This window comes from Camellia sinensis, unplaced genomic scaffold (assembly GCF_055761805.1).
Source record: "Camellia sinensis isolate YWXY unplaced genomic scaffold, ASM5576180v1 Unanchor1, whole genome shotgun sequence".
NCBI lineage: Eukaryota > Viridiplantae > Streptophyta > Magnoliopsida > Ericales > Theaceae > Camellia > Camellia sinensis.
The window spans coordinates 28102114-28174202 of record NW_028128987.1 but is presented as its reverse complement, the minus strand read 5'-3'; the positions used below and the strand labels follow the sequence as shown (position 1 = coordinate 28174202).

Below are 72089 nucleotides of genomic sequence, written 5' to 3'. Positions count from 1 at the left end.
CAAAACTCATAACCAAAAAAATTTTCTTACTTCACATGTCAGATCAAACTTTCAAAACTCAATTCCACACTCTATTCAAAAACTATAACCGAACAAATTTTCTACACTCAAATCATAATTCCATAACTCACAAACTCAAAATACAACTCATACTTTCAAATCATATTTACAAAACTCTACCAAACGTAACCTAAAATTATGTATTATTCAATACTCAAGATCTAAGAATAATTAAAACAAAAAACAAAAAATAAAAATTTAAAAATTTTGCCAAACGGGCCTTACGAAGTTGAAATCGAGACGTAATATAATTTGTTTTTATGAATTTAAATAGAATGGTTCACGACACTAGAACTATTATAAAACTACACAATTCAAAGGATTTGTAAATTCATACCAACTCAACTCGAGTCAATGCCCGAACCCACAAACAAATTAAGAATATTATTTAACAGATACCCAAAAAAATAATAAATAAATAAATAAATTTAATTTGATTCAACTCGTTACAAATATATTATTAACATCACAGTTATAAGAAGTATGCCATACAATGGTATTATTAAAATTTCTAAAATATCCCATGGCTTTTACTCAACCACCTTACTATAGAGGCTAATAAATTGTGTGCGTGACATTAGTAAGGCCAATCATCTAGCCACACAAGATCTTATGTCCCTATTTTTCCCTCCACATATTTCAAATTATTTATTTGTCATACGATAAGTTTGACCGTATAAAAAGAAATGATTTGAGACAATGGGTCAAGCCCGTGTGGTGATTTTTGGATCCAATGGGTCAAGCCCATTTTGCCCATAACCTCCCTCTCTACAAAACTTGGGCACCCCTTGGGGTGTGCCCCGAGGTCCAATCCCGTGCCTTATAAACCCACTCAAAACATCCCACCAAATCAATGTGGGACAAGCCATTTTCCAACCTTAAGGAATTTCCACCAAAACTCCATTTCCGTGGAGCTCACTTTGGCTTCAATTTCCCATTCACGCGATAATGGTTTTGAGCAACCAAATATACCACGTGAATCACAACGCGGCATAGAACGCGTTACCGCTTAGACCCGCCAAAATAGACATACGGGTCCCACCTCAATAATAGATTAAAGTTAGCAAAAAATTCTGTTTTTACCCAGAATTTTTCAACCATTTCCAACAAATTGTTATAAAGTGGGATTAGTTTTAGGTGTGAAAGTATTTTATGAAAAAAATTGAATGTTTGATTATGATGCTTGCATTTAGACAAGACCATGTGCATTGTGGTTACATGAAATATTATTGGCCATTCAGATTTGCCAGCTCTAAGGTTGTGTTTTTCTAGCCCGATCTGATCATGGTCGATTCTCATTATTGAATCTATTGATAACCGGACTAGTAAATCTATTTGTCCAAAAAAAAAAAGGGTCAAAAAATTTATTGAGAATTTGATTATGCGGGCTTTCTTTTTTAATAAAAAGGCGCTTCTATGATGAAGGAGGTACTGTGGACTATCTTGTACATTATTTGTAGTGTTCATGGCGAACACATAGCCCAACTACCACCTTGAGGCATGGACAACACATTGCCCAGCCAACACCTAGAAGTATTGTCCGCTTTGGCCTAAAGCATGATAGCTGGAGAGCCGCACGGATTTATTCCTTTGATTTCCCAAGGACGCCTCCACAATGGAAGTGTCCAATGCTATCTTATAAGTCTATTCTAAATATTATATACAATCGATGTGGGATGGCAACACATATTTGAAACAAGATAATTGAGAATATTATCCGCAATCGATGTGGGATGGCAACCCATATATTTGAAACAAATGATATAATAACAAATATATAGCTTGGACATGAACATTGAATACATCATATTAATATTTTTCAAAACTGGTGTCGTTCAATGGTCAATTTTATTGAATTATTTTAGAAAATTTGAAGTTATTTTCAAATTTTCAAAACTTTAATTTATATTTCTTTATTTATCTTGATGAAACTTTGTCCCACGTAAAAAAAGAAAGGATAAAAATAATGTATTAATAAATGAAGTTTTCAAAGTAATTTTTAAATCAAAGAGGCTTGATGATTTAAACCAAAAAAGCATTTTGACGGTGGAGGTATTGCTGATGAAGAGTGATAAAAAAAATTTATTAAAAAATCTACGTCAATAAATTTTTATTTCAACTTCACAAATGGTTGATATATATATATATATATATTAAATATACTTAAACAATTTGATAGGTATAGACTGTTAGTTTTTAAAAGTACAATCATATAATATAATCTTATGAAATCAAATAGAAATGTCGACATAATCGATCAAAATTCTAATATTTAGAGCTTGTTTGGCATGAGCGTTTTTGTACAAAATAGTTAGAGGTATTACTATGAACAAAAGTGATGACAGACATTAAAAAAAATTATTTGTAATTTTGTTACTAGTTTTTAACAAGTTAAAAGTTGGTATTAAAAAAAAATTAAAAACACTTTTTCTCCTACTTTTAAATTATTTTTATTTCATAAATTATAAAAAAAAGTAATATAAAATACTTAGACATAAATTTAAAAAATAAATAAATAAATAAGTAATTCCATAAACTACACTATATGTAGTTTGGTACTGGTGGTTGAATGTGCCTCGTCTCGAAAAGTGGGCTTGTGAAAAACTTTTTTAAATAAATAAATAAAGAACTGGGTAGACTGCTTTAGCTCTCAAATCAAAAATATCTAACCACGTACCTGTTTGTTGGAGGAGTTACAAGATATTTGCATAACAACAATGATTGGAAGCTTAAGCTTCCGTTTGGGAAGTGGGTTGATTGTTTGACTTTTTAATTTTTTGTCTATTTTAATTTGAGGTTAAAAAATTTAGTTTGGGAAGGATTTTTTGAATTTTTAGCTTTTTTAACTTTTTTTTGTGAGAGAGGAGTGTAATGATTATGGGTTGGATTTGATATTTTGTTTTTTGTGACTAAAATAACCTATTTTATTTTTTGCAACTATTTTAGCCCCTAACTCACCAAAACTAACTTCCCAAACTATGCCTAAGTCAGGTTTGGGATTAAATTTTTTTAATAGGTTTTTAATTTTTTGATTAAAATATAATATAAAAAATTAGTATATTTAAAATAATTTTTTTAATTTTTTACTAAAAGATGCGCAAAAAATATAGAGATTTTTTTTTTTTGATTTTTTGATATAGATTATAAGACTTTTAATTTTTTAGTGACTTTTTGACTTTTAAGATTAGTTAATGAGAGTGAATCTCACTATAATATCATAGTTTGACCTTATTTTATTATTATTTATTCCCTACCACATTATTAAAATTCTAAAATTGGAAAATGTATGATTAATCTTGCATAATCACTCCACTCTTATTTTGTTTATGCCCAAATTATCCCTTGATTGTCAACAATTAACATCTTTGCTTAGGTCTCGAAAAGTGCGTTTTGTCCTCCTTGACTAATGCTAATATGGTGCCGTTTTGGAACTTTCATAAAAAGTCACTTTTTTTATCATTTTCTAAAAACTTAAATGGTCAAAAACGTAATAAAATTAGGGATTGTTTGGGATGTCCTAAATAAGTGTACTTTTTGACTTTTTATGAAATATGGATTGTGTATGAGTTGGGTTTGAAATGATGTGATAGAGAGGTGATGTGATTTAAATAAGATGATGTGACTTAAATAGAATAGTGACTTTTTGATTTTTTGAATTTTTTTGAGGATGCCAAACTTGACCTTAGTTTGGGAAGGGCAAAAAATGCAAGTGTAAAATTGCAAATTAGGGCTTATGATAAAAAAATATAAAAATAAATTTCTTATGTTGAGTAAAAATATTTTGGTCATTTTAATTTGATTTAACACCATAAATAAATATTAAACTAAAAAACAAAAAGCCAGCCTTTTACCAACTTTTCAAATCTAATATAAGTGTTTCTGAAGCACTAATTTAATAATATATATTATAATTTTAATAATTTTTTAATTATTAATTAAATTAATGAAACATTCTTCTCTAATTTTAAATAATAGGAGAGATCTAATATATATTTTTTTTATTAATTAAGATCTCTCAATAATATTATTACAAAAATTTCAACTCATCACAAAAAAAATTCTCTATAAAATTTTTCTTTGAATAATTGAAATTTTTTTGTGAAAAAAAATATATTATTTGTGAAGAACTGATAATTTTTCTATGAAAATGTTAAGGAACTCTAATTGTTATGAAAATATTACATATCTTTTATCTTATAAAATTCTAATATAAAAAATCTTATATTATAATTTTATTTATTAATTAATTACTTCTTAATAAGTACATATGAGCACTTGTTACCATGACCTTATTCTAGTAAGAGTTCGTTTGGAATGGGAGTTGACTTTTTGACTATTTTAACTTAGAAATAAAAAGTTTCGTTTGAGATAGAACTTGTTTGGAAAGTTAGGTTTGGAGCTTTTTGGGCTAAAATAGCCACACACAACCAAAAAAAAAAAGAAGGTTTTTTATCCCAATAAGACAAAACATCACATCTAATCCATAATCATTACATTCTTTCTCTTACAAAAGTCAAAAAAGTCAAAAAAATCTATCTCAAACGAGACTTTTTAGCCTCAGGCTAAAATAGTCAAAAAGTCAACCCACTTCCCAAACAAATCCTAGACTTTTTTGACTTTTATGAAATAAAAATTGAACAATTATGAATTAGATATGATATTTTATTCTATTTAGCTAAAATAATTAATTTTGTCCTATATAACTATTTTAGTCCAAACTTACTTTCCAAACAAAGCCTAAGAGAAGTACCGATACATATCTTATCTTCCTCTAGAAACTCTTATAGGGCCTCTTTGTTTTGGAGTGTAGATGGTGGGATGGGATTAGGATGGATGTGGGACTCATTTTTGGTTTGCGGTGTCTTAGAAAAGTGTATTTTTTTGTCTTTTTACGAAAAGATATACAGAAAAGTAGAGAGATGATGTGATGAAAAAAAGATAAAAAGATGGATTCTATAGGTTATGCTAAACCTAGCCTTAGTGTTGTGTTTGTTTGTAAATTTAGGGAAGGGATTGAGATGGAGGAGAGGATTAGGATGGAGGTTGGAAAGGGGATTGGAATGGAGGAGGTGAAGGTGGTATTAGAAAAATAGTGAAGGGACTAGATTTTTTTTTTTTTTTACATATAAGGCATTTTTTTTTAACATTATTGTTTAATTTTTTTTATATATTTTTATTTATTTTATTATTTTATATATAAATAATTGAACAATTATTATACTAACAACTATTATCAAAATAAATATAATTTTACTTAATTTTTTCAATATTAATTCTATAGTGAATCCCTCCATAACTGGGCATAGAGCACTCAAGGAAATGAACACGCACTCGCTCACTCCTTCCTTCTTGGACGGTGACTTATTAATTAGTATTACTTGAAAACTTATTCGGTAGGTTTAGTTTCAAGTTTTTGTATTTAATTTTTTAAAATATTTTGTTTTTTGTTTTTTTAGTAAATATTTTTAAAATTTTAAATAAATTTTTTTAGATGCATCTTAAATAATAAAATATCTGTGAAAAATATTTTACAAAATTAATAAATATACAAAAATATAAAAAATGTATTAAATTTTAATTTTAATTTTTTGTATATTTAGTATTTAGTGAATTTTTTAAAGGTTTTTTTTCATAAATATTATATTTTTTTAAGTGTGTTTAGGTGTGTCTAAATTGTTTTTAAAAAAAATTACTTAAAATATTAAAAAAATTCAGTAAAAAAAAAAAGGAAAATGAAAAAGTAAAATTTTTTGAAAAATAAATTCAGAAAACTAAAATCAAAAGTATGATTACTACTAGTCCATGTTTATTTCGACGGATTAAATAAGGAGGTTGAAATAACTAAAATAATGTGTATCCGATTTTTATTTTGTCATGAGATTAATGTCTCAAAATAACCATTTTAGCAAATCTCACGTTTGATTAGAAAGTTACGAAAAATTCTGCTTGGTAAAGTTTTTGAAGTTTAATCCTGCCCCTTAGTTTGAGTGTGTAGTTTGGTTATAATTTTAGAAAATTAATTCTACACTCATTTTTCAATATTATATGTTACATCACTCAATTTAAACTATTTTTAAAACTCATAACAAAACAAATTTTCCACACTCAAATCATAATTCCAAAACTCACAAACTCAAAATACAACTCTATTCTTAAATCATAATTCTAAATCTCTACTAAACGCAATAATTTCTCAAAAGATTATTTTATCTTTTTGAACTGTTTACAATCACAATGCTATAATTTGCTAATACAATATATATATATATATATATTATATCACGAGATTAATATATATATGTTTTAAAAAAATCAAAATGTTTATAAAAAATATTTAAATGAAGAAAAAATACGCTATATATTCTTTTCCTTTTAAATATTTACCCGATTTTTTTTTATATATATCACAAAATTAATATATACATGTTTAAAAAAAATTAATATGTTTAATAAAAATGTTTCAAAAAATTAAAGAAATAAATGTTATATAATTGAGGGTCAATTTCATCATTTAATTAGCTAATCAGCTAATCTGGAGATTGGCAAATATGCCAATTTCTATCCTACAACCCCCAATGTGATAGAGTTATCCCAAGAAACTATTAATCCAAGTTTTTAAAAAAAAAAATTTTTTTTATCTAAATGTTGAAATAATTATTCCATTGGACATAAAGTCCAATCTAATGGTTCTATCTCACCAAACAAACAACCCCCTATTGTAATAAACAACAAAAACTCCGTTGTACCTTAGAACTAGAACAAAAAACACAAAAAAAAGGGAAAAGTGGCTTAGAAACAAAATACATTATACATAAAACACATTCAAAACTATGTAACAATAACATTCTTGTAACTATAAGTTATAATAATAAGAATAATGTTTGAGGAGTTATGCTAGAGATACTAAAAATTTTATCAAATTTTTTATCAAACGTCTCATATGGGTATGAGACCTACACAATGTGAGTCTCATGTAGGTCTCACACCCATGTGAGATATTCGGTAGAACTTTTGATAAAATTTTTTAGGTTTCTATCATTTTTTATGTTGGAGAGCTCTAGTTTGAAAGTTTTAATGCAGCTCTAAGAACATCTCCAGCGGTAAACCAAAATTTTCACCAAATTTGAAACAAAGAAGCCAATTTTCTCAATCTGATATGGCTTGCTTCAACCGTGCATTCAAAAGGGAAGGGTCGACTGGTGGGTCGACCGGTAAGGCTAATTTTTTTTTTTTTCTTTTAACATGTTTGAACATTTTTGACCAGTTTGAACCTACCTATTTAAAAGGGAACCGGTCGATCGGTGGGTCAACCGACCGGACATCCGGTTGGTTGACCAGTTGGCCCACCCCAACGGTCAAACACAGTGAAATACTGAAATCTGATACGTGTTCTCAATTTGATGAAATTTTTGTTCCATTCTCATTTTGGTATCAATTTGGTGAAACCATTAGAGTGAAAAAAAGTAACTGTTTCATCAAATTTCAAATCTGATACAAGGTTTGAAAAACCATTAGAAATGACCTAATGTAATTTTAATGATGTGAAAAGTACTCACATAAAGGTGGAACTCAGACTCCTCTTCCTATCTCCCTACTCTCTCTCTCTCATTACTAAAATTTTATTTAAAATTCTAGTATTAAAGTTACGTATGTTACTGTTCTTGGCACCCAACCCAAGTGACGGAGCTCAAAACCATTACAAATTGTGTACTTTTTTACACACTATTTAAAAGATCAACTACATGTGCATGTGCTTTTACTGTCTTTCTTTTATGTTTTTTTGTTTTTCTATTCAATTTACCTTTTTGTCTACAATGGATGTGTCCTTTCATGTGCTACATTTATATGAAATAAAAGCTTACCTATTTCATGCAATTAAATGATTTTTTTGGGGATTAATGAGCCTAATAATAATTATAATTGCAATAAAGGTAACAGAAATGTTAGTTATCACTTAAAGGTATTTCATCATTTTATTTGACTTCACATGTATTTTAATGTAATAAAAATTATATGTATATGTAAGATCAATAATATATATATATATATACATATATATTTGATTTATCATGTCAAATAAAAAATAAAAAGATAAAAAAATCTAATAAAATATTTTAGTGATATATAACTATAAAAAAATTGAAGTTTTGATGAAGGTGTGCTATCATCAAGACTTTCAGTTTCGTTTCCCACATGCAACCAATTAAATGAAAGACATTCTAACTAGAGGACAAAGGTCATTAAAAGTATAGGAGCAAAAAATAAGTGGTATACAACCACCACTGTTAAAAACTTAAATTTTGAGAAATTTAAATGAAAAAAATTACATATTTTTGTATATAAGTGCGTGCAATTCAGAATATATTATGTTTTCTAAACCTTCCTAGCATGTTTCTTAAGAACTTTGGTTTACAAACAGAATATAAATTTCATATAGAATGAAGTTATTTTAAATGAAGATATTTATTATTATAGTAATGATACATAACTCTAACATTATAAGAGTTATAGTGAGATGGAAGAGAGACAGAGTAGAGATAAATAAGGAGAGGAGTGTGAGTCTCACATTTACATGAACGCTCTTCATATTATTAAAGTTGCATTCGAGCTCTTAAATATTATTCTGTCGAGAAAGATCCAATGCCAAGGTCTGACACCACCTACTTTGTTTACGGATTTTGTTAACAAGTAGCTTAAGGTATTTGTTAAGGATTCATTAACTCACATTAACCCATCCCACTCTCATAAAAAATCAAATAAGTTATAAATATTGTATTGTTATGGACCAAATTATCCTTTTATTTAATTGCCTCTATTTTTACATATTTTTTGTAATGGGATTTTTTTAATTATAAAATTGAATTTTATTTTTGTAAATAACATTTTGTGATTTCTTTTATTTTTAAATTTCAATCATACTTAAATTATCTGGTGTAAGAAAAATAAATCTACAAATTATAACAAATATAAAAACTTCCATAATATTAATCAACAAAGGAATTTTATTTTTGAATGACATTTTGTGGATTCTTCTTAAATTTGTAAATGCCCTTTATTTCTAATTATAATCAAACTATATGGTATAAAGAAAATGTCATTAAAAATTTAAAAATAAAGAGCATTTAATTATTATTTCTTTTTAAAAAAAACCACGAATTGTCTCATTTAAGATTAAAGGGCATTCACTTTTATAATAATAATAATAATGTTACAAAATATTCTACTATGAAAAGTATATAAAAATTATAAATTGAGGCAATTAAAGACAAGGGTAATTTGGTCTCTAACAATACAACATGAGTGGTGCTATTAGCACTCCATGAATTATTTTGAACCTCCACTTATAAATTTTAAAACCCTTAAAAAAAAAATTTTCTCCCCAATAAATATCAAAATTATTCTTGTGAAAACATTCCACCCATTGAATGCACACCCCCACACCCCAAAAAAACTCTAACAAAGACCACGAAAAAGAAAAAACTCTGCTACCTCATCCACAATTGTTACAGTTGGTATGCTCTCTCTCTCTCTTTCTCTCTCTCCATATAGATATATATACACACATAATTTCTTAGTTTTCTCATAATAATTTCTTCTCTTGCAGAAAAAATTATAATAATTGGTTTAGTTTTCTCAGTAAAACAGGTCCGAACCTATGAATAATATTCGGTTACCTGTTTCCGACCAAATAATAAATGTTCGGTTACTGGTTCCTGAACAAATAAACAATGTTCGGGCCTGTATTCCCGAATTTCAATCATATATTCGGGAGTTCAGTTTCGAAAAAATGACGAACAGATTTTATTATTTTTGCAATTTTTTTCAAGAAATTTACCCTTACAAGGCCAATCTAATCTGAGCTAACAACAACATCAAAACTCTTCTAAGCTTTTATTGTTGTACTCCTCTCGTCTTATGGAGTTGTGGTTGCCAGAAAAATTTTCACTCATTGCCATTGCTGGAGAAGTGTAGGTAATCAAATGGTTGCTATCGTTACCACCGGAATATTGCCACGAAAAGGTTTTCAAAGTTTTGAGAGTTGGTAGATTTTGAAATGGGATTTGGAAAAGATGGATGGATTGTGATGGAGGTAGGTGCTCTCATAAATCCTAATTCATGATATAGTGGGTGTGCGTAGGTTTAATTGTGGAGTTGGTTAAGGTGAGTCAATGCATCCTTGTAACGCCCTCAAAATAACAACATTAAACCCATCAATAGAGACATGCATTGATCTATAAAAGTTCCACATTCATCCGTTTATCAGAGTTTCATTACAAAAGTATTACATGTTAACGACAAAAGCAAATGCCCTAAAGGCTTACAGCTTTCCAAGTTAACACTTGGTTACAACAAAAGAGTACTAACTCAATTACACATTAAGCCCTTGGCTTGAATTTACATGTAATACATCAAAAATAAGACAACAAAAATGTGTCCGCCTCTAGCCTCCCAAGCTACGTCCTTGGAGGTGGCATGCTACCTGTACCTGAAAATGATATTCCCATATAGGGTGAGCCACAGCCCAGTAGAAATATACTAAACCAAATATGAACAATGACTAAAAGATTAGCAATTGATAGATGGTCAACACTGATACTTTCCCTTATCACATTCTATGGTTTCATGACATACAAGTCCATATTACAACCCATTTTCCAATTCTTTCAATTCTCCATTTATAACCATGGCTCAGAACCTGGCCAAGCAACTCATATGAGACAGTAACTCATATCAAACACTTCCCATTTCATATTAGATAAGCATACTAGCTATATCACACAACAACAGATAAGCATACATCATCACTTCCACAGATATGCATATGAGCACTATCACACTTCCAATGACAAGCATATGAGCTCTGTCAATACATCACTAGATAAGCATATGAGCTCTATCTACGGAGTCCATCCCCTATCTCCTCCCAACAACATCCGGTTTAGAGGTCCATCCCCTATCTTCCCCTAAACCGTGGAGTACATCCCCTATCTCCTCCAACACAACACAATGCATATAAACAACAATTATACACATCATCACACAATACATAAATTTAATGTATCCTTTCAATCGTCAATCTCAATGACACATTCCAGTGATTAGTTTCAGTTTGCCTAATTATCATGCATTGTCTACAACAATCACGACTATCCTCCACCGATAGCCCAAAGCAGTTATTTCTATACAGAAAATAAATGCAACAATGGATATATAATCAACATTCCAACTTGGTGAGCGATAAATAATCCAACTACACCCTTTAATCCCTTCCCTTTCCAATATTCTCAATTCAATTCCTCATTTCCAACAATTAATTATACAAATTAATCAATCAATGTAATTAGGGCATTTTCCATAATTAACATTACAACCCATAGGTTCCATTTTCATTCATGTTTCAACATTAATTCCACTTTCCCATGCCAAACATGCATGCTGGTTTTATATAAATAGAAAACCCAACTTTTGTAAAATTACACAAAAGCCCCAAACTTTCACAAAATTACCAAACCAATCCCAACATCTCAAAATACTAAAATTTAAAGACAAAGCTCATAAATAGGAGTAGGATATCCCAACCTCAAAGTTTGAGCTCCAATAGAGATGAAGACCAAAACCAAAATGCTTCAAATTCTGAAATTTTCAGATTAAAATGTAGCCCTCGACGATCAACACAACTTTTGTAAAGACCAAAAGTGAGCAAACAACTCCTACTAGATCAAATCTAAGAGAGAAGGGCCGGTTTTAGAGTGAGAAGCTCTGAAAATGGCTTTTTAAAAAAGTAAGAGAGAGAAAAGATCTTGAAAAAGTGATCCAAAAGTCGAATCTCAGATTTATATAAAAGTCGCCCCGCTCGAGCGTCAAACTCCCCGATCGAGCGTCACTCACAGACTCCCGCTCGAGCGTCAACAATCCCGCTCGAGCGGCGGATACACATCCCCAAAACTTTTGCAGACAGGTCTCCCGCTCGAGCTTCCAACTCCCCGCTTGAGCGGCACTCACACAATCCCGCTCGAGCGGCCAATCGCATGCTCGAGCGTCGAACACTGCACAGGAAATACTGGATGGGTGAAACTCCCGCTCGAGCGCCAAAACCCCCGCTCGAGCGGACAGGTCAAAATCTGGGCAACTAGTTTTGGTTTCTAAACTCAACCAACCTGTAACAAACCTGCCCAACACATCCTATAACTCAAATACAAAGTAAGAAAGGATGTACACCAGGTAATAATCAATTACTATCACCCACGGACACATGTCCGGATCTCTGTACAACAAGGGTAAACCCGGGATCGCTATAACCTCCACCCCTTAAAGAATTTCGTCCCCGAAATTAAACACAAGTTTTTTCAAAAACAGGTTTTCTCCATTTTCAATAATATTACAATATAATATAAAACAACCTGACCCATTACCGGTCGATTCCATCTCTTTTCAAGAGGTAAAACACAAGATATATTACGAGTCCATTATCAACATGCAATTTCCTTCCATTTCCAACCATTTTCAACATACATGGTTCACAGTTCATATCATAATCAATATACATGATATAACTCCAATTCTACAATATAGCCAACATATGCAATATCATAATCAACTCCCCTATCAGGGTAAGTTCTACAACATACTTTCATTAAATCAAAACATTACCAATGTTTTACAACTTAAGACATATTTAAAGCGCTTAAGTCCAAAATCATTACATAATCTAAATATCAGATTACTCATCAACAAACAAATCCGGATATTTCTCGCGGACCTCCAACTCACGTTCCCAAGTGGCTTCCTCCACTCCGTGATGTTTCCACAAAACCTTTACCAAAGGAATGGTCTTGCCACGTAGGACTTGATCCCGCCTATCCAAGACCCGAACCGGTCTTTCCTCATACGAGGCATCCTCATCTACCTTTAAGTCGGTCCAATCCAACACATGGGACGGATCCGGCTCATACTTCCGAAGCATACTGACATGAAAGACGTCATGAACTCCGGACAACTGCGGCGGCAACGCTAAACGATAAGCAACCTCGCCAATCCTCTCAAGGATCTCAAAAGGCCCAATAAACCGAGGGGATAACTTCCCGCTCTTCCCGAACCTCATCAAACCTCGCCTAGGTGATATTTTCAATAAAACGTGATCACCTATCTCAAACGCCAAAGGCCTCCTCCTACGGTCGGCATAACTCTTTTGGCGACTCTGGGCTGTAACAAGCCTCCTACGGATAAGCTCAACTTTCTCCGTCGTCTCCCTAACCAACTTCGGACCCAACAAAGGTGCATCACCCACCTCGGCCCAACAAATCGGAGACCTACACGGTCGGCCGTACAAGGCCTCAAACGGTGCCATTCCGATACTAGATTGAAAGCTGTTGTTGTAGGCAAACTCTACCAATGGCAAGTGCCTCTCCCACGTCCCACTAAAGTCAAGGACACAACCCCGAAGCATATCCTCAAGGATTTGAATAGTACGCTCGGACTGCCCGTCAGTCTGAGTGTGATAAGCCGTACTAAAGGTCAACTTAGTGCCCAAGGCACTCTGCAAACTCTGCCACAACCTGGCGGTAAAACGAGGGTCTCTATCTGAGACGATCGTCACTGGGACCCCGTGCAATCTCACTATGTCCTGAATATACAAGTCGGCAAGATGATCTACCGAATCTCTCACGCGCATAGGGATGAAGTGCGCCGACTTAGTCAACCGGTCTACAACCACCCAAATGGCGTCACTACCCCGCTGAGTCCTCGGAAGACCTACAACGAAGTCCATAGTGACATGCTCCCACTTCCACTCAGCAATAGGCAAGGGTTGCAACAAACCCGCTGGCCTCTGATGCTCGGCCTTCACTTGCTGGAAAGTAAGGCACTTCGATACGAAAACAACCACATCTCTCTTCATACCCCGCCACCAAAACTGGCGACCCAAATCCCGATACATCTTAGTGCCTCCCGAATGCACCGCAAGACGTGAATGGTGAAACTCTCGGAGTACTTCCTCTCGGCAAGACTCCGGCACAAACAAACGGTCTCGGTATCTCACACTCAGGTCGGGATACACCGTCAAACCCTTCTCAACTTTCCCACTGGAGATCTTCTCTCGGAGGGATTCCACCTCAAGGTCACCTCTCTGTGCCTCTAACACTCTAGTCACTAGTGTAGGCTGCGCAACTACAGAAAACAAGGCCGCAGCCTCAACAGATTCGCCTAGATGCAAATCAAACTCGCCAAGTACACCCAACATCTCCCATTCCCGGATGGTTATACAAGCTACATCACTAATGGATTTCCTACTAAGGGTATCGACCACAACATTGGCCTTCCCCGGGTGATAATGCAACTCAAAGTCGTAGTCCTCAATGAACTCCATCCATCTCCTCTGCCTCGAATTCAAGTCTCTCTGTGTAAACAGATACTTCAAACTCTTGTGGTCCGAGAACACCTCGAACTTCTCACCATAAAGGTAGTGCCTCCAAATCTTCAAGGCAAAGATCACTGCTGCTAACTCTAGGTCGTGTGTGGGGTAATTCTTCTCGTGAATTTTCAACTGACGTGAGCCATAAGCTACCACTTTCCCTTCTTGCATCAACACACAACCCAAACCCTCTTGCGAGGCATCACAATAAACTGCATAACCCAACCCTCTCTCCGGAATAATCAAAACCGGAGCGGTGGTCAATCTAACCTTCAGCTCTTGGAACGACTTTTCACAAGTCTCACTCCACACAAACTTGACCCCTTTCCGCGTCAATCTAGTCAAAGGCGAAGCTAGCCTGGAGAAATCCTTCACAAATCGACGGTAATACCCAGCTAATCCCAGAAAACTGCGGATCTCAAACACACTCTTAGGCTGTGCCCAATCTTGCACTGCCTCTACCTTGGATGTATCAACAGACACTCCTTCCCCGGATACCACGTGGCCTAAGAATTTCACCTCTCCTAGCCAGAACTCACACTTCCCAAACTTGGCATACAGCCTATGGGCTCTAAGCAACTCAAGCACCACTCTCAAGTGTTCCTCGTTCTCCTCCTCAGAAGGCGAATAGATAAGGATGTCGTCCACGAAAACGACTACAAATCGATCCAAGAATTCCCGGAAGATCCGGTTCATCAAGTCCATAAAGACTGCCGGTGCATTGGTAAGCCCGAATGGCATCACCAGAAACTCATAATGGCCATACCGCGTACGGAATGCCGTCTTAGGAATATCCTCCTCCCTGACCCTCAACTGGTGGTAACCCGATCTCAAGTCTATCTTAGAGAAACAACGGGAACCCTTCAACTGGTCAAACAGATCATCTATACGGGGCATAGGGTACTTATTCTTGACCGTAGCCCGATTCAACTTTCGATAATCTATACACAATCTCAAGGCACCATCTTTCTTTTTAGCAAAGAGGGCCGGTGCTCCCCACGGTGAAACACTGGGGCGAAAAAAACCCTTATCTAACAACTCCTGAAGCTGAGTCTTCAACTCACTCAACTCGGCTGGGGCAAAACGATAAGGTGCCATAGAAATCGGCGCCGTGCCGGGCACTAGATCAATAGAGAACTCTATCTCTCGGTGATGTGGCAAACTAACAAGGTCCTCGGGAAAGACATCCGAGTACTCAAAAACCACCCTCGGCAACACAACACAGGTCTCATCACTCTCACCGCTCTCAAAGCTAGCAAGTAGACCACTAAGCTCACTTCGCCCTCGCAAATCATACCCCGGTGGCAAAACACAACCAACCCGGTCTCCCAAGAAATGGAACCACTCCCCGTTCAAGGTACATAACGTGACCCTCTGGCGGTAGCAATCGATAACAGCCCGGTATGACGATAGCCAGTCCATACCCAAAATAACATCAAAGCCCTTCATGGGCATGACAACAAACAGAAAAGGAAGCCTATGGTCGGCGACCTCTATATCACAACCTCTAACACCTTGTTTCAAGATCAACTCACCACCAATAGGTGATACCACACAAATAGGAGATACTAACTGTGCCAACTCCAATTCCAAAACAGATGCAAATGCAGCAGACACAAAAGAATGAGATGCACCCGTGTCAATCAACACACTAGCAACCGAGTTGCAAAACAGAAAAGTATCTCTCACTACCGATGGAGCCGGTACTAAATCCTGCGCGGTAACAGCATACACGCGCCCTGTAGGCCCCTGATCCACCTGCTCACCTCTAGGAGCAAAAGACTGCTGCACCGACTGGGATGACGAAGCTCCCAGATTGGCCCTCGAGGCCTGCACAGACTGAGCTGGCTGAAAGCCCTGCGTCTGCCTAGAACCAGACGCTCCTGAAGTAGCACTCAACTGCGGGCAATACCTCTTCAGGTGCCCAGGCTGACCACACTGATAGCAAGACAAAGGCTGGCCCCTGCCCTGACTCTGGCCCTGAGGTCTAGCTGAAGAAGAAGCAGCTCGCTGACCCCCTCCCTTCTGCGGGCAAACCGAAGACTTGTGACCCAGCTGGCCACACGCAAAACAAGTCAGGCCTCCCTGACTACCTCTCCCCGAACCTGCACTCAGCACCGGAAAGGTCGATCTAGCAACTCCACCCTGAGACTGCTGAGGGTTATAACTCCTCTGTCTTCTGCCATCACCCTGACCCTCCTGGCCCCGCTTGGAGCCTCTATGCTTCTCCTCGTCTTCTTCCTGCATCATGAGCTCCATATGAGCTGCAGCATCCACTAGGTGTCTATACTCTTGGATGTAAGACCCACCAACTCTTAGCTTGAGGCCCCGCCTCAACTTCCGCTCAAACTCATAGCAACGGCGTTCTTTAGACGCCACCAACTCAGGTGCAAACCTGGACAAACTAGTGAAAGTGGCCTCAAACTCTGCCACAGACATACCCTGCTGATTAAGCAGGCTAAACTGATCCCTCAGCTTCTCCCTAGCCACTGCAGATAAGAACCTCTCCTGGAAAGCATTCACAAACGCCTCCCATGTACCACCAACACGAGCCTTCTCGTACTTCCACCATTGACCCGCATCTCCCTTCAGCTGGAAGGATGCCAAGGTAACTTTCAATGCTCCGTCCTCGATGCCAAGCATCTCAAACGTCTTACTCATTTGTTCTAACCACTCGTCAGCCTTCAGTGGTTCCTTTGGATCCCCAACAAACTCTTCCAGGTTAGACCGGAAGAACTCCCTCTTCAAGAAAGAAGGCCCTGCCTCAGCTGCCTGATTCCCTGCTCTGAGAATACCCAAAGCCCCTGCTATCTCTCGTGCCAAAGCACTCATAGCCTGCTAACCCGCTGGCTCGGCCATATTGGCCTGGCCAACTCCCTCTTGCACTGCCGGAATATCATCCGGTAAAGGTACTTCCTGCCTCGCAGGCCTACCACGCCTAGCACCCATTCCTCATCCTGACATCCTAATAAAGGTAATACAGAATGTTAGCACATTCACAAATGTGCCAAAACTAAACACTCACGTCCTAGTGCATGGACAACAGTAATTTATTCCACGTAAGCACATAAACACATAAGCACTTACGAATTTCATTTCTGGATAATGATAGTCCCGAGGGGTTACTAGAGTTTCGGTTAGAAACAGCATTGATCAAGTGCCTTTCCAACAAGACTCACTGAAACCCAAGGATCCAATCAACATCCTAGAAACTACATTCCATACCCACATAGTCACATAAGCATGTTATCAATTAAGCACATAGCATATGACACTACATCTAAGTCTCTATCAAACGAGACAAACCCATTGTGATCCTAATCACTTCCCACATACCCAAAGTATTCGAACCCGGTACGCTCTGATACCAAGTTGTAATGCCCTCAAAATAACAACATTAAACCCATCAATAGAGACATGCATTGATCTATAAAAGTTCCACATTCTTCCGTTTATCAGAGTTTCATTACAAAAGTATTATATGCTAACGACAAAAGCAAATGCCCTAAAGGCTTACAGCTTTCCAAGTTAACACTTGGTTACAACAAAAGAGTACTAACTCAATTACACATTAAGCCCTTGGCTTGAATTTACATGTAATACATCAAAAATAAGACAACAAAAATGTGTCCGCCTCTAGCCTCCCAAGCTACGTCCTTGGAGGTGGCATGCTACCTGTACCTGAAAATGATATTCCCATATAGGGTGAGCCACAGCCCAGTAGAAATATACTAAACCAAATATGAACAATGACTAAAAGATTAGCAGTTGATAGATGGTCAACACTGATACTTTCCCTTATCACATTCTACGGTTTCATGACATACAAGTCCATATTACAACCCATTTTCCAATTCTTTCAATTCTCCATTTATAACCATGGCTCAGAACCTGGCCAAGCAACTCATATGAGACAGTAACTCAGATCAAACACTTCCCATTTCATATTAGATAAGCATACTAGCTATATCACACAACAACAGATAAGCATACATCATCACTTCCACAGATATGCATATGAGCACTATCACACTTCCAATGACAAGCATATGAGCTCTGTCAATACATCACTAGATAAGCATATGAGCTCTATCTACGGAGTCCATCCCCTATCTCCTCCCAACAACATCCGGTTTAGAGGTCCATCCCCTATCTTCCCCTAAACCGTGGAGTACATCCCCTATCTCCTCCAACACAACACAATGCATATAAACAACAATTATACACATCATCACACAATACATAAATTTAATGTATCCTTTCAATCGTCAATCTCAATGACACATTCCAGTGATTAGTTTCAGTTTGCCTAATTATCATGCATTGTCTACAACAATCACGACTATCCTCCACCGATAGCCCAAAGCAGTTATTTCTATACAGAAAATAAATGCAACAATGGATATATAATCAACATTCCAACTTGGTGAGCGATAAATAATCCAACTACACCCTTTAATCCCTTCCCTTTCCAATATTCTCAATTCAATTCCTCATTTCCAACAATTAATTATACAAATTAATCAATCAATGTAATTAGGGCATTTTCCATAATTAACATTACAACCCATAGGTTCCATTTTCATTCATGTTTCAACATTAATTCCACTTTCCCATGCCAAACATGCATGCTGGTTTTATATAAATAGAAAACCCAACTTTTGTAAAATTACACAAAAGCCCCAAACTTTCACAAAATTACCAAACCAATCCCAACATCTCAAAATACTAAAATTTAAAGACAAAGCTCATAAATAGGAGTAGGATATCCCAACCTCAAAGTTTGAGCTCCAATAGAGATGAAGACCAAAACCAAAATGCTTCAAATTCTGAAATTTTCAGATTAAAATGTAGCCCTCGACGATCAACACAACTTTTGTAAAGACCAAAAGTGAGCAAACAACTCCTACTAGATCAAATCTAAGAGAGAAGGGCCGGTTTTAGAGTGAGAAGCTCTGAAAATGGCTTTTTAAAAAAGTAAGAGAGAGAAAAGATCTTGAAAAAGTGATCCAAAAGTCGAATCTCAGATTTATATAAAAGTCGCCCCGCTCGAGCGTCAAACTCCCCGATCGAGCGTCACTCACAGATTCCCGCTCGAGCGTCAACAATCCCGCTCGAGCGGCGGATACACATCCCCAAAACTTTTGCAGACAGGTCTCCCGCTCGAGCTTCCAACTCCCCGCTTGAGCGGCACTCACACAATCCCGCTCGAGCGGCCAATCGCATGCTCGAGCGTCGAACACTGCACAGGAAATACTGGATGGGTGAAACTCCCGCTCGAGCGCCAAAACCCCCGCTCGAGCGGACAGGTCAAAATCTGGGCAACTAGTTTTGGTTTCTAAACTCAACCAACCTGTAACAAACCTGCCCAACACATCCTATAACTCAAATACAAAGTAAGAAAGGATGTACACCAGGTAATAATCAACTACTATCACCCACGGACACATGTCCAGATCTCTGTACAACAAGGGTAAACCCGGGATCGATATATTTATTACGACAACACCTCTCCGTCGGAACAGCACCCCCTTACCCTGAACAAGGTAAGTTATCTCCTTATTAAATTTTTTTTATTGAACAGAATTAACTGAAAAAATAAAATTTATAATTGTTTTCCTATACAATAATAAAATTACCTAAATTATTAATTGAAACATATTTTTAACATTATTAAAAAGATGTGATTACAATTAAAATATTAATAATTTTGAGTTTAAATATTTTTATTTTTATTTATTTTTGTTCTCAATAAGCATGTTAAAATATAAATAATATCCAAATAAAATTATACATATTAATAAATATGACATTAGTTTTAATTGTAATCACATCTTTTTAAAGTCTTTATTTATTTTAAACTTTTTTTTGATATTTTAAATTACATGTTACGATAATTCTTTCTTATTCATTAAATTTTTAAAATTTCTTTAATTATTTTCCTTTCAAAAACCAATATAACAATTTTTTTAAATTCATATATTTTTATTCCAAAATAGTGAAGTATTAGAACTCGGTCATTTTTTTTTTTTTTATAACAAAGCATAATTGTAATTGTTAATTATCAATACAACAATTTTAATCTATGTTTATGAGTAAATATTATAGCAAAGGAACATTTAAAACAAAACTCTTAAACTTATATATAAAATTTTATTTACGAGAGAAAAAATATAAAAAAACTAAATACAATTATTATATTTTTAATAAATAATATATTATTTTATCCCATGTATAGTACGAGTGACATGTTTAGTGTGTATTATATTCATATTATATTTTTAATTATGAAATTGAAATATAAAAAAAATATAACTTAAATTATTAAATTAATAATAGAAACATCATATTAATTATTGTTAAATATCATTTTACTTCACATTTAATAATAATATCGTATATTTGTCTTAATTATAACTTTTAAATTTATATATTTTCATAACAAGAAGAGGTATGCCATAACTCATTTAATTAAGTTTAACTTTTTTTTAATACAAATTATCAAAATTGCATTAAATAGATTTATATATATATTTTTTAATTTTTTAAAGTAATAATTTAAAAATTTATAAACATAAAAGTTAACTTTAAAATTTCATGTATATCACAAAAAAAAATATTAAATTACTTCAACATAATTATAATAATTTGTTTTAAAAAATTATAAAGTCTCGTACATAGCACGAATTACCACTAGTTATCATATATGTAGAAGTAGTACATAGATAAAATGAGTAGGACTGAGTAAAAAATCCGCAATCCGATCTGGTCCAGTCCAATTCGGTAGGTTTGGATTATTTTTTGAATCGGTGGTTCGGTTCTGAATTGAAAAATTAAAAATTCATAATTCACGGATCGGTTCCGAATTGGAACCGATCCGGACCGTATACAAATAACCAATATTTATATTACACATCATCCCGCATAATGTATTCTCTTATTCTATATAAAACCTAAACCTGCATAGCATCTTCTTTTATCGTTTTTGTTTATTGATTTTTACAAAAAAAAAGGGTCAAAAAATTTGTTGAGAATTTGATTATACGGGCTTTCTTTTTTAATAAAAAGGCGCTTCTATGATGAAGGAGGTATTGTGGACTATCTTGTACATTATTTGTAACGTTCATGGCGAACACATAGCCCAACTACCACCTTGAGGCATGGACAACACATTGCCCAGCCAACACCTAGAAGTATTGTCCGCTTTGGCCTAAGCATGATAGCTGGCAAGCCGCACGGATTTATTCCTTTGATTTCCCAAGGACGCCTCCACAATGGAAGTGTCCAATGCTATCTTATAAGTCTATTCTAAATATTATATACAATCGATGTGGGATGGCAACACATATTTGAAACAAGATAATTGAGAATATTATCCGCAATCGATGTGGGATGGCAATCCATATATTTGAAACAAATGATATAATAACAAATATATAGCTTGGACATGAACGTTGAATACATCATATTAATATTTTTCCAAACTGGTGTCGTTCAATGGTCAATTTTATTGAATTATTTTAGAAAATTTGAAGTAATTTTCAAATTTTCAAAACTTTAATTTATATTTCTTTATTTATCTTGATGAAACTTTGTCCCACGTAAAAAAGAAAGGATAAAAATAATGTATTAATAAATGAAGTTTTCAAAGTAATTTTTAAATCAAAGAGGCTTGATGATTTAAATAAAAAAAGCATTTCGACGGTGGATGTATTGCTAATCAAGAGTGATAAAAAAAATTTATTAAAAAATCTACGTCAATAAATTTTTATTTTAACTTCACAAATGGTTGATATATATACATATATATTTTCAATAAACTTAAATAATTTGATAGGTATAGACTGTTAGTTTTTAAAATTATAATCATATAATGTAATCTTATGAAATCAAATAGAAATCTCGACATAATCGATCAAAATTCTAATATTTAGAGCTTGTTTGGCATGAGGGTTTTTGATGAAAATAGTCAAAATGTCAAAACATCCAATCAGATCACTTTTTTACTTTTTATACATCTTTTCTTAAAACATAAAAAAAATCAATTAAAAGAATCAATTCCGAAATAACCCCTAATGTTTTTTTTCACCTCTCCATTTATTTATATTAATCGTAATTAATAGATTAAAATTTTACAATACATATGGCACGTTTGTTTGTTTGGTGAGTGCTACATATGAACTTAATATTCATTTCATCAACTTTTTTCTATTATAATTTGAACTCACAAAATGATTACAGAGGTGCGAACCAAAATGATAAGCAAATAAGTCTGAAAACTTAAGGCTCCGTTTGGAAAGTCTCTCAAAATATGGTTCCACCCGTTGATTTGAGTGTGTTGTTTGTTTGGATCTTTCAAATCATAATTCTACACCCATTTCTCAAAACTCAATTTAAAACAGAATTGTTACTTTTCAAAACTCATAACCAAACACATAATTCAAAACTTTTTTCAAAGCTTAATTCAAATCAATATTTTAATTTTTAAAATTTTTTAAATATTTAAATATTTTAAAAATATTTTAATTTTGTTAAGATTTTTAATATTTTAATATTTAAACATGTTATGCATTTTTTAATTTTTTAATTTTTTTGAATATTTTCAAATATTTTAATTTCAAAATATTACGATTCTCATTTTTTAAATTTTAAAATATTTTATTAAAATAAATTCAAACTCTATTTTATAAAAATATTTTTAAATATTTTAATTTTTTTTGTTATGTATTTGGTTATGATTTGGGTGTAGAGTTGTGAAAGTAGTATGGAGTTTCGAGTTATGCGTTTGGTTATGAGTTTTAAAAGTAATTTCATAATTGACTTTTGTTTTATGTGTTTGGTTACGATTTGAGTGTAGAGTTGTTTTTAACTTTAAAATGTTAATATTTGAAATTATTTAAATTTTTTGAATATTTAAATTATTTAAATTTTTACGATTTAAATTTTTTGAATATTTATTTTAATTTTTTACTTATTAAATTTTTTAGATTATTTAAATTATTTAAATATTTATGATTTTAATTTTTTGAATATTTATTTTGAAAAAAATTTATTTCCTCTGTATTATTTTCAATTAAAAAATTGATTAATGTTATTTTCTGTTAACAATAATTTTTTTAATTGAATTTTAAAAAGAGTTTGGTTATTAGTGTTGATCAGAATTTTCAATAGTGTGAAAGTAGTATGTTTTGTTTTGAGTTATAATAATTTGAATTAAGTTTTGAAAGCTCTTTCCAAAACTCATAACCAAACAAATTTTCTTATTTCACATGTCAGATCAAACTTTCAAAACTGAATTCCACACTCTATTCAAAAATATAACCAAACAAATTTTCTACACTCAAATCATAATTCTATAACTCACAAACTCAAAATACAACTCATACTTTCAAATCATATTAACAAAACTCAACCAAACGTAACCTAAAATTATATATCATTCAATACTCAAGATCTAAGAATAATTAAAACAAAAAACAAAAAATAAAAATTTAAAAATTTTGCCAAACGGGCCTTACGAAGTTGAAATCGAGACGTAATATAATTTGTTTTTATCAATTTAAATAGAATGGTTCACGACACTAGAACTATTATAAAACTACACAATTCAAAGGATTTGTAAATTCATACCAACGCAACTCGAGTCAATGCTCGAACCCACAAACAAATTAAGAATATTATTTAACAGATACCCAAAAAAATAATAAATAAATAAATAAATTTAATTTGATTCAACTCGTTACAAATATATTATTAACATCACAGTTATAAGAAGTATGCCATACAATGGTATTATTAAATTTTCAAAAATATCCCATGGCTTTTACTCAACCACCTTACTATAGAGGCTAATAAATTGTGTGCGTGACATTAGTAAGGCCAATCATCTAGCCACACAAGATCTTATGTCCCTATTTTTCCCTCCACATATTTCAAATTATTTATTTGTCATACGATAAGTTTGACCGTATAAAAAGAAATGATTTGAGATAATGGGTCAAGTCTGTGTGGTGATTTTTGGATCCAATGGGTCAAGCCCATTTTGCCCATAACCTCGCTCTCTACAAAACTTGGGCACCCCTCGGGGCACACCCCAAGGTCCAATCCCGTGCCTTATAAACCCACTCAAAACATCCCACCAAATCAATGTGGGACAAGCCATTTTCTAACCTTAAGGAATTTCCACCAAAACTCCATTTCCATGGAGCTCACTTTCGCTTCAATTTCCCATCCACCCGATAATGGTTTTGAGCAACCAAATATACCACGTGAATCACAACGCGGCATAGAACGCGTTACCGCTTGGACCCGCCAAAATAGACGTACGGGTCCCACCTAAATAATAGACTAAAGTTAGCAAAAAATTCTGTTTTTACCCCGAATTTTTCAACCATTTCCAACAAATTGTTATAAAGTAGAGATTAGTTTTAGGTGTGAAAGTATTTTATGAAAAAACTTGAATGTTTGATTATGATGCTTGCATTTAGACAAGACCATGTACATTGTGGTTACATGAAATATTATTTTCCATTCAGATTTGCCAGCTCTAAGGTTGTGTTTTTCTATCCCGATCTGATCATGGTCGATTCTCATTATTGAATCTATTGATAACCGGACTAGTAAATCTATTTGTCCAAAAAAAAAAGGGTCAAAAAATTTATTGAAAATTTGATTATGCGGGCTTTCTTTTTTAATAAAAAGGCACTTCTATGATGAATGAGGTATTGTGGACTATCTTGTACATTATTTGTAACGTTCATGGTGAACACATAGCCCAACTACCACCTTGAGGCATGGACAACACATTGCCCAGCCAACACCTAGAAGAATTGTCCGCTTTGGCCTAAGCATGATAGCTGGCAAGCCGCACGAATTTATTCCTTTGATTTCCCAAGGACGCCTCCACAATGAAAGTGTCCAATGCTATCTTATAAGTCTATTCTAAATATTATATACAATCGATGTGGGATGGCAACACATATTTGAAACAAGATAATTGAGAATATTATCCGCAATCGATGTGGGATGGCAACCCATATATTTGAAACAAATGATATAATAACAAATATATAGCTTGGACATGAACATTGAATACATCATATTAATATTTTTCCAAACTGGTGTCGTTCAATGGTCAATTTTATTGAATTATTTTAGAAAATTTGAAGTTATTTTCAAATTTTCAAAACTTTAATTTATATTTCTTTATTTATCTTGATGAAACTTTGTCCCACGTAAAAAAGAAAGGATAAAAATAATGTATTAATGAATGAAGTTTTCAAAGTAATTTTTAAATCAAAGAGGCTTGATGATTTAAACCAAAAAAGCATTTCGACGGTGGAGGTATTGCTAATCAAGAGTGATAAAAAAAATTTATTAAAAAATCTACGTCAATAAATTTTTATTTTAACTTCACAAATAGTTGATATATATATATATATATATATTTTTCAATAAACTTAAATAATTTGATAGGTATAGACTGTTAGTTTTTAAAATTATAATCATATAATATAATCTTATGAAATCAAATAGAAATCTCGACATAATCGATCAAAATTCTAATATTTAGAGCTTGTTTGGCATGAGGGTTTTTGATGAAAATAGTCAAAATGTCAAAACATCCAATCAGATCACTTTTTTACTTTTTATACATATTTTCTTAAAACATAAAAAATATCAATTAAAAGAATCAATTCCGAAATAACCCCTAATGTCTTTTTTCACCTCTCCATTTATTTATATTAATCGTAACTAATAAATTAAAATTTTACAATACATACGGCACGTTTGTTTGTTTGGTGAGTGCTACATATGAACTTAATATTCATTTCATCAACTTTTTTCTATTATAATTTGAACTCACAAAATGATTATAGAGGTGTGAACCAAAATGATAAGCAAACAAGTCTCAAAAATTAAGGCCCCGTTTGGAAAGTCTCTCAAAATATGGTTCCACCCGTTGATTTGAGTGTGTTGTTTGTTTGGATCTTTCAAATCATAATTCTACACCCATTTCTCAAAACTCAATTTAAAACAAAGTTGTTACATTTCAAAACTCATAACTAAACACATAATTCAAAACTTTTTTCAAAACTTAATTCAAATCAATATTTTAATTTTTTAAATATTTTAAATATTTAAATATTTTAAAAATATTTTAATTTTGTTAAGATTTTAAATATTTTAATATTTAAATATGTTATGCATTTTTCAAATTTTTTTTGAATATTTTTAAATATTTTAATTTCAAAATATTACGATTCTCATTTTTTAAATTTTAAAATATTTTATTAAAATAAATTCAAACTCTATTTTATAAAAATATTTTTAAATATTTTAATTTTTTTTGTTATGTATTTGGTTACGATTTGGGTGTAGAGTTGTGAAAGTAGTATGGAGTTTCGAGTTATGCGTTTGGTTATGAGTTTTAAAAAAAAAATTCATAATTGACTTTTGTTTTATGTGTTTGGTTACGATTTGAGTGTAGAGTTGTTTTTAATCCACCAATCACAGCCCATTCGAGCTAGCTATTGGGCAACAGCCACTAACGCCACATACGGTGATATCTGGCTATATGGGAAGGAGTCCTACAGCATTCAAGTTTGCTAAAGAATGGCAAGAACAAGCCGATGTGGCACGGACCTACTTGGACAAGGCGTCTAAGAAAATGAAGAAGTGGGCTAATAAAAAGAGACGAGCGGTGGAATTCCAAGTATGGGACTTGGTACTTGTCAAGCTACTACCACAACAATTCAAGTCCCTGAGAAAGGTGCACAAAGGGCTAGTAAGGAAATATGAAGGCCGTTTCCCTATTATAAAAAAGGTAGGCAAAGTTTTCTACCAAGTTCAGCTACCCCCAAAACTCAAGATCCATCCGTCTTCCATGTAAGCTACTTAAAGCCCTATCATGCTGACATGAAGGATCCAAGCCACGGAGAGTCATCAAGGGCACCAACGGTGATCGTAACCTCATATGACAAAGAAGTCGAGTACATGATGGCTGATCGGATCATTAGAAGACGTGGAGTACCTCCTTGCATTGAGTACGTAGTTAAATGGAAGGGACTACCTAAAAGTAAGGCTAGCTAGGAACCAGCCGATGCTTTATGGCAGTTCAATGAGCAAATACAAAAGTTCCGCGAGGGGGACGTGACGAGGACGTCGATAGCATAAGTGGAGAGAAATGTCACATCCTTACAAAATTATCCAAAATATCTAGAAGGGAGCATGCAAGAGAGTGAGGTTAACGGAAGAATCTAGAACTCCCTAGCAAACTCTAGCACATATGAAGACCTATGGAGAATTCTAGAAGGACCTAGAAAATTCAAGAACCTATACACTTGTACATATAATTAGATATTTGTATAGATAGTTCTAGAAGGCATTTTAGAACATTCTTGTAGCTTGTAAAGAAGGCTTCCATGGGAAGCTTCTGCATGATGTTTTCTTGAGAATTCTAGAATGCTCCTAGGGAGCCTATAAATAGGAGAGGAACTCATTTGCTCCAATCCATCCAAGAATTGTAAAACTTTCTCTCAAGAGTAAATACAAGACATTCTCTCAAACTCTCTTGTGTTCTTCTAACTTCTCTTTCCTACAAGTTTGTGAGTAAGGCTGACTTAGCATCATCAAGTAATACTTGAGATTGTCTAAGTGCCACATGGATAGCTAGGAAAGAACCATGGCCGTGTCATCTTGCTCTAGAGCTCTGAAATATTTTTTTTTAATTTTATACATGTAGAGGTCGCATTAAGTGTGTAGTTACGTTTTTGCCTGTTTGTGTGTTGTATTTGTTTTTGAAAGTTTTGTTTCTGTGGTTTATGTTTATGCCACGTTTGGAAAAAATTTACTATAGGGTTTTTAGGGATTACTAGTTTGGGTTGGGTGATGTACATTTGTTGGTTAACCCACATTTGGAAGGCCCACATTTCAGAGTTCGACGAAAGTGTGCACTCCTCAATTTGGAGGATTCCGACCGATTTTACCGATTTGGTGAGTCCAGTAACTAGGGTTTCCTGACGGAATACATTTGTTGGTTTGCTTACATTTTGGTAGACAACATCTTCACCGAGGATTCTGACTGGTTGACCTGAGCTAGTAAGTTTGGCGAGCAAGGTTACTGAACGAAATAGTCTTAACGTTGTTACGTTGGTAACGCGTGGGACAAATCTGCAAGATCGAAGATCCCGAAATTGTCGGTGCATTTGTTTAGGAGGTTTGTAATCGTTGTGTATCGCATGTTTGATGTAATCAGATCCCATATTTTTCAATGTAGATTTGGAAATAAACCGTTCGTGCGACGATGATGTGCGTGAAAAATCTCCCAAAATCTCACTAAATCTACAACGGGAAAACATACCCTATAGTTGTTGTGTGGAGTGTTACTTTTGTTGGTGAGGTTGTTACGTTTGGTCCTTAATGGGGGGTTGGGTGTAGCAGTGGAGATTTTACCAACTGTTCAAAGGTGTCTTGTAAATCAACCATTCCAACTCCAATAATGATGCCGCGTAACAATAAGTTCCTATGCGTATCTGTAATCGATGTTAAAATCAATTTTATATACATATATTTTGTCGTGTGTGTTAGGATTTTTGCACGTTTATGGTGTGGGTATGTACCAGTTATGTCCATTGTTAATTGAGTGTGATGGTAGTAGGTGACGGTGATGTGGGATGGTTATATTGAGTATGGCATGGGATTGGGGGTTGCGTGGGTACATGAGTTTGAATCGTGTTAGTTGGTTTGGTCGGTTTGTTTTTTAGATTGATTCTGTGGGTTTGTGTTGTCAATGTGTAAATGTAGTGATACTTTCTGAAGACTCCAGTGTCATTGTGGTGGGAAATATGTTGGGGGGTAGGGGAATTTTTTTTTTTTTTTGGTAATGTGGATATGTTGGGCACATGGTGGCTATATGCTTCCACTGTGTTATGGATTGAGTCTGAAAACATTAGTAATATGTGGTTTATGTGTTTCGAGTGCATGGGTACATGAATGTGTGATCGGGGGCCATGGTGTGCATGGGTGTTTTCTCATAGTGTGTCTGTTAATATTAGAGTGGTGTGCGAGTTGAGAAATGTGGGGTCGGGGGGGATTTGGGTTTGATTTTTGAATGTGGTTTGGTTAGGCACATGGTGGGCATATATTTCCACCGTGTTTATGGATTGACCATGAAAACATGAGTAATATGTGGTTTACTTGATTCATGTGCGCGGGTGTGTGAATGTATAGTATGTCCATTCCAAGTGTGTGTGGTGTTAGTGGGGTGGTGTATGAGTTGGGAAATGTGGGGGGAGAAGGAGGGAGGGGGGGGGGGGGCGTGCGCATATTTATGTAGTAAAAAATGAAGGCTTGTTTGTCACGTGTAGTGGTTATGTTCCGTAATGGGTATTATGGTTTAGTCGAAACGAGGATGGTTGGGGGTGGGGCGCGTGTGCATGTTCATGTAGTAAAAGTGTTTGGGTAGTGTGTGGGTTGTGTGTTGTTGTGTGTTCCATTGTGTAACGTATGGGCAATGTGTTGGTTGTGCATGGATGCGTGATATTCACACGGTGCATTCATCGTATGTGTTCGTAATTTTGTTTATTATTCATGTTTGTTGTACAATGTGGTTGGAAAACTAATTGATGTTTGTTTTTGTACTGCAGAAGATGTGAGGACATCGAGCCCATGGACAAGATCAAAAGAGAGGACTCGTTTGTGTATCGTTGCTGGTTCGCCATCAACGAATATTGGGCCAAGGATTCAAGGACGTATATTGTTCGCAAATATGAGTGGCCAACCTACTAAACGTGAAATCAAAACGAACCATGAACCGAAATAGAACAAAAATGTAGATTAAAAATAAAAATTCAGGTTAATCGATTCCGCATTACATGTACATTATTACATGATGTGTTTGTACACTACTACAAACTGAAATAATAAAAAATAAAAAATACTACTATGTTTTCTGCCAAAACATATCGAATAAAGCGGTTGTTTGTGCAATGTGGAAGATGCAACATTCATAAACATATTCAGATCAACAAACGTCAAATGTTCCAACCCATTATGGCAGTTCCTCGTGACATCCCACACGACCGACATCATGACCGACATGTCAACGTTGAACCCTCCCAATCTAAAAGCAAAAACAAACGGATAAATAATCAAGACATTACCGCCGACATAATCCATGAAAACTACACTACGTACTGCAAAAAACAAACAGATGACTGATTGCACCACAAAAACAAACCGTGAACACATTGGCCTAACCTCCTGGCAGTTTTCAAATACTTCACAAACCCTACCATCCCTAAAAATCTACCCACATATGATCTTCCAAAAACGTGCACACTAGACTAACATAATCAAAGGAATTCAAACAAATCCCTGCCGAAAACTTTATCACTCACAAAATAAAAGGGTATATATGTCACAAAATCCATTCCATAATTACTTAATGGGACCATGCGGAACACATAATCAAAAAAATGGGACTTGGGCGTATTGCAATTTAAAAGTAGGACTTGTTGAACTACAACTCTTCCAAATGGGAGTTTTCAATAATTTTTCCAAAATTTTATTTATAAATTTATCTTTTAAACTAACGTAATATCTAGGTTTCCAATTGAAACCTATTAGACCTCCACATAGGTTACTTTTAATTTAATTAATTATCGATTTGCCAAAATATCTTTGCCTAATGTCACATAAAAATGCATATATATTTACATTTTGTCGCTTATTGAATTATGTAGTAATTTGTATTTGTACATTGCCAATAAGTAGATATTTATATTTATGTTCTTTATTATTTCTTAATATATTCTCATAATTTATTTATCCTATACTATATTCACAATTTTTAATTTCTAAATCTCATATGTATTTACTTTTTAAATGAAAAGTTAATTTTTGATATATTTCTTCTTTATATCAATTTCAAACTAATTTATTATTAAATCTTGTAAAACTCTTCTTTGGTTTTACACCGCCTTTTTAAAGGCTATTTGCACTTTTAAGTCTAGCAATTCTATAGCTATAAGTCACTAAAGACTGTCCTGATACAATAGTTAAATGAACATTTAATTTATTTAGTTGATTTTCTAATTCAAAAATGAAAATTCTAATAGGCACAGCCTTCAAAGGGGTGTACTATACACACTTATAGTTATACTATTTTTTTTTTTATTTTTAGTTTGATTAATTTTTTTTTTTAGTTATGACATTATTTTAATTATAACTCATGAAATTTTTAGTTATATTTTATGTTATGTTTAGTTAAGATATTTTTTTAATTATGACAAAAAAGGTAAGAAATTATGTCATTTTTTTTTCTTCTTTATAGTGTTTTCCTTAAAAAAATATATGTTAAACTATTATTTATTTCAGCTCTTATTTCTGTGATCAAAAGCATAAGGTGGAGTGAAACAAACCTAGATAGGGTTTTATAGTAATTAATCAAACTTTTAAGCTGATGCATTATTTATATTTTAAGATTGAGGGCTAAATTGATTTGATTTTGAAAATTAAGGGACTAAACTGCCACACAGCTGAGTTTAAAAAAAAAAAAAAAAAAAAAAATCTACCACAGTTGAAACACGTGTTAAACTTGAGGGCTAGGGCTACATTTTGCTTTTATTTATTTATTTTAAGTGCCTTAATTAACATTTTTGGAGAAATAGGAGCATCTCCAACCCATCCTCTATGACTGTATATTTGAAAGATTTGCTCCTTCAACCAATCCTTTAAATGTATTTCTATTTGAAAGAAGGATTGGTTGATCCTCCATATTTAGAAGGAGGATGAAAAATAGAGTATCATCTCTAAAATACTATTCATTCTATATTTTTTTATTATATTAAAAAATAACTTTTGATATGTAAATTTAATTTTTATAAAATTCACATCATTAAAAGGGGTGAAATTATACCTTTAAAATGTGTATAAATTATATATTTTACAAGAATTTCAAAATTAAATATTTGTTAATGAACAAAAATTATTTATTTTTTGATGAAAATATTTTTGAGAGAAATCTTTAGAGAAGAAAATGATGATTAATGCTTAAAAAAAATGTCCAATAAGTTAAAAAAATTAAAAAATTAAAAATTACGGTTGATAACAACCATTGGAAAGAAAATGAAAGTTTGTAATTGAAATTTAAATAAAGAGTAACATACTTTATACTTACGTTTTGAATAAAAAAAAGTTATTTTCGTTCTCTTGGTGCGAGAATTGGGTCGGAGGTGCTCTAAGACAGCAGCTACAACCTAGAACTTTACAATTAGATCATCATCCAATCCATAATAAGAAGCGAAGCGAAGCGAAGCAAAGCAAAGCAAGTGCAAATTTGCACAGCTACTTGTCCGTCGTGTCTATGGGAATAATATCACCCTACGCCTCTATTAAACGCCACCGATTTTTGTGTACAAGTAGTAGTAGTAGTGGTAGTGGCGGTACAACTAGTTCAACGACAAGAAGAAGAGAGCAACAACGACAACTCCTCCTCCAGCTGCTAGTAGTGGTGGGGGACGCGAAGCAGCTGTATGAAAGCCATGGTATGATGGTGCGCAGGGGTCTGGATCTGGATAACCTCCTTCTCAGCAGATTCATTGGCGCATCCTCCGCCCTGGGCTCGTCGGACTACGCTTATTCGGTTTTCAAACACAGGATTAAAATGAAGCCAGCTGGGGGGAATGGGCCTGACATTTACCTGTACAACACTATGATCAAGGCTCTCTCTACTCGTCATTACTGTCAACCCCAAGATGCCATTCTTGTTTATAACAATATTCAATCACTCTCCCACTTACGACCCGACACTTACTCCTTCCCCTTTGCCTTGAAGGCCGTCCCCCGACTCGGACTCATCGAAGACCAAAACCAAATCCAAGTCGGCCGACAGATTCACTGCCAAGCCATTGCCACTGGACTACACACCCACCTCCACGTCTCCACCGCCCTTATTCAAATGTATGCTTCCTGCGGATGCCTCCCTGCCGCCCGAAAGCTGTTCGATGGAATGCTTCTTACTACTACCTCCTCCTGGAATGCAATCATTGCTGCCTACGCCAAGGTTGCTGATCTTGACACTGCCCGTCAATTGTTCGACCGCATGCCCCTCCTCCACAGGAATGTTATTTCTTGGACTTGTCTCATTTCTGGATATGCTCGGTCGGACAGGCCCAGCGAGGCTATCCTCTTCTTCCGCAGAATGCAACTTGAGGGTGTGGAGCCCGACGAAGTTGCTTTGTTGTCTGTGCTCTCAGCTTGTGCCCGTTTGGGTGCCCTTGAGTTGGGGGAGTGGATCCATAACTATATCCACAAACACACCCACAGGCTCCGCAAAAATACCCTCCCTCTCAACAATGCTCTCATAGACATGTATGCCAAATCTGGCAACATTCGAAAGGCCACTCAAGTTTTTAAAAGCATGAAGCACACTAGTATCGTAACTTGGACTAGTATAATTTCTGGATTGGCATTGCACGGGCTTGGTAGAGAAGCCCTGCAAGTGTTCTCTCTCATGGAAAGGGCTCAAATTAAGCCAAATGACGTCACCTTCATTGCTCTTCTTTCTGCTTGTAGCCATGTTGGATCAGTTGAAATGGGCCGATGGTATTTCAATGTCATGCATTCAAGGTATGGGATCAAACCAAAGATTGAGCACTATGGTTGTATGATTGATTTACTAGGACGCTCTGGTTGCCTCCAAGAGGCACAGGAACTAGTTGCAGGGATGCCATTTGAAGCTAACGGAGCTATATGGGGGTCCCTTCTTGCTGCCTCTAGAATCCATGGAGACGTGGAGCTCGCGGAACGATCTTTGCAACATCTGATGGCGGTGGAGCCCCATAATAGTGGAAACTATACAATTTTATCTAATGTGTATGCTGGTCTTGGTAGGTGGAATGAATCTGGGATGATGAGGAAGGTGATGAGGGACACAGGTGTCATAAAGGTGTCAGGTGGGAGTTCCATTGAAGTGAATAACAGAGTTCACGAATTCAGTGCAGGAGACAGATTACATCCTCAATCTGACAGGATATACAAACTTCTCTCCCTGATAATTGAACAGTTGATGATGGCAGGGTACATGCCTGAGGAACATTGGGGGATGCTTGAATCTGAAGATGGATGCTCCAATTCTTAGCTCTACTTATGCAAGATCTTGTTTAAAACTAGGTCTGGGTAATCATGAACGAAGATTGCGACATAACCTACATGAATATTACCCTCCTATCAAAACTTGTAACAATCATTTGGCATCAAAGCTCAAGAAAATTCAACTCGCTTTGGAAGATGTACCCTTCAAGAACTGAGATCCACCTAATGATCAGATTTACAAAATCAAGCAATTCTAAACGACTCTTAGGTTGGCTACGATTTTCATACAAGAATATCAGTTTGTGGGTTTCACTCAACATCTTGGTAGTTCAGGGAGCTTTGCTTCCTGGAATTTTTTTGCCACTCAGTCAATAGGCAGGTATTTAAATTTCTATCTTTTTAAGCTACCATATATCTATAGCCTTCATGCATGCATGCATTTTTCTCTCCTTTCCTGTTGCTTCCCTTGTCGGATGTTTGGATCTTGGATTTGTGGAGGGAAAGGAAAAGGGATGGAAATAAATTTAAAGTTATTATTATTATTATTTGAATTGTTGGTTCTGTTAAGAAAATGAATAGATTATTGTTAAAAATAAAAATCAATGTTTTAGTTGGTTACCCATTAAAAATGAATATGTACATTTGATTTTCCTTTCGCTTGACAAATTCAAGATCCAAATATAGTCTTAAGACTGGTAAATTCAAGATCCAGACAAAGTCTTAAGATTGGTAAATTCAAGATCCAAACATAGTCTTAAGATTGATTTGGGAATAGACTATTTTAATAACTTTTTGGCTAAAACATGAGATGAAAATAACTAGTATATTTGGGATGACTTTTTGACTTTTTATGAAAAAAGTGCATAAAGTTGAGAGGAAAGGGAATCTTTGACTTTTTCGTATAGTTCTTTGGCTTTTTTTTTTTTTTTTTTTTTTTAGTGACTTTTGACTTTTTAGCTATTTTATGAGCTTCCCAAACTTGCCCTTAACTTTCTAACTGCTTCTTGGAAATGGTTAGGGAAAAGAAAATTTAAAAGTAACAATTTATCTCCTATTTTAGATAAAGATTAAATTCCGAACTAAGAAAGGAAAAATGATAACTAAAAGTAGAAATTTCATCCAATTTTTTCGTCATCTTTTGTTTCCTTCCTATTTCAGATGGTGACGACATAAGGAAAATAATTTCCATCACGTTTTCTTTTTCTTTTTCCTCACCAAATCCATGAACCAGAAGGAGCTTAGAGTTTACTGTTACTTTGGCTGTAGTATTAAATAATTGGCAAGGCGATAAAGGAGATAAGCAGTATAAAGCTTCATTTGTAGTAGCAACTATAGGAGAAGCTTTAAAAAAATATATATAAATAAAAATAATAAAAAATAAAAACTATGAGTGAAGCTCATTTTACTGTAGTGTGTCCAGACATGCTACTCAAAATGCAGAACCATCAAGCGAAGAAATTCCATACATTAATTTATTGTTCCATGAGGCCTAGCTGGCAACAATATGCTTCTTTCCTAGAAGCAATCTGATGTAGGATACTTTAAGAAAAGAGAAGAGAGGAGAGAGAGAAGAGGGCCACAGCCCTAACACAAGGCCACAACCTAACACACTTAATTCATTAATTTAAAGCTGAATAATACAATGCAAACTCTAATACTTAATAAGTCAAGAAACCTAGTCAAAATAAGAAATTGAATCCTAATGGAATAAGGAAACAAATATTAATAAAATCCTAACCAAAGTAAACTCCTAATTAAGATAAGAGAAAATTGGTGATGAATCTAATCTAAGGAGGGTATAAGACATTAGATCTAATGAATATTTTTTATTGGTGATAGATTCACTCTTTATGAAATAGTTTAGGGGTGATTGTGCTGACACCACTACTTTATCTCTTTACACCCTCCATCTCATTACACCACTAAAAAAAATATAACTCTCATTACACCCCCATAATATTACCAATACTAACCCCAAATTAACCCTTTCATCTCTTTACACCACTTAACTTTTGGAGGGAAAAGAGGGAAACAACAGCAAGGAAGACGAGAGGTTCGGATGCAGACGGCGGGAGGGGTTCGAACGGCGTTGTGGTCTATTGTCACGATCCAAACCCGCCCCTAAGGGTTTAGCATTGTAACCGACCAGTAATCCGTGATTACCAAAGGCCTGCTTAACGGTAATGACAATAATACAATACAAAGGGGCTGGCGGGAGCCAAACAGTAATAAAAAGATGTCCAATAACCTGTGAAAACCTGAATGGAAAGGACTTTCATGGACAAAACCACATTCATAGCCATATACCAAAAACACATGTACAAAGTAGCATACAGGTTAGGGACCTAATCCCCTCATCATAATTGTACAATCAAGTCTTAAACATTCTTTACATTAACAGAGACAAAAAAAAAGGGTAAATCTGAAACACCCCAAAATAGCCTTGACTCGTGTAGGTTCGGAACCTCGATATGAGGCACAATGGCTGGCTTGACAAAACGGGAGCTTAAGTCTGCGCCTTTAGCTTTGGTCCGGTGCTTGGCCATCTACATATATATATAAACTGTGAGCTAAAGCCCAGTGAATAACAAATGCGTAAAGGGGTTAAGAATAAATGTCCTTTCGGTAATTGAAACAGTCATTTGCATCGGTAAATCAGTTATTCAATCAGTGACTCATATTTCAAGTCATGACATTCGGTTGGAAACCATAGCAGTCATACGTGGTACATCCAATAGCAGAACAGTACAGTAGGTCTAAATAAACCGAGCAGTCAGTTGATGGCTATCAAAACAGTAAACAGTAGTAGTTCCAAACATTGGAATTGATAGAGATCTCTGTAACAGTAGCAGTAACAGTCAATTGCTATGGATGCCACGAATACAGTTCGTAAAATAGGACAAGCATTCATTCGGTAAACAATATCATTTCAGAAAGCAGTACATTAATCATTCAGAAAATAATTGTAATTGAACATAGCTTTACAACATTGTTACTCACAGATTACTGGACTATAGGCAGGCTAATCAACGTCCTTAGGTGCCAAACCTACACAGTTGTAGAACGAACACACACTAACTTACACACCCAGAATTAATAACTTAGCCCCTTGCTTGTTTTGGTGTGGTTCTAAATCATTGTCCTCATTATGAGGCCTTAAACATGGCTTAGGAGTGCCTCGGATGGAATGAGGATGCAAAAATGTGTTAGAATGTGTTAGGATATTTTCCATTTTTATTCATTCAGTCTCTTTATTTGCTGTAATGGGCCTTTATTTAGGCCTTAACTTATGTTTATGATTTAATATAAAAGGGTATGATTAACCACTCATACCCTAATCTTTTCTCTTCTAAAATTAACATGGTATCAGAGCTGGAAAAAAAAAAAAAACAAACAAACAAACAAACCGTAGCCGTAGCCGTAGCCGTAGCCGTACCACCACCACGCCACCACACCACCACCCCAGCCCACAAGCCCCCGGCGAAGCCACCTAGGGTTCCGACAGCCCCAGTCGGAGTCACGACTCCAGTCGCAGGCCCCACCTAGGGCTCCGACAGTCCCAGTCGCAGGTCCCTAGGGTTTCGACAACCCCAGTCGAAGTCGCGACTCCCGTCGAAGGCACAAGCGCATCTCTCTCTCGGCTGGCTTGGAGCCCTGTGGTCTGTCCTCGTCGACATCTCTCTCGGTCTCTACATGTAACTTCGTCTTCATCTTTCTCTGTGTCTTCGTCATACGTAAGCCTCTCTGAGTCTGTAATCTCTCTCTGTCTTCTATAACCAAAAAAAAAAAAAATGTTCTATTAAATTTATTTTAAATTCATTATTATTTTTTCCCATCTTTCGGGTTTGTGATTCACACTGGATGTGTTTGTGAGGGTTCCGTCGCGACGTCATTATGGCCGAATTGACTAGTGAGTCTACTACTTCGCAGCCTGCTACACAGGGTGCGAGTCCTGTTTTGACTACTTCGATGACCGATTCTCTCCACCCTGGCCAGAAAATCACCACCTCTCTCTTTAATGATCAGAACTATCTAGCGTGGTCGCAGAGTTTGACTATATTTTTGAAGAGCAAATGAAAGATGGGATATGTTGATGGGCGTGTTTAGGCACCCAGTATCACCGATACTGGTTATGATCAGTGGGAGATTACCAATTCTCTTATCATGGTTTGGTTGATACACTCTATGGTTTCGGAGATCGGTGAAGGATACTTGTCTATGGACACAGCACAAGATATTTGGGAGGCTGTAGCCACTACGTATTCCCGCAAAGGTAATTTCTCACAAACTTTTGAGTTACGGCACTCTATTGACCGGTCTGTTCAGGGTGAGATGACTATTCTCCAGTATTTTGCTTTCCTTAGCAATGGGTGGAAGCGACTTGATCATCTTCAGGACTACAAGCCTGTCTATCTCACAGATTCTGCTGGTTACTGAAAATTTGTTGAACAAGTGTGGGTCTTCAAGTTTTTGGAAGGTTTGAATGTGGAGTTTGATCCTGTTCGGAGTCGTGTGCTTGGCATGGATGCTCTTCCTTCTCTCCAAGAAGCGTTTGCTTATGTGCAGAATGAGGAGAGTCGTCGTTTGCTATGCTTCCGGCTGTCTCTTCTGATCGATCTGCCCTAGTTTCTGTCCCCTCTCGAGATGGGGATCGTGGTTCTCGCCCTCCTTCTGAGAAGGATACTCTCTTCTGTGATTTTTGTCGTCGCCCTCGCCACACCCGTGAGACTTGTTGGAAGTTGCATGGGCAACCATCTGGAGGTCGTGGAGACCGTTCTAGTTCTCGAGGGGGTCGCTTCGGACAAGCTCGAGGCCGTGGGCCCAATGCCCGAGCCCATCATTCTGATACAGTTGAGCCACAGTCCACAGCTCCAGTTGATTCATCTGCTGATATCTCGGGGTTTTCTACTTCTGAGTTAGAGGTTGCTCTTCGCCACTTGCTAAACCGTCGGGCCTCTAGTTCATCTTTAGGTATTATTGCCCAGTCAGGTAACTTAGCTTCTTCTACAAGTGATTTCCTCTCTCATCAAACGTTACCTTGGATTATCGATTCTGGTGCTTCCGACCACATGTTTGGTTCTTCTGATTTGTTCTCCGCGTATACCCCTTCTTCAGAGTAGGATAAAGTTCGAATTGTTGATGGTACCATTTCTTCTGTGTCTGGGAAATGTTTAATTCATGCCACTGCTTCTCTCCCTTTATCTTCTGTCCTACATGTTCCCAATTTTAGTGTTAATCTTTTGTCTTTGAGTTGTATTACTCGGGACTTAAATTGTAGTGTGACCTTTTTCCCTGACCATTGTCTGTTTCAGGACCTTATCACGAGGAAGATAATTGGCAGTAGTAGACACGAGAATGGTCTCTATATCTTGGATCAAGTAGACAAGCTGGCTCACTCATCCATTCAGTTTCCATCTACCAAGGAAGACATCTGGCTGTGGCACCGCCGTCTTGGGCATCCATCTTTTTTGTTACTTAAGCATCTTTTTCCCTCTGTTTTTTTGAAAAATAATGTTTCTGAGTTTCATTGTGAGTCGTGTCAACTTGGCAAACAACACAGAACTTCTTTTGCTCCTTCTATTAATAAAAGTTTAGTTCCTTTTTCTTTGATTCATTCTAATGTATGGGGTCCCTCTCGTTTTGTGTCTTTAAAGGGTCAACGATGGTTTGTCACCTTTATTGATGATTGCTCTAGGACCACCTGGGTGTATCTTATGAAGGACAAATGTGAGGTGTTTTCTGTGTTTCAAAATTTTCATAAAATGCTTTGCACTCAATTTGGGGCAGTTGTCAAAATTCTGCGTTCTGATAATGGGGGGGGGGGAATACATTGATTCTGGACTTGCCAGCTATTTTGCCACTCATGGTATTATTCATCAAACTTCTTGTACCAATACCCCTCAACAGAATGGTGTTGCCGAGCGTAAAAACCAGCATCTTCTTGATATTGCACGTTGTTTATCCTTTGAAATGTGCGTTCCTCGATCCTACTGGGGGGAAGCGGTTCTCATTGCTGCGTTCCTCATCAATCAGCTTCCTACCCAGGTTCTTCGTAAACAAACTCGTCTTCAGGCTTTGTTCGGCTTCCAAGCTTTTGCTGCCTTCTCCATTCCTCCCAAAACCTTTGGGTGTGTGTGCTTTGTTCATAATCATTCTCCTACCCGTAGTAAGTTGGACCCTCGGTCTCTTCGGTGTGTCTCTTGGGTTACTCTGCCACTCAAAAGGGCTACAAGTGTTATCATCCCCCTTCTCGCAAATGGTTTGTCTCTATGGATGTGTCTTTCTTTGAATCTCAGTCTTATTTTCTCTCCTCCCCGGTGTCCCCGTCATCTCTTCAGGGGGAACCTTGTTGTGAAGAGACTCCTGTATCACTACCATCACCATCAGTTATTGCGACTCCTGAGACTATTATTACTGATGATCCAACTATTGAGAATGCTGACTTTCCATCTGCAGTGAAAGACGGCAAAGTGTATGTCAGGGACAAGGGTAGACAGAAAGTTACTTGGGTACAAGAGACCAATTCAGATTCTCCACTGCTATCTTCTTCTTTTGATGAGTGTCCAGAATCCTCTCCTTTTGGTGAACCTCCAGGTAACTCAATTCTTTCTGATCTAGATGTTCCCATTGCTAAAAGAAAGGGGGTTAGGTCGTGTACTCAACATCCTATTTCTCATTTTGTCTCCTACACTAACCTGTCTTCTTCCTATAAAGCTTTTTTGTCTAAAGTTTCTTCTGTGAGTCTTCCTTCCAATTTTCAGGATGCTCTTTCTACTCCTGAGTGGAAGCATGCCATGATGGAGGAGATGAGAGCTCTTGCTAAAAATGGCACTTAGGAATTGGTTGCGTTACCTAAGGGCAAACGACCTGTTGGATGTAAGTGGGCGTACACTGTAAAGCACAAAGTCGATGGTTCAATTGAACGTTACAAGGCTAGATTGGTGGTGTCATAACCCGAACCCGCCCCTATGGGTTAAGGACATAACCGGCCAGTAATCCTGAGATTACCTACGGCCTCAGACCAGAACAGACATAATTTGTCAGAGTAAAGGGGCCAAACGGAAGCAACAAATAAAAACTTTGTCCATAGAGCCGTGCTTATATGCACATCAACAACCATATTCAGTTACGTTAATAACCCACAGTTCAAAAGCACAGTTTTCACATTACAGACAGGATCATCCAAAACAAGTCAACCTATGACAACTATTTACATAGATACATAAAGTCCCCGCCGGCAAGACAAAATGTAATTACATAGCAAAGGCGAGGATAGGTCTCAATAGTGAGACGCAAGGCTGACTTCCTCAAAAACTCGGATTTCCTAGCAGACTTCACTGGGGCTGGGTTTGGGCTTCCCTTGGCTCACCTACAAATACATGAATGAGCGTGAGCGATAGCCCAGTGAATAATATCAAATATGACAGTTGCATAACAATATGTAGAACAGCATGCTCCAAACGGCCTTGGGCCCAATTCGTACTTCTATTTAACGAATATATATAACTATACAAAATTCAGATCAAGTAGTTCTAAACATTCTGGCCTTTGGCCCATTCGGGTTTCCATTCATGGCAAAACGGCCTTCGGCCCATTCACTTATGTCGAAACGGCCTTCGGCCCACTCTTTCATGTCAAAACGGCCTTCGGCCCACTCTTTTGTGTCAAAACGGCCTTCGGCCCACTCTTTCATGTCAAAACGGCCTTCGGCCCACTCATTCATGTCAAAACGGCCTTCGGCCCACTCTTTCATGTCAAAACGACCTTTGGTCCATTCATTTATTCCTGTCAGACTTTTGTCCACAATCCCAATTAACAACTCATAAAGTTTATAAGGGAATAACAATTGGACATTGACAAGCTTTCAAATATTGATATTACTCACAGTGATCGGTTTGTGGATGCGCCCTGGAGCTTGACCCTACACATTTCATGAATACAAAAGGGTCATTAACAGTTCAATCCGTTCTTTAATTCACATATTCCTCTTTAGGCTTTATTTCTATTTCATTAACTTGTTTACAATGTTTAACATATGCCTAAGAGTGCTTACGAGTGAAAGAGAACGGAAAACGAAACACAGAACGCATGAACAAAATTCCAGGAAACAGGGTCCCCGCTCGAGCGTAAACTTATCCGCTCGAGCGGACCCTTAAGGCCTGCAAAAAGTACTGGTTGCACGAAATATGTGCTCGAGCGTGGAATAGAGCGCTCGAGCTGAAAGCCTGTCTACATAACTCCACGCTCGAGCGTGAGGTGTACCGCTCGAGCGGACATCCAATTCTGCAAAAAAATGCTGGGAGCACGATTTTCCCGCTCGAGCGGCCATTACCCCGCTCGAGCGGACCTCAAAAATCTGGGTTTCCCAGATCGTGTTCTTGAGCTCCAAACCGGTTTTCCATCTACATTTCTTGCATGCAATGGCTCAAATTACACATTTACACATGCTAACATGCTACTAATACTAGATTACAACATTAGGAAGTTCAATTTCATGATTTATCTACATGCATGTCCCAAAATATCTCAAACCCATCATCAACATGCTCAAATTCAAACATTCAAGACTTATACTCCCATGATTTGTACATGCATGTGGGAGATGCTCATCATTCTCAACTTAGATGGTACAAATGGTGATTACAACATGAGCTTTAACCAAAACTCTAAATGAATCATGTGTTTCAAGCTCAAACATGCAATTTCAAAGTAATTTCTTACATGCATGAGTTCCAAGACTTCAAACTCAACAAAAATCAACTTATTACATGCTCTTGATCACAAACAACCCTTGAACTTACAAGATCACAGTTTCAAACTTATGAATTCAAGACCAAAAGCTTACCTAGAGGCTCAATCTTCCAAACTATAGCAATTTCTTGAGTTTAATCTTCCAATTCTTCACAATTTTGAGCCAAACCCCCACTCTCCTCTTTTCCCTCTCTCTAGCCGACTCCCCTCTCTCTTTCTCACGTTTAATTCAGCCAAGGAGAATAATAAAGAGGGTATTTGAGTGTATAGAGCCTCACTAAGTCATAATATAATAATATAGAGTAATTGGGTACTCATTTTACCAACTTAATCAACTTAATCTGGTCCAAATCAATTTTTCAATTAAATTTCACCGTAGGCTCTAAAAATTATGCCAATCACTATGGCGTAATCAATTTCAGGTTCTGTGGCCGATAAGGCCCTCAATTAAATTTCCAAAGCTAATTATTCGAACAGATATTCCTACGGTGAACAGATAAAACTTCAAAATCACATATATTCACATAATGGCACACAAAATCATTCTCAACACATAACCATAAACAAATTAGGGACCGATTTATCATAATACAGAACAGGGGTATCACAGGTGGCCAAGGGTTTTACTCAGACTTATGGAGTAGACTATCAGGAGACATTTGCATCGGTTGCTAAGATGAATTCTGCCAGAGTCCTTCTCCCCCTTGCCTCTAATCTTGACTGGCCTCTCCATCAATTTGATGTAAAAAATGCTTTCCTCCATGGAGATCTGACAGAAGAAGTGTACATGGACATTCCCCTGGCTTTGAGGATGTTAAAACCACAGGAAAGGTGTGTCGATTACGTAAGTCACTTTATGGCCTTAAGCAGTCTCCTAGGACTTGGTTTGAGAGGTTTACTCAGGCTATGCTGAGATATGGTTTCAAACAAAGTCAAGCTGATCATACTTTGTTTGTGAAACACTCCTCACATGGTAAAACGACAGCCCTCATTGTCTATGTGGATGATGTTGTACTCACAGGGGATGATGTTGAGGAGGTTCCTCGGTTAAAGGAGTATTTAGCTAATGAGCTTGAAATCAAAGACTTAGGCAAACTGAAGTACTTTCTAGGCATTGAGGTTGCTCGGTCCAAAGATGGTATCTTCATATGTCAACGAAAGTATGTGCTTGATTTGCTAAAAGAAACTGGAATGCTTGGAAGTAAAGCATGTGATACACCATTAGAACCCGGACTAAAGCTTAGTGAGGATGAAGGAGGCGAGCCTGTAGACAGGGGGAGATACCAGAGACTAGTGGGTAAGCTTATTTACTTATCCCATTCGCGGCCTGATATTGCTATTGCAGTGAGTATGGTTAGCCAGTTTGTGCATGCTCCGCGTGCAACTCACTTAGAGGCGGTTATGCAGATTCTAAGATACTTGAAATCTTCTCCGGGTAAGGGTCTTTATTTCTTAAAGCATAGTCATCTCAGTGTGGAGGCATATACAGATGCTGATTGGGCTGGCTCAGTAATTGATAGAAGATCCACCTCTGACTATTGTACTTCGTTGGTGGAAATCTAGTTACTTGGAGAAGCAAGAAACAAAATGTTGTTGTGCGGTCTAGTGCAGAGGCCAAATTCAGAGGTATGGCTCAAGGTGTGTGTGAGCTTTTATGGATTCGATTATTATTGCGGGATTTAGGGATTCATCAGACAGATTCTATGAGGCTATACTGTGACAATAAGGCCGCCATTAATATAGCCCACAATACGGTTCAGCATGATCGGACCAAGCATGTGGAGATTGATCGGCATTTTATCAAGGAAAAGCTTACTAGTGGCGCTATATGTATACCTTTCGTGCGGTCTAGGGATCAATTGGCTAATGTTCTTACCAAAGGATTAGGGATGAAACCGTTCCGTGCCATTCTCGACAAGTTGGGCATGAGAGATATTTTCGCACCATCTTGAGGGGAAGTGTTAGAATGTGTTAGGATATTTCCCATTTTTATTCATTCAGTCTCTTTATTTGCTGTAATGGGCCTTTATTTAGGCCTTAACATATGTTTATGATTTAATATAAAAGGGTATGATTAACCACTCATACCCTAATCTTTTCTCTTCTAAAATTAACAAAATGTACTTAAAAACATTTTCAAAACTTGCTGAAAACAGGGGTCTCGCTCGAGCGGACATGCAGAATGTGCTTGGTCGCTCGAGCATAGAATCCTTCGCTCGAGCGATCTGCAAAAATGTGAAAAGTACTGGTTATTGAAAATCTCCGCTCGATGCTCGCTCAAACGTGAGACACAGTTCTTCGCTCGAGTGCAAGTCTCGTCGCTCGAGCATGCTTCTGCACATGCAAAATTCTGAGAGCTTGCAATTTACGCTCGAGCTAGCATTCCGCCGCTCGAGCGAAAGTCTGAAAACAACGGTGGTCGCTCGAGCATGGAATCCCTCGCTCGAGCGAGGAAGCCAAATTCTGGCTTTTCCAGATTTGCTCCCAAAGCTCAAACCATGGATTTAATATGCCAAAACTCATCCTTTTGGGCCAATTCTCTGGAAAATACTTAGAAACTCATAACACAACATATTTGAAGATCATTTCATAAAATCAAAGCTCAAAAGCGTGTAAACTTTATGAACATTACAAGAACATGACGCGCATGAGTTCTCTAGAACTCCATTACCTCAAAAGCATGATCAAATGCAAGATTCAACTCAAAAACGTGGTGAATTTCTAGAGTACAACCATAATATGACCATGCATGTGGAAATTTTCATAAAAACAATCTCGAAATTCAAAGATATGGACATGCATGCATGGATTGGCTTAGCTTCCCTAGATTCTAGCTCAATTGCCCCATGAATTCACCTATTTCATTTATATACAAGTCCTAGATGGCTCCATTTCAAGATTAGAAGGTTGAGCTCTTACCTAGGCTACTCAATCAAGCTTCACTTAAGCCGAATTCTTGAGCAATGAACAATTCTTCAAAGTTTGTTCAATTTCCTCTAAGTTTTCAAGCAATACACTTGTTGTATTCAATTCTCTCCTACTCTCCTCTCTCTCTCTCTCGTTTGTATACAAGGAGATGGTAAAATGATGGTGTCAATTAAGCATGAAGACAAATAGTCTTGTAAGACCCACTAACGGCAACCATGTAATTTAACTTGACTTAAATTAATTAGCATTATAAATTTTAATTTAATCATCCCAAATCGAATTTCAATTAAACTTACCATAATATTCTATAATTCCTAACTAGCATATAACACAAGTCAATTTCTGAATCGGTTGCCGATAAGGCTTTCAATTCCCAATTTGAAATCAAAACATGAACAGATTTTTTCTACTTCGAACAGATAGAAATGCAATCTAAACAACACACTCATGTAATCAGTTTAGGATATCATTTTAATCAATTACTTATCATGCTAAATCACGATTTAACGCTAATCATAGGTGAGGGTTGTCACATCTATGTTACCGGCGTGGATGATTGAACTCATTCTTCTCATTCGCCAAAGGTATGTGAAACTCTTCTTTCTCTCTCTATATTGACAGACATATATATGTATCTATATGTATCTCTTATCATCTATATCATAATTTTTTTGAATAAACAAAGAATAACACATTCTCAACATAATTTTGGTGGTTTTGATCTTCTAATTAATTGGGTTTGTAATTTTTGGTGCTAATTTTGAATGTTGAAGTTCAAATTTTGGTCCTCTGTTTTGTCAAATTTTTGTTCTTTGTTTTGATCTTCTAATTTTGAATTTTGAAGTTCAAATTTTGGTCCTTTATTTTGATCTTCTATGTTTTCATTTTTGGGTTTTGTTTATTTTGCTACATAGTCTGTATATGGATGCACAATTTTACGTTTGTGTTTGTAAATTTGTATTTTCTTTTTGGCATCTCATATTGGATATGATGTTTGGTTTGGATAGAATTATTGATGGCTTAGGATACTTCTATTTTAGAGGTGCTTGGATTGAGTGATTTGATGAGAAATAGTAAGAAATTAAGTGAAAGTGAACTCCTTTCTATCTTGAATTATGAAGTTATGCATGATGGAACTCAAGACTGTTAAATTATGTAGCATACTGATGGAAATATAATACTATATACACAGCAGAAAATAATATGGATTCAGACAAACCTTGTTGGTAAACAGATTGCACAATGAATCCAGCTTAGAAGGTGAATCACGTACTCTTGAATAATCTCCACAACAATGGAGTAAAACTACTAGAGTTTTACCCACACCAATCACAGTACAAAGGCAGAATAGTTTATGGGAAGAGAGAACGTATGTTTCTTTTTGTTATTTCAAAAACTGAATTCAAGATCTATTTATATGGGAGAGTTAGGAGACCCATAAGATAGATATATTATCCCAGATAATATCTATCACATATCTATAATATCTGATCAATAATTATCATATATTATATTAACAATTATCCCATATCAAGATTATCCCATATCTTGATATATATATATATATATATAATCTGTTACTGATATTTGGATCTCTCCTAATTGGGTCATGCCACCATGGGCGACCCAATTGAGTCTGGGTTTTAAACCCAACCCAATTTCCAACATCTTCCACTCAAACATGCCTTGGCATGACACCGCGCCTTTTATATCTCAATCTACCCAATAAACGCAATCATACTTAGCCAATGGACCGTGCCACCGTTGAGGATACCTGCATGTGGGAGCTCTACACTAGGAACTCGTCACGAGCCAGTATAGAGGCATCAACCTAAAGATAGTATCTCATATGCCCTAGATCCATCTAGTTACACCGAGTCAAGCATCTCTGATCCCTCAATGAACAAGCTTTACTCCTCCAATCATGCTATGTATTCACACCCAATCCGCGTCCCATATAGAGCGATGTGAGTTGTCGACAGTGAATATAGAGCAGATGTGTAATTCTAAACAATCTTCCTTTCGCCCTCATGTCACTTAGTTCGAAGTTAATTGCTTTCCTAGACATGTTCCTCAAAGTCGAATCATACATGACCATGGGCAACATACCAAAGTAGCTAACATTGACTTCTTACTTTATGACATAGTCTGAAAGTTGCGAAGGGTATAGTATAAATGTCAAAATTTAAAGCATATTTTTGACGTATTTAGACTTACACGATGAGGAAAAATTGGGATCCTTTCTCTCACCTCACTAATTGGTCGCCAAGCACATGTAGTATGAATACATGCTACAGTGGAGTTATTCTTCTAAAGAGTGATGTCATCCTCAAAACACCGTACTGTGAGAACCCGAATATAAAAATTAAGTAAATAATTAAATAATAATATTACAATCTCAAATATTTTGATGGTGAATTCTAAAGTGCAAATTAAATATTTGGAGGGTCTTTTAATTAATTTTAAAAACCTAAAATAAAATTATGGTGAAAGTATTTAATTTAGAGGCAAGATTTATTATAAAAATATATATATAGAGAGAGAGGAGGGTGTGACTTGAACTCTAGACCACAAGGTTAATATATAAAACCCTTACCATTTGAGTTGCATGTAACTTATATATATGTTTTGTATATTTATATATTTATTTGACCTATGTTGCCCAACACTAGTATAAAATAAAATATATACAAAACCTACAAAACCCTAACTCTCTTATTACTTTTCAAAACAACAACAGCCCTTTGGGTTCCTAGCAACAGCCGTGAGTCATTGAGGGAGAGAGAGACAAAGAAGCTTGTGGCAATCAAGGAGGGAGAGGAATTCTAGGTAACCAATACTTTGTGGGTAATTTAATTGTTTATTCTCACTTCTATTATTATTTTTTGATCTTCTATAGTTGAGTTCGTGAAATGCATGGTTGATCATTCAGGTATATATTAATTTATGGGCTGGTGTGAAGGGAAGTTTAGTATATCAAACTTGGGTTATGGGAAATAATGATGGAAGAAGAGGTGCTGTGTGGTTGCGTGAGTCTCATTGTGGATGAGATGTGGCATTATTTTTTTGTGTGTTTTGTTGGCAGTGGACTGGTGCCCTTGTTTGGTATAGGTCTAGATATAATGTTTAAGGTTCAACACATTCATGCATAAAGATTGGGTATTATTCAAGGAAAAATTCTGTGCAGAATCATAGACTTTAAAAATCAAGAAACCATACCAAACGAATGAATTTTAATCTGAAATTTTTACAGTAGATTAATTACATATTGAATTGCATATCTGGTTTTTTTCATAATTTTTGGGAGTCAAAATCCATATAAATTGAGGTATTCAAATCTGTCCAGAAAACCAGTCCAAAACAGGAAATTCGGGAGTATTGTTCTCTTTGGGTATAAATCCAAAAATTATCAAATTAGTGTCATTAGAACCGGTTACGAGTCTAGTTTCGTACGTTTTTGGCCTTGCATTGATTGCTCGTGTATATTAAGAGAACCATCAATTTCTTTAAAGTGCTGCAGAAAACAACCTGTTTGGATATAATAAATTGTAGAAAATTATTTTGATAAGCAAATCAAGTGAAACCAATTGGGTTTGAAACTTAGGATATATTAGATCATATCTGGAGGTTATTGGAATTTTTCAAATAGCGTGGAGTGGATTTTGTAATTTTCAAAGTTAGCGAATAGGTTGGGAAGGCTTGTTTGAAATTCTGTTTTATCTTAAAGTCACAATTAATTAAGTTTCGATCGGAGCCTATGTCTTGGGTGATTTTAGACCTTGAAGAACATAAACTTAGGTAATATTTAAGAGTAACGGTGAGTTGGGTTGAGCCGTGTTAGTGCGCTTTAGTTTGAGGTTACTTAGTTCCCATTTTTTTTTTAGTATTTTTAAATTAGTTGTGACGTGTAGTTTTTATACTTGGTTCAGGGCTCTAGTTGGACTTTTACACTCTATACGAGGATTATATTATTTGGTTTTCAGGTGAGTAGTTTCATGCTACATATTTTTATAAATGTTCCCCTACCCTGAACTGTTGGAAAAATTAAATTGTTGTTTCATGATTAAACTGTTTTGATAAATTATTATATTATTAATGGAATCAAATTATTTCTGAAACATGTGTGAGCTTGGCATACTGTAAACTATTTGTTTTGGTCTCATGCTTATAATGATGAACTACCATGTTTTACGAAACTGATGTGTATTGATTATTGGGACCATGTGTGTATTTAGTCCAGGGAAATTATTCCACTGTGTGTGGTGACTCTGGCCACTAGGGAACAGATCCGGGTTGGGCCGTGATGACTCTAGTGCTCAACGATTGTAAGGAACAGACCTTTAAAAACAACTAGGTGACCTTCAATCGGATCGTCTTTGAGAAAAGGCCCAGGTGCCACCCTGAGGATGACTCTTAGTTCGGTATTGGATCCAACGGGGCTTATAGCCTGAGAAATGTGTGGCAGATTATTTGTTTTTATTGGTACCCAGAAAATTATTGGTGTTCATGTTATAATCTGTTTTAAGTGGAAAATGTCGTTTATCATGTTCTTGCGAGACATGAGTATTTTAAGTGTTGATTTGTGGAACCTTCTTTTTGAAACAGATTGTATTTACCAAACTGTATGCCAATCTAGTTTCTGTGATATATATCTTATTTTGGAATTGAACCCTGTTTTCAAAACTGTATTTACTATCCATGTTGCTACTCACTGAGCTATCAGCTGACTTAGTTTTTATCACTTCCAGGTGTTAGAAGGACTTAGAGTGGACTCATGGCATAGCGGGGACTCAATTGCATGGACCTCTAGGGCATTCCTTTAGTTTAGAGTGTTATGTCAAGTTTGTGCATATTTATATTTATTCTTATCGAAGTTCATTTAGGATTATTTTTGATATGTGGGTTGTTTATATCCCATAAGTTTGGATGGTTTTTGATTACGGTTGATTTTGCCGTTTATAATTGTGACATGTCTGGATTGAGTTTTGGTTATTTATTATTGGACTATTGTTCAGTTGTTCAATGTGATTGGATTCGTGTTTAGGCTTACGTGTGCCTTGGGCTAAGTCCCTGTGGGCCACGGCCGGTCACGCCCGGATTTGGGGTGTGACACGTACAAATCTTAGTTCAGTCACTAACTAGCGCACATGTCGCTTTTCAAGCGCCTAACTCGAGTTCTTTATTCAGCTGTTATCCGGGCGCTAAAATGAGATATCGCATCTGGCCATCATCTATAGGCACGACATGGAAAGTACATATTCCTATCCATGGTCGGTCAAGTAACATGACCTCATCTTGGTAAACCAAGGTGACTTTAGCTGTGGATGATCTAAGTTGGAAGCAACTCCCACTATGATCTAACAACCATATATCTCATTTTTGCTCGCTCCATCGAGCGCCAAAAGCGATTGCTCGTGTGAGTGAGTCAATCTTGCCTATTAACATCAATCAACAAATCTGTAGGTGCTCTTTCACAAGTCATATCCAAACATAGAAAAATGAATAGAACAAGCATAAATACTGATTGCATAAATAATATCCCAAACATTGGAAAGTACATAAGTAATCATCCAAGTTAAAAAAAACACATAAGCATCACTACCATCTATGTAAACCCAAAGACCTAACATGAGTACAATGAGCATCTCTCGAAATGGGTTTGGTCAGTGGGTCCGCAACCATGCGACTAGTAGAAATGTGTTTTAAGACAACTTGCTTCTGCGCCACTATTTCTCTGATGAAGTTAAACATTATGTCTATATGTTTGGTTCTTCTATGATACTTAGGATCTTTGGCATAGGCGAGTGCAGCCATGCTGTCACAATGAATAGTGACAGGGTCTGTGGCTTCTGAGACTACTCCCAAATGCTGTAAGAACCTTCGTAACCAAACAGCCTCCTGTACGGTAGCTAAGCATGCCACAAACTCTGCCTCCATGGTAGATAGGGAAATACATGATTGCTTCTTACTGCTCCAGGTAATGGCTCCACCACCGAGCATGAAAGCATATCCAGATGTGGACTTCCGCTCATCTATATCACCGCCCCAATCAGCATCACTGTAGCCAACTAGGCGTAAATCCGTACTCTGGTAACAAAGCATATAATCTGCAGTCCCTTTGAGGTAACGCAATATCCTCTTGACTGCATTCCAATGAGTAGGTCCTGGATCGAACTGGTAACAACTTACCAATCCCACTGCATAACATATATCTGGCCGAGTACACATCATAGCATACATCAAGCTTCCAACTACATTAGCATAGGGTACTTGGGCCATCCTTTCTTTTTCTTCTGGAGTCTTTGGTCTCATATTAAGGCTTAGGCTCTCACCTTTAGCTAAAGGAGTGTCAACAAGTTTGCAGCTTTGCATTCGAAATCGCTCTAAGATATTCTTAATGTAAGTCTCTTGAGACAAACCAAGAAGTCTCTTAGAGCGATCTCTCAGGATCTTAACCCCGAGTACATAGCTAGCTTCACCCATGTCCTTTATCTCGAAGGTTGAGGACAACCACTCTTTGGTGGCGCCAATCATCTCCTTATCATTTCCGGCCAATAGTATATCATCAACATATAATGACAAAATCAAAAAACTATCCTTGGATTGTTTAACATACACACAGTGGTCTTCATCGATCATGGTAAACCCATCGGTGATAATTGCTCGATGAAATCTCAGATACCACTGTCTAGATGATTGCTTTAAACCATAAATAGATCTTTGAAGCTTGCAAACTTTGCGCTCCATTCTAGCTCCAAATATCAGTAACAGATTATATATATATATATATAAAGATATGGGATAATCTTGATATGGGATAATTGTTAATATAATATATGATAATTATTGATCAGATATTATAGATATGGGATAGATATTATCTGGGATAATATATCTATCTTATGGGTCTCCTAACTCTCCCATATAAACAGATCTTGAATTCTGTTTTTGAAATAACAAAAAGAAACATACGTAAACTATTCTGCCTTTGTACTGTGATTGGTGTGGGTAAAACTCTAGTAGTTTTACTCCATTGCTGTAGAGATTATTCAAGAGTATGTGATTCACCTTCTAAGCTGGATTCATTGTGCAATAAGGTTTGTCTGAATCCATATTATTTTCCGCTATGTATATAGTATTATATTTCCATCACATACCAAGAGCAAAATTAATGGAAAGGGGGAAAGCAAACTAATTTCTTTGTGATTTGGCAACTTAAATTAGTTCTTGCCTCTTGCTTGAATAAAGTATTTCTACTCTTTCTGAGAACTATCGTTTGTGAACAGGCTTTTGTAGTAACTTTTTGGCTTTTTGGCTAAAATATAATGTAAAAAAAACTAATATGTTTGGGATGACTTTTTGATTTTTTACGAAAAGATGTGCAAAAAGTAGAGAGAAAATGAAATTTTAACTTTTTGGTATATGTTGTTGGTTTTTTGGTTTTTTGATTTTTTTTAGTGATTTTTTGGTTTTTTGGCTAAAATCACCACTTGCCAAACGAGGCATTATGTTTGGTTGCTTATGTGGAGTTCTGTCTTTTGAACCTGCATCACTTGTTTCTGAGAGTTGTGAAATATAAGATATACAATTGTCTACTCGCATTTGTTTTGAAGTTGGGTTGGATGCATTCGTGCTTGGAACTCAAATTGCAGAATAAGGTTACTACAGGACAAAGAATCCAGAATTAGAATACTTACTTACCAATCTAAAGTTCCTTGATCATGTATATTTTTTGAAACAAGATCAATAAACAAGAAGCCAAAAAACCATTGGGAAAAACCCTCGTGAAGAGAAAGAGGATCCGTTGTACTTGAGCTTGTAACTTCAGTGGAGTACTTGTTGTGAGAACCTGAATATAAAAATTAAGTAAATAATTAAATAATAATTTTACAAATCCCAAATATTTTATTATGAATCTTTAAGTGCAAATTAAATGTTATTGGAGGATCTTTTAATTAATTTTAAACCTAAAATAAATTTATGGTGAAAGTCATTGATTGAGAAGCAAGATTTATTATTAAAAACAAAAAAAAATAGAGAAGAGGGTGTGACTTGAACTCTAGACCACAAAATTAATAAGTTAGACTCTTACCATTTGAATTGCATGTAACTTATATATGTATTTTGTATATTTATCTATCTATTTAACCTAAGTGTGCCCACAACTAGTATAAAATAAAATAAACACAAACCCTAACTCTTGTTATAATTGTTTTCCACAACACTAGCAGCCCTAGCAGCCGTGGGTTTATGAAGAAAAGAGAGGGGTTTTTCAATCATCAAGATTATTGTTGTAGCCAAGAAGGAGAGCTTTGGGTGTGTTGTGCTGTGTGGCTTCCTAGGTTTTCTTCTCTTCTTTCTTTGTTCTTTATCCTAATAATATTGTTATTTAATTCATTGATGAAGAGATTGTAGGTGTATGTATTTTGTGTATATATATATGCTGTTAAGAAATCTAAGGAGTTAAATTCATGTATAAAGAATTGGTGTGAATCTTAGTCCAAAAATTCTGCACATAATCGCTAACTTTAAAAATCAAGAAACCATATCAAACGGATGAATTTTAATCTGAAATTTTTACAGTAGATCAATTACACATTGAATTGCATATCTGAATTTTTTTCATAATTTTTGGGAGTCGAAATCCATATAAATTGAGGTATTCAAATCTGTCCAGGAAACCAGTCCGAAACAGTAAATTCGGGATTGTTGTTCTCTTTGGGTATAAATCCAAAAATTATCAAATCAGTGTCATTAGAACCGGTTATGAGTCTAGTTTCGTACGTTTTTGGCCTTGCATTGATTGCTCGTGTATATTAAGAGAACCGTTAATTTCTTTAAAGTGCTGCAGAAAACAACCTGTTTGGATATAATAAATTGTAGAAAAATTATTTTGATAAGCAAATCAAGTGAAACCAATTGGGTTTGAAACTTAGGATATATTAGATCATATTTGGAGGTTATTGGGATTTTTCGAATAGCGTGGAGTGGATTTTGTAATTTTCAAAGTTAGCGAATAGATTGGGAAAACTTGTTTAAAAAAACTGTTTCATCTTAAAGTTATTTTTAGTTAAGTTTCGATCGGAATATATGTCTTGGGTGATTTTAGACCTTGAAGAATATGAACTTAGGTAATATTTAAGAGTAACGGTGAGTTGGGTTGAGCCGTGTTAGTGCGCTTTAGTTTGAGGTTATTTAGTTCATATTTTTTTAGTATTTTCTTAAATTAGTTGTGACGCGTAGTTTTTATACTTGGTTCAGGCCACTAGTTGGACTTTTACACTCTATTCGAGGATTATATTATTGCGTTTTCAGGTGAGTAGTTTCATGCTACATATTTTTATAAATGTTCCCCTACCCTAAACTGTTGGAAAAATTAAATTGTTGTTTCATGATTAAACTGTTTTGATAAATTATTATATTATCGATTGAATCAAATTATTTCTGAAATGTTTGTGAACTTGGCATACTGTAAACTATTTGTTTTGGTCTCATGTTTATAATGATGAACTACCATGTTTTGCGAAACTGATGTGTATTGACTATTGGGACCATGTGTGTATTTAGTCCAGGGAAATTATTCCACTGTGTGTGGTGACTCTGGCCACTAGGGAACAGATCCGGGTTGGGCCGTGATGACTCTAGTGCTCAACGATTGTAAGGAACAGACCTTTAAAAACAACTAGGTGACCTTCAATCGGATCGTCTTTGAGAAAAGGCCCAGGTGCCACCCTGAGGATGACTCTTAGTTCGGTATTGGATCCAACGGGGCTTATAGCCTGAGAAATGTGTGGCAGATTATTTGTTTTTCTTGGTACCCAGAAAATTATTGGTGTTCATGTTATAATCTGTTTTAAGTGGAAAATGTCGTTTATCATGTTCTTGCAAGACATGAGTATTTTAAGTGTTGAACTGTGAAACCTTCTTTTTGAAACAGATTGTATTTACCAAACTGTATGCCAATCTAGTTTCTATGATATATATCTTATTTTGGAATTGAACCCTGTTTTCAAAACTGTATTTACTATCCATGTTGCTACTCACTGAGCTATCAGCTGACTTAGTTGTTTACTATTTCCAGGTGTTAGAAAGACTTAGAGTGGACTCATGGCGTAGCGGGGACTCAATTGCATGGACCTCTAGGGCATTCCTTTAGTTTAGAGTGTTATGTCAAGTTTGTGCATATTTATATTTATTCTTATCGAAGTTCATTTAGAATTATTTTATTTTGTGGGTTGTTTATATCCCATAAGTTTGGATGGCTTTTGATTACGGTTGATTTTGCCGTTTATAATTGTGGCATGTCTGGATTGAGTTTTGGTTATTTATTATTGGACTATTGTTCAGTTGTTCAATGTGATTGGATTCGTGTTTAGGCTTACGTGTGCCTTGGGCTAAGTCCCTGTGGGCCACGGCCGGTCATGCCCGGATTTGGGGTGTGACACTTGTCATTCTGATTTGCTATCATCTGCTTTCTCTGTTAAATTGTGAAGGAATAAACATGAATGAAACACCCCTTAGCTTATTTGGATGACCTCTTCCTTATTCCTTGGAACAGTGTAACTTTTATGCTGATGCAATTTTCTTTGATAAAAAAGTTTCAAATGGTGCCAAGTTTCCCCTTCACTTATCATTTTAATAATTTTTTTCTCAAACATCATGTATTAATAAAGGGTAAATTACAAGCACACCCTTTGAGGTTTACTTAAATTACAAATTATCCCCTATGGTTCTACAAATTACATTATGCACCCTAAGGTTTCTAATGTCATAATAAATAAGTCATTTTATTAATAAATCATCAAGTTAATTAATAGTTTTTAATAATGTTAAATTTTATTTCAATTAATAATTCAGATAATTTTATTATTGTATAGGTGAACAGTTTGAAATTTCACTTTTTCAATTAATTCTGTTAAATAAAAAATTCTCAGGGAGGTATTTGTAATTTTTCAAATTACAGGGGGCAATTCGTATTCTAAGCAAACTTCAGAGGGTGTATTTGTAATTTACCCATTAATGAATCATGTATTTTGCTCTTCTATAATTAGAATTTTCCCCCAACAGAAGACGTGCTAGGCAAACAGAACTTGAAACATTGGAAGTGAATGTCTTTGTGGAGGAGGATGACCATATCGATGTGAATAATGATTATGTTGACGACGATGTCGGTGTGGAGAATGACGATGTCGATAATGATATTGGTGGAGGCTGACCTCATGGAGGACGATATTGGTGTGGATGATGATAACACATAACCAGTTTCGGGTGCTCCAGAGGATCCTTCGTTGCTAATTAGCTTTCGTAACCATGTTGTTGCTGTTTGGAAGAAAAAGGTATATTTTGAATTTTTTGCTAATTACCTTACATTTAAAAAAATATTGAATGTGCAAATGTATAAAAAGGGGAAATTTTCTAATTATAGAAAAGCAAAATATGTATTAATAATTTTAATAAATTCTAATAATTTTTTTTAATTTTAATAAATTAAATACATGTATTTAATATTTTTTTTTAATGTATTTAATTACATTTAAAAACATTTAATAAATGTATTTTGCTCTTCTATAATTAGAAATTTTCCTCTTTTTAAACGTTTGCACATTCAATATATATATATATATATTTAAATTGAATGTTATCTATGAAATTATGGTTTTTTTGCTGATATTGTATACATCAGTCATTTAATATATTCGAGTTTTTGCTAATATTGGATTTAATGTTTTTTTTAACATAGAAATGGTTAGTGGTGTCTCACATAAGAGACCAACGGCATCCAACAGAAGACGTGCTAGGCAAACAGAACCTGAAGTATTGGAAGTGAATGTCCCTGTGGAGAAGGATGACCATGTCGATGTGAATAATGATTATGTTGATGACGATGTTGGTGTGGAGGATGACGACGTCGATAATGATATTGATGTAGAGGCTGACCTCATGGAGGACGATATTGGTGTGGATGATGACAACACATAACCAGTTTCGGGTGCTCTAGAGGATCCTTCATTGCTAATTAGCTTCCGTAACCATGTTGCTGCCGCTGTTTTGAAGAAAAAGGTATTTTTTGAATTTCTTAACAACAAACTAATCATATGTACTGTATGCTTCAAATTATTTATATATTTTATGTAAAATGCAGGAATGGGAACCTCTTAAATGTTTGAATTGTTCTCGAAAGCTTGCCGAGTGGCCATGGATGTCACCAATAGTCAAAAATGCTAGGTGGAGACATTTAGTTGATCAGTTTGGTGTTAGTGTCCTTATTGATCACACATATCGGCATGGCAATAGAGTGGCAATATTTGCCTTTGTCGAAAGGTGGCATCCAAAGACAAATACATTTCACATGCCAGATGGTGAGATGACTGTCACGTCACGTTGGATGATGTGCGGACCATACTTGGCATTCCAGTCACTGGCAGGGCTTTGTCATGTCCTAAGTCAACAAGATACGAGGCTGCTGAACTAGTGAGTGCTACTTTGGGAGTGCCAGTGAATGATGCATTTGCATAATTAGTTTAATCTCGTGGGCAATCCGTGAAGCTAGAGTGGTTAAGAATCATATTTCATGAAGTTAAAGATACAGATGATGCAAATTTCATATAATACACAACCAAGCTTACTTGCTATATTTATTAGGTTGTACCCTCTTCGCTAACAAGAGTGGGACTCGAGTACCCGTTGCTTACCTGCACATGTTGACTAACATTGATGCTGTTAACTCATATGTATGGGGTGCTGCAGCTTTGGCATTTCTGTATAGGCAATTAGGACTTGCTAGTAGGGCTGGTGTTAAGCAGATTGCTAGTTACTTGAAGCTATTAGAAGCATGGATTTATGAGCTTGTTCGTTTAGGAAGGCCTCATCCAAATTTGTCCTATTTTGATGCACAACCTTGTGTTTGTCGTTGGAGTTCGCTGAGAGCTGGGGGTTTTACAGAAGACCACTTGCAGACATTATGAGAGTAGCTTGACATATTACGTGATAATGAGGTTAGGCATTTTATAATAGTGTCATATTGTAAAAAAAAAAAAAAAAAAAGGATTTTATAACTAACATTATGCATTGCATATTTGTAGATCGAGTGAGATCCATACCGTTTATGTAGGACACCATCCGCTTCATGAGATTGCATATTATATTGGATGTTTGAAATGCTTTAATATTGTTGAACCCTATCACCCCAATAGGGTTTTGCGATAGTTTGGTAGGGTCCAAACCATCCCACCAGCACCATTATCTCCTGTTCGAGCTACACGAGGCAGTAAACTAGGACAGTACAAAATCATGTATCAATACCATGACACGATATGGGTGCAATGGGAGAATCATGTGTTGTCCATTAACGCTCGTAGTGTGCTTGTACAGTAAAGCCCATCTGAATCTGTACGGGGTTACCGTTAGTAGTATGCTCGTGTTTCGCACCGGGTTGTTCAAAATCCTACGCATCACTCTCAGTTTGATGCACGTGTTCAACGTCCCGAGAATGATGTTAATATGGATCCTGAGTGGGTAAGCGAATTGTGAATTAACTTATTTCACTTTTAAGTGGTTCACATAAATCAAACACTAAGTACGGTTTTTATGAATTTCTTTTCAACGTAATGATGCTGCTTTCAGTGTTGGTGCTGCAGTCCATAGGCTCGGTCGTGATGAGTGTGTCTTGCGCCCTGATATGTTGTATGAAACCATTGGTAGGATGCTGCAAGTTCTTGATGGACAGAGTTTGGGATCTACATCGACACGTACAGAGCATCAAGTCTACTTTTGTAAACGTCGTAGGATGGACCATGCATGAGGAGTGGGATCTAGTTTTTTTTTTTTTGTAAGTCATAGATATGTGTTGACCGTGCATGAGAGTTGGGATCTAGTTTTTGTTTGATGGCATAGTTTTTATGAATGCCTAGCCCGTACAGAGTTTGGGATATACTTTTGTGTTGACCATACATGAGACTTCTGAAAGAAGTGGTTACTATAGAGACAATAGGAAGATCAAGAGGGAACGATTGAGGTTGATAGGTTCTAAAAAGTGTGGATGTCCATTTCTATTAAGGGGGGAAAAATTACCTACAAATGCTGAGTGGATGTTGCATGTCTTATGTGGAGTGCACAATCATCCATTTGTTGAACATCTTGAAGTGCACTCATTTGTTGGCAGATTATCTGCGGAAAACGCTAGACAAACCTATTTTTTCCAGCAACATAACACCAGAAAAATGTAAATTGTCTAATACCGTGTGACCGAATAGACACTTCACAGTGGGCTCCACTGACTTTGTTGTGGAGCAAATTGAAATTATCCAATTGTACGACAACATAATGTTGGGAAAAATAGTTTGTCTGGTAACACGACACTGGAATAATTGAAATTCATTAGCCATTTATTATCGAACAGGCCCAGTAGAAATTATTACCACATTATTTGGAAGGAAGTGGCTCTGTAAATGTATAGTAACAAAACGCTGGACAAACCAATTTATTTTGGTGTTACAACACTGAAGTTATGTAAATTGTTTCGCATTGTGTGACCGAACATGCACTTCAATGTGGGCTCCACTAGTTTTGCTATAAAGCAAACTTAAATTATCCAATTGAAAGGCAACATAATGATGGGAAATTTTTTTTTCTTTAGTAACATGGCACTAGAGTAATTCAAATTGTTTAGCATTGTATTACTAAATAGGCCCAGCACAAATTAAAAAACATTGTTTAGGAGAGAGTGGCTTTGTAAATGTATAGCAACAAAATGCTGGAGGGATCCATTTTTTCCGGCAACAAAATACCAGAATAATGGAAATTGTTTAGCAGTGTGCCACTGAACTGGCCCATAGCACTGAAAAAAACAATTTTACTTCCAGAAAATGGTACCATATCACTCCAAAACACTTTAATATCATTACAATGCATTACAAACAATAACAAATCTATATGTTCACCAAAATAAATTTTCATTAAAATCATCACATCAATATTGAATACAAAATAAATGTGAAATTGTTTAAAATTCATACAAAAGTATGACACTTCATTACTTGTCTAACCAAACATCTAGTTTATCAAAGATTCAAGACATCCACAAAAACTATGCCATTAGGCAAAAGTATATTCCAAACTCTCTTTATAACAATAACAAATCTAGTCTTCTTCCCAACGTCAGAAGCCCATTTAATTTATGTTTAACGAGTATTAAAAATCTAAACATAATAAATATATTTATACGTCAAATTATTAATAAAATCAATACAAATTAAAAAAAAGAAAATTTGTATTTGTAAAAGTCTGTAATGAATTCATGACTAGAGTGCACTAATAATGTAGTACTTGCGTTGTTGCAATGAGTATAAGTATAATCCTTCCAAGCAAAAAATAAAAAATATAAAAAAAATAAAACTGAAAATACATGGTAATGAGGAGTCGAACAAATTTAAAAAATCCGGCCTTATATTACCGGAAATGCATCTTTTATTCGGCAGCTACTAGAGTTATATTTTTTGTTCGGCATAGTGATGTCGGACTGTTATTTTGTTCGATTTCGAAACACCGAACAAAAGTCGAAGACTAGCCCAGAAAATCGAAACAAAAACCTACCAAACAAATAAAAATACTCACCATTTTACTTTTTTGATGGTTCTTCACCACCATTTCTTCATCCATTGCTTTCTTTGATGATCAAAACACTATGATTCTCACTTTTTGAAAAGAGATGTGTAAGAGAAAAGAAAAGTTGAGAAAGGAAAAAGAGGAGTAGAGATTGAAGACCAAGGGGTGTAAGGAGATAATAAAATATATTTAATTTTAATGTTTTGTCCTTAAAAGTAATTTCACACATGGACAAAATTGGAAGGAAAAACAAAAGAGTGATTCTACTTATACCACTATTTAACCTCTTTACATCCTCCATATGAGTGTATTTTTTTTCCCCCAATTTTATCCGTGTATGAAATTACCTTTAAGGACAAAATACTAAAATTAAATATATTTTGTTATCTCCTTACACCACTTGTTCTTCAATCCCCACTCCTCTTTTTCCTTTCTTAATTTTTTTTTCCCTTACACATCTCTTTTCAAAAAATGAGAATCATAGTGTTTTGATCATTAAAGAAAGCAATGGATGAAGAAACAATGGTGAAGAACCATCAAAAAAGAGAAATGGTGAGTTTTTTTATTTATTTAGTAGGTTTTTGTTTCGTTTTTTTAGATTAGTGTTCAACTTTCGTTTGGTGGTTCGAAATCGAACAAAATAAAATAGTCTGGCATCACATTGCCGAACAAAAAATATAAATCTGGTAACCAACTATCAAATAAAAGATAAATTTCCAGTAACCCCAAACCGAATTTTTTTAATTTGTTCAACTTCTCATTACCATGTATTTTTAGTTTCACTTTTTTATATTTTTGCCTGGAAGGATTATACTTATACTCATTATAACAACGCAAGTACTACAATATTAGTGGATTCTAGTCAATGAATTCATTACAGATGAGGTTTGTTAAGTTTTTTCTTATGAATATGATTTTTTCTTATTTTTAATTTGTATTGAGTTTTATTAATAATTTGACATATAAATGTATTTATTATCTTTAGATTTGTAGTAGTCATGAAGCATTAATTAAATGGACTTCTGATGTTGGGAAGAAGACTAGATTTGTCATTGTTATAAAGACATTAGATGCAGGAGGCAATGGCAGAAAACCAAGACTTACACTTGCTTGTGAAAGAAGTGGTTACTATAGAGACAACAAAAAGATCAATGGGGAACGATTAAGGTTGACAGGTTCTAAAAAGTGTGGATGTCTATTTCTATTAAGGGAGGAAAAATTACGTACAAATTACCCAAACAAATTGTGATAACATGTTTAATTGATGGATGCAAACAATAACATATTTTATGGATACTTTATGGATATTTGTACACTTGATGTTTTTATGAATAATTTTATGGATATTTTTTATGTATGATTTTATGGATGTGTATTTGATTTATGAATTTTTTTTTTATGGATGCTTCAAGGAAAAAATAAATCTTTCAATGTACAGCAACGGAAGCCTAAACAATTCTATTGTAGTTTGGCAACATGACACTAGAGTAATCACATTTGTATAACAATGTATCATTGAACAGGCATTTCACAAATGGCTCAAATTAATTTCTTGTTATCACCCAATTGGACGGCAACATAATGCTGAGAAAAAAATATTGTCTTGTAACATAGCACTGGAGTAATTCAAATTAATTAGCGTTATATTACTGAACATGCCCACCACAAATTAAAAAATCATTGTTTTTAAGAAAGTGGCTCTGTAAATGTATAGCAACAAGATGCTCGGGGATCTATTTTTTTCGATAGCATAACACCGGAATAATGTAAATTGTTCAGTACTGTGTTACCAAAATTAGTGGTGTAAAGAGATGAAATAGTTAATTTAGGATTAGTTTTGGTAATATATTGGGGGTGTAATGAGAATTACATTTTTTTTAATGGTGTAATGAGATGGAGGGTGTAAAGAGGTTAAATAGTGGTGTAAGTAAAATCACCCAAAAAAAATCTCATATACATGGTGTAATTAGATAAAGTAGTGGTGTAAGTAGAATCACCCTAGTTTAGTGAGAAATCCTTTTATTGGTTTTAAGAACATTTTGTTTCCAATTTTACCCTTCACTTTTTTTATCTGTTTGACTTTGTTTTTGACTAACTGTTCAAATTTATATCTATCTCTTTAAATTTTTTTTATCTGTTCAAATTTTTTAATTATCTGTTCAAATTTATATCTATTTGTTTAAAATTTTTTCCCTTATCTTTTCAAAATATATATATATATATATTTGTTCAAATTTTTTGACTATCTGTTTAATTTTTTTTCCCTTTATATGTCCAAATTTTATTATCTGTTGAATTTTTGCATTTACCTGTTTAAATCTATTTATTCCAATTTTATTATCTGTTCAACAACAATAACAAATCTATTTGTTGAAAATCTAACAACAATAAAAAAAAATCTCTATTGAAAACTATATCCCTTCCTATTATCTATTTGTTCTAAATCAACAATTCTAGTCGGTCTTTCCTCGCCGAAACACCACCTGTTGTCTGTTCAAAGCAAACATATGGATCTACAATAAGTTTTATCATCACCAACAACAACAACTGCTACACATCATCATCAACAACAACTACCAATAAAAAATAAAAAAAGAAAAAAAGGAGAGGAGGATTTGGATGATTATTGTACACACACGGAGATTATCCTTTACCAGATTTGAGCTCAAATCTTTAAAAGAAAAAAAAAAAAAAAAAAAAGAGATCTGAAAAAATCATAATCATATGTATATATATAGATAAGCATATATATATATATATATATTTCTCATATATGATTTCGAAAAATATATATAAACACAAATCTCAAGGATGATGAAACAAATCTATTTTTGAGCTTTGAAGATGATGATGATGACTCATATAGATCTGTTTTTGAGCTTTGAAGATGGTGATGATGACTTATAGCACTTTTTGACTGCACGATGACGAAATTGAGAGGCGGTGAGAGGATTTGAGAGCTGATAGGCGCAATGGCACCGTTGTTTCAGCCGCAGCAAAAGGACCGTGGACGGCGGCGAGATATACGGTTGGCAAGATCATCGTGGAGCGTATCTTGAGTCCCGACTAGCTACTTCGGCCGTGGCAAGAGGATGGTGGACGGTGGCGATATTGTCGTCAGAGAGATCTGAGTGAGAGAGGGTTTGGGACTGTCAGTGGATAAGAGAGAGAGAGAGAGAGAGAGAGAGAGAGAGAGAGAGAGAGAGAGCTGTGAGAGATAGTTTGGGAGTTTGGGACTGTGGTGTATACTATATATAAGAAAGGGTATTTGAGTCATTTCGTTTGAACTGGTCCTTTTGGACAAAGTGTTTCAGCGCCTGGACCTTTGGGCGAATAAAATTGAAATTTGGACTTTTGAACCGAATGCCCTTAAAATAAAATAAAATAATAAAAATAAATTTGATAATAAGTATTAAAGACAAAAGTAATATTTCTCCATGGTGCACCCACGTTTGGCATCACAATCAGGTATAGTGAATCACTTTATATGATCCAGCATTTTGAAATGATTGGGTAGATAAGGTATTTTGAGGTCTTGAAAATATGCAAAACTTGGAATTAATTTGATTGCCACATTGACCCCTGAATCAAATGGTATGGATGTTGAAGCCCCTCTCTAAGGGATATGGATGTTGAAACTGGAGTAAAGAAATGAAACAGGTAGAAGAAAGGGAAAAAAAAAGCTCTCTTAGAGATTTAATTCCCTGTTATTGGTGTACAGTGTCTTGTTCCTTCCCCTTCAAAATGTTGCTGACCTGCAAATTTCTGGGTGGGTGCCATAAAACCCACCGTTTACGGATGAACCGTGAATAAATTAATCTCTTCTAGGAAATGGTCACATAGCATGCTTCAATTCAGTTGGTGTTGGAGAAGGGTTAGGAAAAGATTTTGGTCAAGCAATGCTGCCTCATGCTTCCCATAAATCCTTACTAAGAAGCTATTTGGGCACGTAATGCTCGACATCTTTCCTCCACAACTCTTTGGAGTTCGGCATTATATTGATCAATTAGGTATCGGACTTCACAAATCATGTTTTTAATAGGCTAATGAAACACTTTTTATATAATATTTTTTAATTACATTAAAAACCATGAAACTTCATTTTTATCCTTGGTAAGTAGTATGAAGCATATATGCAAATAAAGTGGCTTATTGCCGAAAGGCTTCTATGAAAAGCGGCAGTTAATTCTCCCAACCTGTGCATGTATTACTATATCTATATGAACTTGATGCATTAAGATGTGCAGAAATATAATTTATCAAAAAAAAAAAGATGTGCAGAAATATAAATACATAGATACACATTTACCTAATGATAGCTGTTCAGCCACAACCTGGTTTTTTCTTCTTTCAAAATGTGCAGTCTCCCCAGTTCCATTAATTGGTGCAGAATTTCTTTAAATCACTTTATTAATTAGCTCATATAATAGTATTCTTATAGCCACATAAGTCTATACATGCTTGCTGGGAGTTTGCTTTCAATATATGGAGACTGTTGCTAACATTGAGGTTGTGTGAGGTTTAATGTCACCCGCTAGCAGACATTCATATGTGTGCATACTCGTGTGGATGAAATATCTTTCCCTAGGATATAGGATCATGGTATTTAGGTTTTGTAAAGGTTCAATCTGTCTTCCAGCCCGATCCACATGCTGTAAAATTGACAGGAGGATACTCTTGATCACTGAACTAGAATTATCAGCCAAGGAAGCTGCTTCAAAGCATAAAGCATAAAAGAAGTCATGCTCAAGACCCAAGCTTTGAAATCCCAATCCTAGAAGAGCACAGGCGCATAAAATCTGGATTTTCTGTTTAAGAGGATCGCATATCCCTGACCAAGGTGCAATAACAACAAATTGTAAGATAATGTACCTAAAATTTCATAATTTCATGGAAACCATTAGATGTTAATTGGATGCTAGAATTTCATACTTTTGCTAGAAGTTAGTGTAAATTGAACGTTGCTTGCGAAACAGTTAACTTAGTTTTGTGGTAAAAACATATAGTAGGGAGAAAAAAAAAGACATAGAGAATCAGTTAAGTGAGCTTCAGAATTCTCACCTGTGCTCTTTGTTTTTCCTTGTGATTGAAAAATGGACATTGCAAGATCCACTTGATTTGCTTTGTCCACTTGCAAATTTTGGTGTTGCAACTTCCCAGCTTCAGAGTATTGAGAAGAGACATGCACTTCTTCCTCTTCACTGTCTTTACCAATTTCAGTGGGCACCTTTTGATGAGGTGATTTTAGCTCTGATCTTGAGATGGAAACACCAAAATCTTCTATTACATCAATGATACTTCCACTGGCATCTGATGCAGAATGAGTGCTGGCCCAACTGTTTTTTAACATCAGAGCCTCTGAAGATTGTTTTTCATATGCTATCAGTTCCATTGTCATTCTGTTAACTGCACGTTCACCTTTTTTCTTCTTAACAACACACCACGTATCAGGTGGTGTAAAAGTACTACAAACCTGTTCCTCAATTGAAAAGTCATCTACCTCACGTTGTGCTTGTATCATTAATATGCCATCAATTGTGTGAATTGGAGAATTAGAGTTGGATGTAGAGTATTTATTGCTGAAATCTTTGAGCACTGTCGGCATAAAATCAGCCACCTCTTTTGATCTGGACCTTCCAACTGCTCCGTCAGTCAGTTTCTTCAGTTCATCATGCTTGATCTTTTCTTTGAAAGATTGTAATCATATACCTCATCATGTAATTGTTCCAGTAGTCTTTGTTGATAACTCTTATTGTTCTTCTCTGGTTTAGGGATTGCTAGAACTGGCTTATTCCGTTGAGTGTAACTACTAGTACCATATTCATTCTTATGTAAATTGAGGAAATTTTCAACATTAATGACTTTTGGGAAATTAAATTGGCGCGCCTTTCTGTTTTCATGTCCCTTACTGCGACTGAGGTGAACCTTTTTTTGATTTGATCTCCTTGGTGATTTGTCCTGTATTGGGAAAATGACCTTTTTTATATCAAATTCAGATTTGACTTGGCTGCCTTCTGTTTCATTGTCTGAACCACATTTCAATTTTGAACCAACCAAGCAGCTAGTTCTGGAAATACTGCTCTCTGAGTTGTATTCTGTCATACCTGTTATAGGTAAAGTAACAAATCTTCTCATTCTTGCAGGCACTCGGTCTGTTTCTTCTGAAGTTTGGTGATCTACTCCAGATTTTCTTGTACTGCAAATGGTGGACCTCATAAATCTTGGTAACGTTGATGAGGGAGCCACTGTGACATTTCCGATCTTTTTTCCAATTTCTTAGATTGTGGTGTACTTCAAGTTCAAAAGATAGATGGGAATCCTCCAGTTTCTTGCTGGAAGATGGTGGTATCCTCGTAAGATCTTCTAATTTTCATTTAACTTATTAATTTCTTGTATAGCTTTATGATGCTTATCTTCAATGCATTTCATGCTGTGCTGCAGACTGGTCATTTCAACTTCTTTTTGCACTTTTGTCTCCTACTTTTCAGCAGTTCATCTCATTGTCAGTATTGTGTATAAGTTATAAGGAGTGATGGAAAAAAATGGAAAATATAATCGAGGGAAGCTATGACGCACGGACACGGACACGGACAAGATATGGATACGCGGACACGCAAATTTTCAAAAAACAGGGACACGACACGCTGAGGGTACGTTCAATATAAAGAATTTTATTTATTTAATATATGTATAAAAAAAAATTTAAAAAATTAATATATGTTTAAAATTAATAAAAACAGTACCCACAAGATTTTAATAAAATTTGATTTTTTTTATAAAAAAAAAAAATAAGCATACCAAAAAAATAGAAAGGAAAAAAAAAGGCTACTAAGATAAAAAGAAAGAAAAAAAAAAAGAAGAGAGAGAAACTAAATCAGAAATATAAAAGAAGAAAAGAAAAAGGGAAAGAAGAGAAAAACAGAAGAGAAGAAGAAAAGAAGAAAATGAAGAGAAGAAGAATAAAAGAAGAAAACGAAGAATAGAAGAGAAGAAGAAATGAAGAAGAGAGTTTCTGCTTCTTTTTTTTAATTTTCTCAGGATGTTTCTGCTTTCTGGTATCGACATCACCTCTTCCTGGTGTTGACACCGCTTGACCTGAGTGTTTTGAGTGCAACACTGTTTTCTAGTGTCGACACCTGGGCTTTGTGGTGTCGACACCCCTCCTTGAGATGTCGACACTTGACAGAAACTTAGAAATTTCAGCTGCGTTTTTGGCCTAAATTTTTTGGATTTTTGACTTCTATTTTAATTGACTTTTGGGGCTAATAACCACTATTGTCCTAGGACTATAAATAGACCCTCAAACACTCTCTTTCCTAACTTTTTTCTCTCTCTCTCTCTCTCTCTCTCTCTCTTTTCTTCCTTTACTTCGTAACCCACCTTTTCTCTCTCTCAAACTCTAGCTTTTTGCACAAAACTCTCTGATCTACTCACTCCAAATCATCCCCTCACCTTGCTCCTTTGAGTTAGATTGTAGAGCTTGTTGAGGGCCATTCTAATCTGAGCAGATCGTTGTTTTGCCACCGTCGACTTTTGGGATTTTTCCCTCCTCTAGTTGAGGTAGGGATTTATATTACTCTAATGTGTTCATATTCTCATGGATATGTGGTATTTTGTAGCTATGGATTTTAGGATTCATTAGGGCTTTGGTAAAGCTATATAGTATTAAACCTAGGGCTTGTTCTCCTTGTTTTAAAATATTGAAGTTCATATTCTAATTAGCGAATGGTATCTTGATTTCGAAGGTTTGACTTGTAAAATGAGAAAACCCTAAATTTTGTGAAAACCCGAAAAATGCGAAATTTGGGTTTTTGGTTGTATATTGAAATTTGTTTGAGAAATGTGAATTTGTATTGGAAATGGAGAATCTTCATGGAAAACGGAATATTGTTGAGTTATTGAAACTGTTTGAAATTCATGAATTGTTGGGAGTTGTTGATATGTATTGATGAAAATGATTTTGTTTTTGTCATTTATGAAATACTTCGATAAGATAACTATTTTTGGCAATCGGCGGAGGATTGCATGATTGTTGTAGAAATGAATTGGAAACTAGGAAAAGTTGAAACTGTTACAACTCATACATCACATTGGCATTGCATATTTTTCTCATGTGTTTTTGTTGGGCATCTTTTGAGAAATCGTCTTTGGGACTCTCTCGGGAGACAATTGGAAAATGTTCATTAATTGAAGTAAATAACTTGGTTAAATCCAAAATGTGTAGAAAATGTTTGTAAATTGATTAAGTTGGCTTGAGGTCCTCGGTGGAAGTCCGGAAACCAACACAAAGTCGAGTGTCCAATTGCCCTTCTGGTTAATAGCTAGTAAATGTGAATTTTTGGTAGTTCTGAATAGACTATTTGCAGACACATCGCCTAGGGATTTCCATAATGTTATTTGTGATTTAATAATTGGTTTATGAATTGTTCAAAACTTGATTTATTTTGGAGGGAATGCATTGTCGCATTTACGAGCAAGGAAAACATTTTGACATGAAATGACATCACTTGCATTCATGATCATATACATGCTAAGCTCAAGAAGGCTCCTGTTTTGTTGTTCATTTTTTGTAAAGAATTTGAGCTAAACTGTATGGGTTGAGACCCTCTTTTTGTAACAAGGTTTCAACCTTGAAAGATGTAAGGCCATAGGGCATTTTACTTGCTATTTACATTGTTGTATTAGCTATTCACATGGAATAGAATCAAGATAAGAATATTTTGAATGTATTAATGCATGTGAATCTTTTGGAAATTATCATATTTCAAATGATGAAATGTAATGGAAAGGGAGTTTGTTTTGGATTATGATGAGAGTGTTGAGCAATTAGGTATTGCATTGTTTTTGGCACATATATATAATGGGTATCTACTAAAGGAGTGATTAGGAATTTAATTAATGTTATTCAAGGTTATGAACTTTTGGGGTGTTTCAATATGAGTGTTGCTATTAGCATTGGACCCCTTATTTTTTGATTTTTTTTATTACAATAATAACCTTAAATGAAATTACTAAAGAGGACATCAATCATTTTGGGACACCCTATCTCACAATTGAGCCTACACACCCACTAAATCATGAGATAAGGTTTATGAGAGCACCCACCTCCATCACCACCCATCCATCTTTCCAAATCTTACCCTCAAAACGTTGAAAACTCTCCGGTAGTGACATTCTGGCAACAACGATGGAAACCATTCGACTACACACACTTCTCTGGCAGTGGCAATGAGTGAAAATTTTTCCAGCAATCACAACTTCATGGGACGAGAGGAGTACAACAATGTAAGTTTGGAAGAGGTTCATAGGTTTGATAGTGTTGTCAGCTCGGAGGAGGTTGGCCTTGTAAGGATAAGTTTCTTGAAAAACACATCAACAATGGTAAAACTGTTCTTGTTTTTTTGGTACTGAACTCCTGAATATATGACCAAAATTCGGGAACACAAACCTAAACATTGGTTATTTGTTCGGGAACACAAGTTCGAACATGGAAATTTGATACACTTTGAAGGGTTAAAATTGTTCATATTTGTAGGAGTTTTTGTTTTATCAAGTTCGGGAACACAGGCCCAAACATTAGTTATTTGTTCAGGAGCACATGCCCGAACATAGCTTATTTATTCAGAAACACAGGTCCGAACATTCTCAGTGAAAGAGAGAGGAGAGAGACTTCGGAGGATAGGGGAGGAGCGAGAACTATACATACACATAGATATATATATATATATATGTATTTATATCCATTGTTTTTAGGGTTTAGGGTTGATCAAAGAAATGGATGGATTTGGAGGAAGACATATGCACCCAATGCAAAGAAAAAGTGAAGATCACAGAGAACACATTCCTTTCACCGATCAATTCACTTTAGAAATAATTTTCTTCCACCTTCTTGAGAGAGAGAATGGGTTTTGGGGAGGGATTTTTTTTTTTTTTTTTTTTTTTTTTTTGGGGAGGGGGGGGGGATGTTTAGGAGATAATGGTTTTTAGGGGTGTGGTGTTGTGCATTTGAGTGGAGATGAAATGTTCACAAAGATAATTTGGTATTATTTGGGGTTCATGATGATGGTAGATCTAGTCATGTGGTTTTGCTGGGTAATTGTCGATCTCCATGGAAATCGATATCTCACATTTTTCCTCTTTTGTCTAGATTTATCTCACTAAGGGTGCAAATTGGGGAGTCTATTCGATTTTGGAAGGATATTTGGGCTAGAAATTCTTCTTTTGCTACAGATTTCCCGGG

The 72089-nt window shown here is 35.4% G+C and overlaps 1 protein-coding gene, 1 long non-coding RNA gene and 2 pseudogenes across 4 annotated transcripts; 3 read left to right on the top strand and 1 right to left on the bottom strand.

Moving 5' to 3' along the window:
• Positions 1–32696: 32696 nt before the first annotated feature.
• On the top strand, positions 32697–68116 carry LOC145814372 (pentatricopeptide repeat-containing protein At5g56310 pseudogene; annotated as a pseudogene). Of its 2 annotated transcripts, none has more exons than XR_014357669.1 (5): positions 32697–34946; positions 46766–46830; positions 57314–57582; positions 57987–58306; positions 67993–68116. The product of XR_014357669.1 is annotated as a pentatricopeptide repeat-containing protein At5g56310 pseudogene, transcript variant X2 (transcript). The 2 variants fall into 2 exon arrangements; XR_014357668.1 differs by lacking the exon at positions 67993–68116 and adding an exon at positions 58389–58617.
• On the top strand, positions 40379–41403 carry LOC145814163 (uncharacterized). Its single transcript, XM_082910684.1, has 2 exons — positions 40379–40771; positions 40864–41403. Exons 1-2 carry the CDS (start codon positions 40379–40381, stop codon positions 41401–41403), a joined length of 933 nt encoding a protein of 310 aa, XP_082766810.1.
• On the top strand, positions 48607–51238 carry LOC145814053 (uncharacterized). The gene is made up of 3 exons (XR_014357510.1): positions 48607–49075; positions 50176–50229; positions 50995–51238. It is a non-coding gene; the product is annotated as an uncharacterized LOC145814053 (long non-coding RNA).
• LOC145814161 (uncharacterized) lies at positions 66328–68299 on the bottom strand (annotated as a pseudogene).
• Between the last annotated feature and the right edge of the window lie 3790 nt (positions 68300–72089).

Bases quoted from the DNA above. Each gene is read 5' to 3' on its own strand.
- LOC145814163 (XM_082910684.1), top strand. From the start codon at position 40,379: ATGGGGGGGGGGGAATACATTGATTCTGGACTTGCCAGCTATTTTGCC. The intron at 40,772-40,863 runs GTTACTCTGCCA...TTTGAATCTCAG, and splicing joins CTCTTCGGTGTGTCTCTTGG to TCTTATTTTCTCTCCTCCCC.